This window comes from Mercenaria mercenaria, chromosome 7 (assembly GCF_021730395.1).
Source record: "Mercenaria mercenaria strain notata chromosome 7, MADL_Memer_1, whole genome shotgun sequence".
NCBI classification, from domain to species: domain Eukaryota; kingdom Metazoa; phylum Mollusca; class Bivalvia; order Venerida; family Veneridae; genus Mercenaria; species Mercenaria mercenaria.
The window spans coordinates 8561724-8633812 of NC_069367.1; the positions used below are offsets into that span (position 1 = coordinate 8561724).

The following is a 72089-nucleotide window of genomic DNA, read 5'->3' on the forward strand; positions in this document are numbered from 1 at the left end:
CTAACTTCAGGAACCTAATTTAGATATGAAAATAATAGAATGGCGGAGAAAAAAAACCCACTAAATTTTTTATCTCGAAAACAATTTCTATGGCTGGAGCTTACAATCTGACTTGATTCAATTACGCTGCCAATTTGTTTTTAATTAATTTCATATCTGAAATGTACTAGCAGGATATGGAATATATCCTCTCTCCATGTGACGTCTATTGACCAATAGAAATGCAAGATAAATTTCTTTACCATGTAAATAAATGAAAATTTCCATACAGAAGCAGTTACTGTACTTCTAGTATCCTTTGACCCAAATTTTTATGGCTCCGAAGGGAGGCATATTAGTTTTCAACTGTCCGTCCGTTCGTCACAACCTTAACTTTTGCATGAAGGCACTTTACTTGCAAACCACTGCACCCAGGACCTTCAAACTTCACATGCTGATAGAACTTATTGAGTACACTACCCCTACTGACTTTGGGGTCACCAGGTTAAAGGTCAAGGCGCTGCGGGGGACATTTGTCACCATTAGTGACAGCTCTTGTTATAATAGAGATGCTTTTACATATACCAATAGTGGAAACTGAGTGACCTTAAAGTCCCCAACTTTGAATCACTTCTCTGTGGTCGCTCTTCTCTGTGGTCGCTGTGGGTTCAAGCCTCACTTCGGTTGTAGAATTATTTCATGTGAGGATGCCATCCAGCTGGCTTATGGGAAGTTGGTGATTCTACCCAAATGTCCACCTGCGATGAAATGACGCAAGGAAAAGTTGGAAAGTTGCTATATGACCTATAATTGTATGATTTGTGATGTTAAATCCAGTAGAAGCACATTAAACCCAGCAGATACAAACAAACAAAAGCTGCCTCTCACCAGAGTGAGGTCGAACCTTCACTTGGAGTTTAGAATTCTTTCATGCGAAGAAACCATCCATCTGGCTTACAGAACAAATATTTCTACCTAAATGCCCTTTTGTGTCATAAATGCTGTTTTTTATCCCCTTCAAAAAACTAGAAAATCGCCATATAACATATAATTCTGTAAGTGTGATGTTAAACCAAACAGCAACAAAAAATAGTATATGTGATAGAATTAATTCGTTACATAAGCTTCTTTATTCAAAGGTCTTCGTTACTTTTCGATTATAATTTTGAACAAACCTTTTATTGATGTAAAAAAAGTAAATTTCTAAATAGATGTGATTACAGATACTGATCTTTTTGCTTGCTGTAAAACATGTGTTACAAGGGTTTTTTTACAGATCTTTCATGGGGACCTACCTGTTTCAGTGTTTGGTCTTCACTATGTTTTCTATCCATAATTCATGTACTTCTGGTTTTACCACAGAAATACATACCTCCAGTTCTGAAGACCCACAGACCCTCTACAGATACAGTTGAAGATTACCTTAATGAGTTTGGTTATCTTGGACCATTACTTCATGCTGCAGTTGCTAAGGAAAGATCAGCTTCAGCATCCAGTATAAACATACTGCAGAAACCAACCATACATTTACCTCAGGTAAACAATTAACTTCATTCTTTAGTTTCTAACATTAATTAGGCTTGCAACAAATTGTTGTGTTGAATGAAAAATCATGCAACTCAAATTCAGTTGTTGGTGAGGGACACAAGCACTGCTGAATAAGGTTAAGTAAATGATGATTCCTTTAAATGTAACCATTGTTAAATAGAAAGCTATTCTAGTTAATAAACAATAATTTTTTGTACCTCCCTATCTAACTGCACTTCATTTATTTATCTTTTTATTCTGCAGTTTTAGGCCGGTAGGTCTAACCCATCTGGTTCTAAAAATGTAAGGGTGTTTTAAAGGCATTTGATTTGTGAGAATTTATCTTGTGTCGTTAAATAAGTACAGAGATTCAGAGCAAAACATTTGAATGTTCTTTCCAAATTACAGCAAGGAAAACCCCATATTCTCATTGGAACTCCTGGTACAGTACCCGGCTCTGCCCCTCAGACACCAACTTCAGCCAGGATTCAGCAGACCAGCATTACAATTCCTCGGACCCCTACAACTCCTAATTTAACTGGAAACACTGCTCAAAAATTTGTTATCATGCAGCAGCAGAGACCGGGCACGCCAGTTCAGCCTGCTGGAACTTCTCTTGTTAAAATGCTGCCTACAACTGTACAAACTGGACAGCAAAGTGGGATAACTCCATCTTCAGCTGGAGGGCAGAAGGTGGTAGTGATGTCCCTTCCACAGACTGTGTCCACACCACAACTCAATCAGCAAATACCAGGAACCAGTAGTGATGTTGGAATGAAATCTGTCTTCACAACCGGGGACCAGACACAGACTCAAGTCTCGATATTGAAAACTGAACCAAACACTTGAAACTCCAGAAATACTATGATGTATATATATGTTCAGAGAGATCATATGGCAGCAGACTATCTAAGAAGTTTCTGCAGTTCTTTTGTTTGTTTTGTGTTTAAAACGCGATTTTCAACAGTATTTCAGTCATGTAACGGTGGGCAATTAACCTAACCAGTGTTTCTGGATTCTGTATTAGTACAAACCTGTTCTCCGCAAGTAACTGCCAACTTCTTTTGTTTGTTGCAATATATTACTAAATAGCAGTTTTGTATTGAACTAGCCCCAAGAGTTCTGTATTGAACTAGCCCCAAGAAAAGAACTTGTAAACGATTCTTTCCATGTTATTAACAGGGAGTTTGTTCTTAATGATTTGCACTCTGAAGTATGATACAATTGGACTGGGGTCCATTTGGCACAGGAGTTTGTTCTTCTTTCTGTTTATTGGAATACAAAACAATATCCTTTATCCGTATTCATTTATCCTTTATAGAAAGTTGCATTTATCCAGTGATTTGTTTAGGACCAACCATAAATATTATTGTTTCCCCTCCCGCAACCTATAATGTATGCCATCATAAAAGCTTGAGTAATGAATGTAACATAAGGAGATTGATTTAATTCAGGGTGTTTTGTTTTGAATACATTAACATACAAAGTATGTTATAATATGTTCTGTAAAACTAGCCTGTGCCTGTTTCTGTTTCATAATAACGCCATATTTTTCAGTTGTAAACAGTTTTGCAACACATGAATCTGCACTCTGTATCATCAGCTTTTCAGTCTTAAGACACTTTTTACAGTTCGAACTACAATATCTTTCCTATAAAAAGTTTTGAAATAAATACAATAACCAGGTAGTGGCAATTTTTGCAGATAGGAAGTGGGAGAGGAAACCGTGAATATTTCATTTGGAAAATGTTGTCGGGTTCTTCCCTGAAACTAGCTATATATGATAACTCTATATATATAATTGCCTTTTAATCACTGTTTTAGGCAACAGTTGGAATGACGTGTTGCTCTCCCTGTCAAATTCTCAGCAACTGTCTGTCAAAATTTCAATAAAATTTATGTTGAAACCAATCTAAGAACATATTTATTTTTTTTGCTTCACCAAGATCCAAAAACACATCGTTTAAAGGTATCCAGTGTATGAAATAGGAATTTCTGGTAACTGAGTTTTAAAATTGTTAGGTGCTTAATAATAGAGATATAGAACATCAATTTTTCAAAGTATCAAATTGGAAAATCTAGCATTTGAATTCTTATTTCTTCAAATAACCAAACATTCATTAACAAATGTGTACTTTACGAATATCATTTATTCTAACACGACCCGATTCATTTCGCTATTATACAATGAAAACTTGGGCTCTATGATTGTATAACACAAGACTTAGTACTGTTTATACATCTTGGTAATGTGTTAGAAACAAAAAAAGTATAATTTGCTTGAATAAAATCGTTGTTTGTCATTAAAATTCCTTCAAATCTGAACTGAAAAAAATATTTTATTGAATGAGAGGTCACTGAATGAGATATATTATTTCTTGATTGAACTTTCAAAATGTTTAGTTCACCTGAGATCAAAGAGCCCATATGAGCAGCTGTGATCGTCTCGTGTCTGTTGTCTGTTGTCAACAGTTTGACATTTGAGAGACCGCTGATATGGTCCAATCATAATTAACCTTTGTCAGAATGTTACTCTCGATTAAATATTGAACCAGGTCGTTACTAGGTCATCTACATTTAAAAACTATGTTGATTGGAGAACATATTAGCAGGCTACAGGTCACATTTCTGCCATAATGTCATAAAACTGTCAGATTGTCTTGTTCTATGAAATACTTTGGTTATTCGAGATCAAAAACGAGATCAAATCATAAACATTGTTATCACTTTAGAGACCGCATTGTTTACTTGATCCTCCTAAGTCTGTTGTAATGTTAGCCCAAATGAAATCTATGTTGGGTTTAAAACAGGGTTACATGAGATTAATTTTTCCATTTGATTTTCATGAAACATTGTCAGAATATACGTGTCTCTATAAAATCTGGATCGGGTTTGAACAGGATTATTTGGGTCAAAAAGTAGATAACTAAGCAAAACCATATAAAAACCTTGTTAACACTCAAAAGAGCACATTTTATATCTGATCTTCATGCGACTTTGTCAATCATCTGCATGATTTACATAATTTATAAAACATGATCAGAATATTTGTACCTTTGAAGTCTAGTTTTTACAGATGGTTCCACTGGACTGTACTTTGGGGCTTCTCTTTATGTTATAAAATCTTATTTGAAATTGTCCAGATTTCGGTATATCAACTCTTGTGTCTGATATATGTACTTAACAGGTACCTCACTCAGGGCATTGAATTCTTCATGTGAGGAAACCATCCAGCTGGCTTACCGAAGGTCGGCGGTTCTACCCAGGTGCCCGTCCGTGATGAAATAATGCATGGAAAGGTTGGAAAGACTGACCTAAATTGTGTTGGTGCGACAGGTTCCTGACTGGAAGTGCCTGCTCCCTTTGATACTTCTGTTCTAGTACAGTGAATTTTGAATACTTTGTACCAGATAGACAGCATAGTTTAAAGTTTGGATCAGTGGACTGTCAGATATTTCCACTGCCTATTTCTCAAAAGCGTTCTCAACCTCGCAAAGGATTGTACCTGCAGGTTGAAACAGACGGTACAGTTTGCACGTTGTTACTTCATATAATTGATGGAAAAACAAAGAAAGTTATTGATACCTACCCCAGTATTTTCAAAGTGACAATGTGAGCTATTGTGACCGCTTGATGTCCGTCGTCCGTCAACAGTTTCTAAAAAAAAATCTTCTTGAAAACCACTGGGCAGAATTACACCAAACTTCACAGGAATGCAGAACTCTGGTTGCCATGGCAACCGAAAGGAAAAACTTTAAAAATCTTCTTGTCCAAAACCACAGGGCCTAGGGCTTTGATATCTGGTGTGTAGCATCATCTAGTGGTCCTCTACCAAGATTGTTCAAATTATCCCGTAGGGTCAAATATGGTCCCGCCCCAGTGGTCACATGGTTTATGTAGACTTGTATAAGGAAAACTTTGAAAATCTTATTGTACAAAACCACATGGCCTAGGGCTTTGGTATTTGGTAAGTAGCATCATCTAGTGGTCCTCTACCAAGATTGTTCAAATTATCCCCCTATGGTCAAATATGGCCCCGCCTCGGGGGTCCCAAGTTTTACATAGACTTATATAGGAAAAAAAGTTTAAAATCTTCTTGTCTGAAACCACAACACTTAGACCTTTGATATATGGTTTGTAGTATTGGCTTATGGTCCTCAACCAAAATTGTTCAAACTGCACCTCTTGGGTGAAAAGAGGCCCTGTCCTGGGGGTCCCACGTTTTATATAGACTTATATAGGAAAAAGCTTTAAAAATCTTCTTGTCTGAAACCATACGACCTATGCTTTTGATATTTGGTATGATGCATTGTCTAGTAGTCCTCTATCAAATTGTTCAAATTATGCCCCTGGGGTTAAAAGAGGCCCCGGCCTGGGTCACTTAGTTATTATGTGAGTTATATAGGAAAAATACTTAAAAAATCATCTGATCCTATTTCCAAGACTGTTTAATTATAATTACCTGATGACCCCAAGTAATATGATGTCACTAGCCTGTGACCTTGACCTACTGACCTACTTTCTTGTTTTTAGCTTTTGTGACCGCTCATAGTCCGTTGTGTGTCGTGCATCGTCCGTTCGTCAATATTTTCTAAAAAAATCTTCTTCTTGAAAATCACTGGACAGAATTACATCAAACTTCACAGGAAGGATCCTTGGGTGGTCCCCTTTTAAAATTGTTCAAAGAATTGAATTCCATGCAGAACTCTGGTTGCCATGGCGAAAAACTTCAAAAATTTTCTTGTCCAAAACCGCAAGGCATAGAGCCTTGATATTTGGCATGTGACATCATCAAATGGTCCTCTATGAAGATTGTTCAAATTATGCCCCTTGGGTGAAAAGAGGCCTCGCCCCGGAGGTCCCAAGTTTTACATAGACTTATATAAAAAAAAAACACTTTAAAAATCGTCTTGTCTAAAACCACAGGACCTAGGCCTTTGACATTTAGTATGTAGCATTACCTTGAGGTCCTCTACCAAAATTGCTCAAATTATTATAATGGGGTGAAAAGAGGCCCTGCCCTGGGGGTCTCAAGTTTTACATAGACTTATTAAGGAAAAAGCTTTAAAAATCTTCTTGCCTGAAACTGCAAGGCCTATGCTTTGATATTTGGTATGTTGCATTGACATGTGGTTCTCTACCAAAATTGTTCAAATTATGCCCCTGGGGTGAAAAGAGGCCCAACCCTGGGGGTCTCAAATTTAACATAGACTTATATAGGAAAAAAACCTTCTGGTCTAAAAGTTCAAGGCCTTGGCATAGGCCTTTGATATTTGGTATGTAGCATTGCCTAGTGGATGTCTAACAAGAATGTTCAAATTATTCCCACGGGGTAAAAAGAGGCCCCGCCCTGGGGGTCACTTGTTATATGAGTTATATAGGAAAACATACCTCAAAAATTATCAGATCATATTTCCCAGACTGTTTAATTATAATTACCTGATGACCCCAAGTGATTAGGGGTCATCTGACTGTGACCTTGACCTACTGACCTACTTTCTTGTTTTTTAAGATACAGCCTTGAAATTGGGATAACACGTACAGTTTTGCACACTGATCGTAAAACTGACTTTCATTGACCATGAATTTTACCTTATGACATACTTTCTGATATTTTAACATTAGTTTGCCATTTAGCATGTGGCTCATATTACTCAGTTGAGCGATTCAGGGTCATCATGACCCTCTTGTTTAAGATACAGCTTTGACAGTTTGATGACATACACAGTTTTGCACACAAATTGTAAAACTGAATTTCATTGACCATGAATGTGATCAGCTGACTTTCTTAATATTTTATCATCAGTTTGACATTTGAAACATATAGCTCATATTACTCAGGTGAGCGATCCAGGGTCATCATGACCCTCTTGTTAATTATGGTTAAGCTTTTCAATGTCAATTAGGGTAGTGTTATGACAGAAGATGCTTTGACATGCTCCTGTTGAAAGCAATAATGTGGGGGTTTCCACAGTGACAGTACTGATGTCCAAAGCTACTGATTATTAATTGGAAGACCAAGATACTAAGCTTGTTTAACCTTTTTTTTTTCGCAAACAATTTTTTTTATACTTGGTCAAGAAATAATATATGGCAGTAACTCTGTTCTTTTGTTATTTTAATTCATGATGATGTAGCTTGAGTGAATTTACATGTGGCTAATGATTAACGTGTTTAAAGTAAACAATCTCTATTTCATGTTACATGTATGATGCCAAACATAGTAAGTCAACGTGGTGTCAACATGTAACCATGTTTTAACAGCCTTAAAATATGGGAATTGACACACCCCGCGAAATATTTTAGATGTGCTTTAACCTTTCCAGTTTCGTGAGTAATTGCGTGTGCCTAATATTTAAGACAGTTTATGTGAATTAAGTGTAACACCATTCTATGATAAAAGTTTGATTGTGATACATCTATATAACACAGTAGATCCAAATTATAGCACTTTTTCTCGGTGACTGTAAGGAGCAATTCATATGACATCAGTATTGCCATGTTTTAATGCAAATGTTCATGGATTTTACATACTAGAGTGTAAAGTTATATGTGAAGTGTGCATTTTATATAAGAAAAGAATTAACATATTGTTGAATTATAATTCATTAAAATATAGCATTGAAGAAAACTTCTATTCGCCTTTAAAAAAAATTAAAGTTGGATTTTCTTATATACTCTCATTGTGAAAATTTGCATGTGGTCCAAAATTTTCAAATTTATGTAGCAAGACCCTATCTTTTTATGTCTTATTTTGTAATTACAGTCTTGTTTTGAAAATCAGGGTTTAATCATATTCTATATTGTAAAACAAATACTTGAACGATCAGAACTTTCTTAAATCCCATTCATATTATTATATGTAAAAAATTGAAATTTCATATAATCAGTCTTGCCGAAATAGCCGTTTTAGCCAAAATAGCAAAACTTTCATGCCTACAAAAACTGAATGGATTTCGAACCTTACATAAATGTTTCAGAATTCAAATGAATAAAAAAAGTTATCTTTAAGTGCATTTGATCACTTGAGATTGTGTGATGTTCTCCACGACTTTAATTTCTCCGCTTTTCCTTGAACCAAACGTAAGTGGTTCAGGAGAAAGAAATGTCAACCTTTAGGGCATTTGAGCTCTTAACGAACGACGTATAACCGCCCGTGTGTATAAATAGTGATAAAAAGCATCGTTTTGCTATAAATTATTTCGATTCTAATATGAATTCTATTGTAAAATTTAGATCAATATGAAAGAACTGTTTCTTCGCGCATGCATGGCGCCAACTGTTAGGTCGTCACGCTCTTTGTTTATGCACTCCAGGACCGGAAACGGTAATACGACTTGCGGAAGAGTTCAGTTTGGACGCAAAAGATGGCGAATTATTCGGCAAACCGAATAACCAACTTTATATATGTGTAAATTAATCAAGACAGTCGTTCAATGTGACATTTCGTTTTAAACACGCTATTAAGTAAAACATTTGATCGAATTTCGTGATGTAAACATGGCGCTAAACATCACGTCGACGTGACGTCAATATTATATCGTTGTGATGTTTAAAACGGGTAATATTCTTAACAGTTTTATTTTCACTATTTATATTTGTGAATAATGTCCATCGTAAATTTAAAACACTGGTCACAACACTAGAATATGTCTAATGTCTTCCAAATAGTGATGTAAAAGTGATGCGAAAATCACGCAATGTCCAAAATTAGGTGATTTATGAAAATGATATATATTTTCATTTTGCTATATAAGTATGGTAAAACAGCATATTCAAACATTTAAAAAAAAAACTCAAAAGTTTTTGAAACTAGATTCAAATAGAAATAGAAACTTTAACGGTTGGAGGAGTGCAATAGGTATAGTGTGAAATGTGATATAATTTGAATAAAAGTTAGACAAGTCAAATTACAAATGAACTGTCTAATTTGTTTATAAAATATGCCATCTGATAGTACAGTAATATTGTCAAATAAAATAATAAATATGAAAGTTTGGAATAAAGTCCAAAAATTTTCAAACTCCTGAATGTTTAAACTGCGTAGTTGTTTTAAAGTTGATATAATCACACGACATTTATATTTTTAACTGCATTTATGAAAAATGGAAAGGGGTGGTAATATTACATTCGTTTTAAATCTACCCATCTATTATAATATTAACTGTCCTACTGTACCACAAAAGTATGATAAATATCGAAGACGGTATAATCTGTGCAGTCTGATCATGGTCTGCGCTGTTCGCTATTCAGTAGTAATGGTCGCCAATTTTAATTTGCCACGGACAATAATTGGCAAAAACGTCAAGTACTTCTACAAAGGCTTTGAACTTAAAAATGGTACTGAATGATAGCCCATATCTACCATATAGCAGCCGACAACTTTCATCATTCATATCTTATTATTTTAATAAATATTGCTATTATAATATTCTGTTTCCCATGGGAAATGGCCGATTTCCTATGGGAAACGGTCATTTCCCATGGGACGGTGTTTTCCCATGGGAAACATTTGGGAAATCTTTCCCATGGGAAAACCTTATTTTTTATTTTTATATAAACTATTAGAAAAACATCATAGCTGTTTTATAAAAAATACTTTTATGGCACTGGCTAGTTTATTTGTTTAAATAAAAGATAATTTAGTTTTCCCATGGGAAAGAATTGCTTTGGGAATCCCATAGGAAATTGATCCCTTGGGAAAAGTTCCCCATGGGAATACTTTCCTGTAGGAAACTGTTCCCAAGGAAAGCGTTTCCCATGGGAATGCATTCCAATAGGAAATATTTTCTGTATGAATTTTTTCCCTAGGGAAGAGTTATGCAAAAAATGTAGTCAGCCTGCTTAGTTCGAAAGGGACAGCGCAAATCTACAGATCGCGTGGTCGTGAAATCGGTCCTCGGGCGAGGCGCCATCCGCACTATCTTCTCCATGACGATTTGATTAAAGACATTGTGTCTAAAAGTGGAAGTGTTATAAATTTAATCCTTTTTTAGGCTCGCTAAATAAAACAAATCGTTGACGCTTAAAGATTTTCTATTGGGGTAAAATACACTTTCACCTTCAAAAAAGACCTTTTGGGCGAGTTCATATACTAAGATTGATCTGGTAGTCGGATTATCTCGGCTGATAATTCACTTTAGAAAATCTAACAAAAACTGCACAGTGCATAACTTGTAGGTTCGAACCCATGAAGATTTTTAGAGTATTAGCAATTATAATTCAATCAGTACGTATCATATTCTATTGTTTTGAATACAATATATTCGAACCCATACCTACAACAAAGACATGGTGTTCGTCTAAATCACTGCGACAAGTATTGGTTAATGTCATTTTAAGTATAAAACATGTATTCAGATAACTATAGCACCCTTAATTACACAATTTGAATAAAATAATAAAATGAAAGGCTCTATGGGAAGAATTTTTATCACATGCAAGATTTGTTATGCTGAAACATAAAATTTCTTCTTTCTTTGTAGGGATAACGCATGTTTTTCGTGTTACAACATATGCAGAATCCCGAGGAGTTCTAAATATGTTATTACACGAAATGGACACGAGTTAAAACTATTTAAGCATAAAGCGCATAAACGAATGCAGAATTAATATATAAACTCTACCTCAACGTCATTTAATTTCAGTGAAATGCGCAGGGATACTATGCCCCAACGATAACTTGATATTTACAAACATGACTATAAATAGATTAAAATGGAACATTCAGCATTTTTCTAGCATGTTACAATTTAAATATTTCCAGATTTTGTTCCAATCACAAATTAGCTCAGTGGTAAAGCAAACTGTCCATGGTCAACAGATCTTTTGCCGTGTGGGTTCGAAACTCAGCAATGAGAATTAATTTTTATTTCACTTTTGCATAAAAATTAAGTTTCCTTCATGAGCTCTGTGACAATACGACAGAGAGGTATCTAAAATCGATATGGCAGATCAGAATAGTTTATTACAATAAGTATATTTTCAGTAAACTCCCCTTCGAATAATAAATGGTATTGCCCAGATTGAATGATGGACAAGTCCATTATAGAAATTTAACAGGGTAAAGGTTAAAACGAAGCGAGTCTAAATTGTAATAAAAGAGGAGGGACGTCAGGTTGTATTTGTCATCCAGACTTGAGAATTTTATAGACTACGCAAAATACCTGCTATCATTAAAGGTTGGAACTGAAAGAACATCATAAAACCTGTATGCCGTGTATAAAATCATTACATATAGTAAGAAGTAAATAACTATAAATACGTAGCAAATTTGACAAAATACCCGTTTTAGCCTCAACAAGGTTAAACCTTTTCCAGTAGAGTAACTCGTAGTAAATGTATTTCCTTATTGAAAAGAAATTTTTATCAATATAACGTTGGTAGAGTCTCTATATTATTCAACCAATATTCTTCATACACCTCCCAAAAAGTAGGCAAGGTCGAGAGACACATTACAAACGAACCGCAAATCGGTATAAGTACCCGGAGTAAACGGGTAATGTTTTTTTCTTTTAATTATAACAACAGCGCAACAAAGTGTGTTTTTATCAAATATCCTACTTATCTTGGGGATCCCCCACAAACTCTCCTATGGGAGGGTGTGGGACACAGCCTCCCTAACTAATCCCTCTGACTGTCGTCGCTTTGCCTTACCACTCAAATTTACCCAACAACCATGAACAAACGCTCGTACTCAATTGCCTCGGTAAAATTTAGTCTCTCGCTACGACCATGGACATGTTCTAAAACTAACATCTGGGCTTTGAATTAAGGCCCCTTTTATCATATAAAGTACACTAATTACTTAATTGGAACACATCCAGTCTAGATCCAGGATAAAGATGTAAAGAAAAGAAATAAAAAATAAAACTAGAATGTGTCTGTAGGACAAAGGGTGTGCCCCCGCCCCCCAATTGATACATTTGTCACAAATAAGGGGCAATAATTCAAATGTTTGCAGTGTTAATGGAGTTTAGCCTAAACAAACACTTTATGAAAAGGATTCATTATTCTAGGCCATATATTTTTGAGCTATGAGATTCACAAACAAAAAATCCACTATTTTAGCAATTTCAAGGGCCATAACTCTGTAATAAGCATAAAGATTCTCAAGAAGAATGCCAAGTGTGAAAGGTCACATAATGATAAAGACTCTAGCAAGGTTTCATGAATTTACATTAAATATTTTTTGAGCTAGGCACATAATTAGGTGAAAATGTGCATTTTTTAAACTTTAAAATAGGGGGAGGAGCCGGCAAAAAAATAGAAGGTGTGCAAGATTATATCATGATAAAGACTTATGCAAGTTTTCAACTATTTATATCAAATACTTTTTGTGCTAGGTACGTCAAAAGGTGAAAATGTGCATTTTTGACTATTTCAGAGGCCATAACTCTGAAAATAGGGGGTAGAGCCAGACAAAAAATAGGAGGTGCACAGGCTAATATCATGACAAAGACTTATACAAGGTTTAATCAATTTATATAAAATACTTTTTGAGCTAGGCGGGTCACAAGGTGAAAATGATTTGTTATGAATTGCATGGTTTTATTATGATTTCATTGCTATTTTCCCTAATTATTATTGTAAATTTTTCTTTAGAAATATCTATTTAGACTGTGAAATGTGCATGCTGCCTCTGTGAACACTGCGCCGTAATGTAGTCATGTTCGGATATAATCCGCCAAGAAAGGACACATTATAGAAATGGACTTAGTGTCATGATATAGAAATTTAGAAGTAAAACTGTCATTGGAAACTGTTCAGAGGTATATGCCATTTCATTTATAAGCTATTTAATTAGGACTGGGATGAAATGTTTATGTAAATATTGTGAAAATCAAGAATAATCAACAGGCTACATGGTTACATTCGTTTCTTGGATATGTATTCTAATACAGCAGACTGATATTTAAGTTTTCATAGTGTCTGAACACAAGGCTCAAATGTTTTTGAAAGGTGGTATTAGCAAACCTTGCACCTGAAATAGAGAAACTGGTAGCCGACAGATGGATGGACTATCATTTGTTTATTTGATAATAAATAGGTGTAGGAAGCGGGCATGTATTAATCAACAACACTCCCCCTGCTTTATTTTCAAGAGAAACTAAAAAATATAGATAGTAATTTCAACTGTTATTACCCATACAACTGGAAACTAAAATTAAAAAAAACACTCACCCTGTTTTATTTTTAAGAGAAACTAAAAAATATAGATAGTAATTTCAACTGTTATTACCCATACAACTGGAAACTAAAATTAAAAAAAACACTCACCCTGTTTTATTTTTAAGAGAAACTAAAAAATATAGATAGTAATTTCAACTGTTATTACCCATACAACTGGAAACTAAAATTAAAAAAAAACACTCACCCTGCTTTATTTTCAAGAGAAACTAAAAAATATAGATAGTAATTTCAACTGTTATTACCCATACAACTGGAAACTAAAATTAAAAAAAACACTCACCCTGTTTTATTTTTAAGAGAAACTAAAAAATATAGATAGTAATTTCAACTGTTATTACCCATACAAATGTAAACTAAAATTAAAGAACTGCACAAGCTGCACTAAAATAAACTAAATTTTATAAAACAGCACTCACCCTGTTTTATTTTCAAGAGAAAACAAAAAATATATACATAGTAATTTCAACTGTTATTACCCATTCAAATAGAAACTAAAATTAAAGAACTGCACAGTCTGCACTAAAAGAAACTAAATTTTATAGACCAACACTCCCCCTGTTTTATTTTCAAGAGAAACTAAAAAAATATAGATAGTAATTTCAACTGTTATTACCCATACAACAGGGAACTTAAATTTAAGAATAGCACAGTCTTCACTAAAAGAAACTAAACAATATAGATAGAATCTTTATTTTATAAAAATATTCCATTATCCTTTGTTTGTGTCTTCTCCTTAGTCAGTGATGTCTGGTGAGCTGATTGCATTTCGAATGTGTGACATTATAGTGCCGAGTGTTTCAGCTGAGTAAAACATGTTTAAGTACATTTTCACAAGGAATGAATAATGTCATATATTCTCTTTTTTTTCCAGCACAGGCTGAACCGAAAGATAGTGTCTGTAGTGCTGACTAAGGATGCATGACACCTTATTTTTCTTTATTTTTGTTTCCTATGAAATTAATACCTTAAAATATATAAAACTCACTACCTTGGGACTGCTACTTTAAATATTAATATCAGTACCTTAAAATGTAGCAGATCGCGGTCTGTAAACTGCTACCTTAAAAATAATACAGCTACCTTAAGATGAATTAAGGTTAATTATTTTAGTAAAAAGGACATACAGTTTTGTTTCAACAGTGCTACACCTTTAAAAACGTAAGTTCACCTTTAAAACTCTTGAATAATATAGTGAATACAGAATGGATAGAACTGTTAATTCTGAATTAATTTTGTATTATAATATTATCGGATTGTGGTGGTGCTTGATGCATTATTTTGGTAGTGCTCAACTAAAGTATATTATACTTACTTCGTTTGAACATTCGGATGCGGTGACTTTGTGTTTACATTTAAATTTGGAATATTTGAATGGCACTTTTCTGCGTGCCAGTTCATTCATTTCATTATTACGGCTTGATGTTACAAGATTCATGAATACAGGGTGAGGGTCCCTTTCTATAAGGGCCACGCCAACCTAAACAAATACATACAATGAAAACTGGCGTGGAGTCCAAATTATTTAAGTCAATCTAGCAAAACATTAAGCACATGACCATATCTTTTTTCATTTGCCTAGTTTTCTAAGTACACTGAAATTTTGACAAATCAGAGATTAACCAAATTGTAAATTGTAGAAAAAAATATATCCGAACGTTCAGAACTACCTTAAATCCAAGCTGACAAGTAAATTTCCATTCATATTATGTAAAGAAATTGAAATACACATATCCGGTAATATATATTCAAACCCCAGCAAAACACCCGTTTTAGCCAAAATCACAAAACTTTCATGCCCCTAAATTTAATCCATGCCCAAGTATTTCCCTCGGAACCTATCATACGTGGTTCAGAATTCAAATGAGAAAAAAATGTCATTTTTAGGGAATTTGAACACTTGAGATTGGGTATTCGCAATTCTTTTATTATTCACTTATATTTGTGAGAAATGCTCTCGCGTGAATTTAAAACACTGGTGAATATCAAGTTGCATCACATGTAGAACCTTCTACGAAGATCATGACTATGTCTGATGTCTGCCAAATCATGATTTAAAAGTGATTCAAACATTATCCAAATTGAATACACAATGTAAATATGAAAACAAAATATATATTCATCATGTTATAAAATGTTTTCGTAGTTTAAAAAATGTTACGTCTGTTAGTATGGGGAAATGTAAAACAACCCATATTAAAATATATAAAATAAAAACTTAAAATTCTTTGAAAGTAGATACCTTTGTTATGGTATGAAATGATTATAAACTGCGCAGTTATTTGAAAGTTGGTAAAGTGCCATGGCGTATAATATGAAATATGATACAATTTAACCTAAAATTAGACAATTTATAATTTTAAATGAACTATCTGTTTAATTTGTTTATAAAATGTGCTACGTGATAGTACAGTAAAAATATCAAACAAAACAATACACATATGAATGTAGATACCTTTGTGTTTTGTATCAAGTCGACAAATTAATTATTATCCTCCTCAGATTCCTCTGGAAGTTTGAACTGCGTAGTTATTTGAAGACTGGTAAACTGCCAATGGCATAATGTGAAATTGATACAAATCAATAAAAGTCAGACAGGTTAATAGTTATTACTATGTATTTTGTTAATGAAACGTGCTTCGCTATAGAACAGTGATATTGTCAAACAGAACAATAAATACCTTTGTTTAGTTATGAAGTCAATAAATTGATCCTCCAAATTCTTCTCAACGTTAAAATTGCCTAGTTACAATCTATTTATAGATAAATGTTTTTTTTTCCACTTTAACCTTTACACTAATGGACTAGTCTATAATTCGATTTGGGCAGTACCATTTCTTAATTGGAGGGTATTCATTAAACATTTACTGAAGCAGAACTGGAGGATAACTCAGAATAGACTGATATTTAAAGGGTATTTGCCAGTCAGTAGTTGCTTACCTTCATAATATCTGCATTTAAGATAAAAAAAAATGCAGTTTTAGATTTTAAAATAAAAATTAATAAACACATGTATAAGAATTTAATTAAATGTTCAAAAATATACAGAAAAATATCATGAATATAGATAATTCTTGTTTGTGTAGAAGCCCTTAGCACTTATTTTGGGGATCTGGTGACTCTTGAGGCTCTAGTGATCTTAAAGATACTGGTGAGATTTGAGGTACTGGTGACCTTTGAGACACATGTAAACTTTCAGGCATTGGTGACCTTTGAGATGCTGTTGACCTTTGAGACACTGGTAACCTTTGAGATATTGCTGACCTTTGAGGCACTAGAATCTTTGAGATATTGGTGACCTTTGAGGCACTGCTTACTTTTGAAGTACTGCTAACCTTTGAGGTATTGGTGACCATTTAGGCATTGCTGATTTTTGAGGCACTGGGAATCTTGAGATATTGGTGACTATTAAGCATTGCTGACCTTTGAGACACTGGAAACCTTTAAGATATTGGTAACCTTTGAGGCACTGGTAACCTTTGAGACACATGTGACCATTAAGGGAGCGCTGGTTGCCTTTGAGATGTTGGTGACCTTTGAGGCACTGGTAACCTTTGAGATATCAGTGACCATTAAGGCCTCGCTGACTTTTGAGACACTTGGTGACCTTTGAGATCCTTGTGACATTTGAGGCACTGGTAACCTTTGAGATGCTGTTGACCTTTGAGGCACTGGTAACCTTTGAGATCCTTGTGACCTTTGAGGCACTGGTAACATTTGAGATACTGGTGACCATTAAGGCATTGCTGTCTTTTGAGACACTGGTAACCTTTAAGATCCTTTTGACCTTTGAGGCACTGGACACTTTAGAGATATTGATGACATTTAAGGCACTGTAAACCTTTGATATATTGGCAACCATTAAGGCATTGTTGACCTTTGAGTCACTGGTTACCTTTGAGATATTGGCAACCATTAAGGCATTGTTGACCTTTGAGTCACTGGTGACCTTTGAGATACTGGTAACCTTTGAGGCACTGGTAACCTTTATTGCACTGGTGACCATCAAGGCATTGCTGACCTTTGAGACACAGGTAACCATTGAGATATTGGTGACCTTTGAGGCACTGGTAACCTTTGATATATTGGTAACCTTTGTGGCACTGTTAACCTTTTAGATATTGGTGACTTTCAAGGCACTGGTAACCTTTGAGATACTGGTGACCATTAAGGCATTGCTTACCTTTGAGACACAGGTAACCATTGAGATATTGGTGACCTTTGAGGCACTGGTAACCTTTGATGCACTGGTGACCATTAAGGCATTGCTGACCTTTGAGACACAGGTAACCATTGAGATATTGGTGACCTTTGAGGCACTGGTAACCTTTGATATATTGGTAACCTTTGTGGCACTGTTAACCTTTTAGATATTGGTGACTTTCAAGGCACTGGTAACCTTTGAGATACTGGTGACCATTAAGGCATTGCTTACCTTTGAGACACTGGTAACCATTGAGATATTGGTGACCTTTGAGGCACTGGTAACCTTAAACATGGTTTAAAACCCTGTAAATTATGCATTAAAGTAGGAAAAACCGTTAATTAACCCCATTAATTCTTGCATGACTTTATTTAACAGGTTTCACAATATTAATGGGTTACATGTTAAAATACCATTAAAACACCCAGTTTTGACCATGAATCATGCCACTAAAAATTTAGTTTGGTAGCTAAAATAGTTAATGGCTTTGAAAAAATATTGAAATTCTGTATATTTTGAATTTTACAGTTCTATTCATGGCCCTTAAATTTGATTTAATGCCCATTAAATGTACAGGTTCTGTACGATTTCATTCAAGAGTAAACATGACGGCCCTTAACAGCAGTGTGATGCCCATTTAATCCTACGTTCTGTAAAATGTGATTCGTATATTTTCTTTTTTTTGTGCGGGGGGGGGGGGGGGGTTGGCTTGCACTCCCATTGAATGCTTATAATTCCAGTCCCATATTGTTCTAAAATGGACTTTAATCACAATAAATACATACTACGCACACATCGTCTGTAATATATCATGATGTTATATTTAGTTGCATTAAAGTTACTTCCCCTTGATGCAGTTAGGTCATTTTTTTCAAATGTTTGCCAAATTGTGTTCCTAATCGGATTTATGTCAATGAAAGCCGGATGAAAACATATTAATTTATTTGATAACATCAATTTACAATATTTTGGTAAGGATAAATACGTATCATGATTGATGTTTTTCTTGTCCAAATAATCAGCATTTGTATAAGAAATGGGTGGGGTAAGGAATTTAAATTATAAAATGTGTTCAGATCAGTTTAGATTTTCAAATTTCCCAATCCTTGAGTAGAAACTAAGGTTTATAGAGAAGTGAACAGTACACATGATTTACAGTCTGATTTAAACAGGCTGGTAACATTGCCCGACTGGGCTTTCGACATAAAAACTAATATTTCTTGAAAAATAATGAAGATATTTCTTTCAAATTTGGTTCATTTATTATTTATTAACATATGATGCATATTCAGGTAGAAATAACTTTGTTGCCTTCAGTTTTGTTAGAATTACTTCCCTTTTTCAGATTTGTATGATGCATAATTTTTGAAGTCCAAAAATATTATGTTTTAATGCAATGTTTAAAACAGAAAAGGGTTCAATGGCTTTCTATTGCTCCAGCCTTGTGCGCCAATAACATTATTTTACATAATTAGGTTTAGTACTTTGTTTCTAGTGCAGAGGTATGAACATTTTTTTACAACTACATGTAACATTTTTCTATAATGTTGTTAGTGAAAACACAGTAAGATGTATACATTCATGTACTAGCGCAATAATTAAGAGAATTAGGAAGCCACTGAACCCTTTTTTGTTTTAAACTTAGCATTAGAAGATGTTTTTTTTTTTGGACTTCAAAATTTATGCGTCATAAAAATCTGAAAAGGGGAAAATATTCTACCAAAACTGTAGGCAACCAAGTTATTTTTATTTTAATTTGTATCATATGAAAAGCTTAATAAATGGACCAAGTTTAAAAGAAAAATCTTCATTATTTCTCAAGAAATATAAGTTTTTATGTCGAAAGCCCGATCGGGCAATGTTACCAGCCTGTTAAATTCATTTGGGGTATGGGCAGATTAATCGCTTCTTCGTTTCAATGAATCAAAGCGTGTAGTATGCTTGATTGGGGAGGGGGGAAGCTACTTGTGATGCAATCCCTCAAACATTTGCTCTTAGCTGTTTAAGTGCATGCACCTGAGCACGAAGTACTGAAGTAGAGCTAAATTGTGTAAGGATACAATTGAAGATGTTTGTACGAGGCTGTTACATGTGTTTACATTACAAAATAATGAGAGAAAAAAGAAGAAACAAATATTCTTCTAGCATTTTACAAAACAGTACATATGTATAGATTCTATTACATGTGTAATAATATGTAGTTTAAATCAATATGGCAAGTATGAATATGAAGTTGATTATCTTAATATGTCTAATTCTGATGGCAAATTTTCATGGCCCTTAATTTGATATACCATTAAAATATTACGAACCCATTAAAATTGACATATTTAATGAGACCATTAATCAATTTTTAAATTATTAACGGCCATTAACAGAGTATTTAAAAATTAAATGCCCCATAAGTTCATACTAATTAATGTGGAATTAAGAGGTACTTTTTAATGGCACATTAATTTCATGCGAGTTAAAAATTTTCGTGGAGTTTTAAGGAGCATATTAACTTATTTTAATGGTTTATTTTAAGCAGCTTTTCATGGCCATCAAAGTCATTTTAACAAGGTATATTTTAGCAGGGTTTTATTATACTTATTTTATGGCCTTTTAATGTATGGCATTAAAACTATGGTCATGAAAATCCAATTAAATAGTAAGAAGTAATGGGTGAATTTTAATGGTGACCTGTTCAAACTCTGTTAAAAACGTTTAAAAAAATTAAGGTCTATTTCATGACTGTTTTAATGGCATGTGCATCCAGTAGTGACTGTTAACCTCTGATATTTTGGTGACCATTGAGGCACTGGTAAACTTTGATATATTGGTAACCTTTGTGGCACTGTTAACCTTTTAGATATTGGAACCTTTTAGATATTGGTGATTTTCAAGGCACTGGTAACCTTTGAGATATTGGTGACCATTAATGGATTGCTGACTTTTGAGACACTGCTGACCTGTTAGATGATCATTGGCATAACTGAGGATATTTGAAGAAAACTCTAACTCATTTCTAGAGACCATATTTTCTAACTATTGACAATGTCACGAAGTATCGTCTTGTTTACTCAGGTGTTTCGTAACCCTCTTATTTCCTGTATTATCATTGTATGGATACTTTCTAATTGTAGCCATTGTACGGATTTCACACCCCTGACTTGGTACCATTCCGTTATGCGAGTGGCGGAGGTCGTGAACATCACTTCACAGAGGACAAAGAGCTAAATTTGCAAGATGTTATTAATGCTACATTACCCAAAGTTCCTCTAGATGTTTCAATGGAAGGTATGTTTTTTCTTCAACTTACAGTTGATAGGGTCTTGAGTAAAACTGGTCAGAGTTGTAAAGATTTTGAAATCATATAGTAACAGTGACAGAAGCAGATGAAAAAGTATATAGTCATTTTGATAACCTACGAAACATTTATCAGAATCTTCTTTTGAAACTGAATTTACTCTAGAATCTGGTAAATAAGGGCATATTTTAATATTAGCGCGTATGAAAAGTCAGCGCATACAGCCTTACTGTTATTCTGTATGGCATAATAAGCCATTATAATTTTCATTTGTTTTTTACAGGTGAAGGTGAATGGTGTACAGAACAATTTAGCATTGTTGATTTACTTGATGAGAATGATGTTTTGCTTTTAATCTGTTTCTCAACTTCAGTGTTGTCTTAGAAGATCATGGAATACATTTGTTATCTTTGTAATAGAATTCTGTGTAAGCTAGTGCTGTGTTGCACATGTTGTTACCTGTCATGAACAGACTCACTCATACCAAGTCTGCTATAATAATTATAGTAATTGTTTTGTTTGGGAGTATTCATACATTTTATTTACAAAAGTTTTACTAAAATTTGATAAGTAAAGTGTTTACTTTTACTACTTTAGTTTAAAAGCTGCTCCTCTCCAGAACTTTATCAGAATATCTAAATAGTTAATTTGAAAGTATATATAAAGCCAACAAATTAATATGTTGAGAGTTAGAATAAGAATGAATAGCAACTAATGCTGATAAAATGTTTTGAAACAAATTATTTTTGTTCACGAGAAACAACAAATTATTTCTATTCACGAGAAACAGGGTTATTGCCAGAAATCATGGAAAGCAGGTTGAAAGGTGCTTCTAAAGCCTTGTATAAGATTCATTGCTTTTGTAATTATGGGATGGTGGTGATAATAAAAAAAATCGCCAATATACAAATCTCATGGATGCAATATATAATATGCGATAAAAGGCTGGCTAAAACACTGTACAGTCATGTGTAATCCTGTAAATTTCCAGTTACATGAGTTTGTACCTGGAGTTATGTCATGTATTGTAAGTAAACAGCTGTGTATGAGACCTGATGTAGACAACCACTGGGCACTGAGAGACTTTGCTGCTAGACTTAATTCTCAGATTTGTAGGTAAGTAGGTTTTCATATGGTAAGGTAGTATGATTGCTACATATCTGTCGTTGTCTTTATAGGTATGTTTTTACTATTAATACTCTTAAGAGTTTTACAATTAATACTCTTAAGAGTTTACAGTTTTAGTCCAAGCTTAATGAAACTTGGTCAGAATAGATGCTGTTATAAAAATCTTAGAGGACTTTGATATTGGGTCGTCTTGGGTGACTAGATCAATTCATAGAAAAGCCATGTTGTTCTATGGGGCTATATTTTCTATCATATGTTTATGAAACCTGTTCAGAATGGCTTTGAAAACATGGTTAATTGTTTACACTGTAGAGGTCATATTTAATACCTGATCAACAGAGGATTTTGATTTTGGGTCCTAAGAAAGGTCAGTAAGTCGAACCAGAGGAGCCATGTATGTATGTAGGCTGTAAGAAATATGTTACAGGTGTTGATATTTTAATTAACTATTTCAGAAATTTTCATAACAATGTGAACAACATCCAGGCAAGAATTACAAAGACATTCAGTAAAGCAGTACGGTCCGAGAAGGCAGCTCTTGCTACAATATACGGTGCATTGTCTGGTCTCGGAGAACTTGGAGCAGAGGTATTATAACAGACAATTTGTCTAGTTTCATAGTCAGAGGGCCTCCGTGGCCGAGTGGTTAAGGTTGCTGACTTCAAATCACTTGCTTCTCACCAATGTTGGTTCGAGCCTCACTCGGGGCGTTGAATTCTTCATGTGAGGAAGCCTTCCCGCAGGCTTACAAAAGGTTTGTTGTTCTACCCAGGTGCCCACTCGTGATGTAATAATGCATGGAGGGGCGCCTGTGGTCTTCCTCCACTTTAAAAGCTGAAAAGCTGCCACAACCTATGATTGTGTCAGTGAGACATTAAACGCAGCAAAACAAAAAGAAAACATAGGTATCTCCCAAGTTTTCCATCTTTCCAGTTTAGAAAGAGACAATTCCAAGTGGATCAGGAGAGGTTGCAGTATCGAATGACTTACCCCTATTAATGTCTGGGTTTGACACGCTTTTGAGATGTAGAAGAGGCCATCTGGCTGCCTGGTAAGGGGAGCAGCCCATAGGTCTTCCAAATCATTAAAACCCAACAAAACAAACAAATATTTCAGACAGCATTGTTTAGGATATTAAGTGATTTACTGTAGACTTTATTTTGATTTATGTTTCATAGATAACTGTTGTCAACAGAATCAATTAAAAGCAGGCAGTTTATATGTTTAAATGATTTGAAAACTTGTGGATACATTTGTATCATACTTTTTTGGCAGTCATTAGAGAGGTTGACATTTCATTCTTTAACTGTTCTCTATATGTAATGATTATAAAACCTAGTTTTGCCATACATAGCCATGCACAAGAGAAGTTGTACATTGTAGACACTAAATGATTTATCAGACAACTTCTGGTAGACGCATATTAATGTATTTACAATTTCAATGTATTTTCTCAATTTTATTATAATGGTGAATTATTTGCAATAACTTTTCTTAAATACATGTAAACTCTTATCTCCAATGCCCAAATAGGGTATATTGTTTGTTATTAATGGTCTGTCAGCTGGTAGAACAGTTTGCTTCTGAACAATAAATCGGGGTAATCACACTTCTTAAAATCCTCAAAGGATGACTGCCTGACGTCTGTAAATAACCTCTTGTGTTTCTAGGTTCAAAGGTCATGGTTACATTGGCCTTAAGGCTGTAAACTGAAAACTGGAGAATGGTTTGCTCTACAGTTCTCATACTTTATAAGATGTTTATCCCGACTGTGCTATATTTTTTAGGGGGGGGGGGTGTCAAGGCTCAGTGCAGTAAAAATTTAGTGCAGGTACCTCTCCTGGCCATCCTGTTACATCGTATTCATTTTTAGGTCGACTTTTCGAAGAAAATGAAGAGCTATTGAACTCGCCCCGCCGTCGGCGTCGGCGTCGCCGTTGGTTAAAGTTTTTTATAAGATCAAATATCTCTGTTACTATCAAAGCTATTGACTTGAAATTTAAAATATTTATTTACTATCAAAGTCTACACCAGGAGAAACAATGCCCATAACTCTGATTTGAATTTTGACAGAATTATGCCCCTTTTTAACTTAGAATGTTTGGTTAAAGTTTTTGATAAAGTCAAATATCTCTGTTACTATCAAAGCTATTGACTTGAAACTTAAAATACTTATTTACTATCAAAGTCTACACCAGGAGAAACAATCTCCATAACACTGAATTGAATTTTGACAGAATTATGCCCTTTTTTAACTTAGAAATTTTGTTAAAATATTTGATAAAGTCAAATATCTCTGTTACTATTAAAGCTTTTGACTTGAAACTCAAAATGGTTATTTACTATCAAAATCTACACCAGGAGACACAATTCCTAAGACTGGTTTGAATTTTGACAGAATTATGCCCCTTTTTAACTTAGAATTTTTAGTTAAAGTTTTTGATAGTCAAATATCTCTGTTACTATCAAAGCTTTTGCCTTGAAACTTAAAATACTTATTTACCATCAAAGTCTACACCAGGAGAAACAATCCCCATAACTCTGGTTTGAATTTTGACAGAATTATGCCCCTTTTAACATAGATTTTTTTGTCAAAATTTTTGATAAAGTCAAATATCTCTGTTACTATTTAAGCTTTGGACTTGAAACTCAAAATAGTTATTTACTATCAAAGACTACACCAGGAGACACAGTTCTCATAACTATAATTTTAATTTTAACAGAGTTATGCCCCTTTTTAACTTGGACTTTTTTTAATTGGCAAAGCTCAAATTCAGAGTCAAGCACTGAGAAAAGTCGAGTGCGCTGTCTTACGGACAGCTCTTGTTGTTGGAAGAATTAACTGAAATTTCGATATATATTTCAGGTGATAAATGCATTTGTATTGCTCAACTTAAGATGATTGGAGACCGTGTTAAAATGGCTCTGGAAGGTCCAGTAATGAACAGTGCTGATAGAATAGCGGCAGAAAATATCAAGAAAATTGCTGCAGTAAGTTGAAATTAGGATAATATGATATTTCACATAGGTGTATGTATACTTTCTTGTTCATTTCAAATACTGTCTCAGCAATGCATGGACGAAAGTTCTCATACAGGAGTTACAGTCCTTCCAGCATCTTTTGACCCTATTTGATGATACAGATGCTTAATAATTATGTAGTGGGCTTATGCGGTTGAATGGTTAAGGTCCAAAACTTCGAATTACTTGCCTGTCGCTGCTGTGGGTACAAAACCTCACTTGGGATGTAGAATTCTTTCATGTAAGGAAGCCATCCAGCTAGCTTACAGAAGGTAGGTAGTGCTACCAAGGTGACGGTCTGTGATAAAATGATGCAAGGAGTACCGTCATCCTACGAATATAAGACGCACATTTTTTACGAGATTCTGGTCTCGAAGGACCGATACATCCTACATATGGGAATAGAAAAGGAACAAACATTTCCCCCGACTCAAAAATTAAGAAAATCGATTTTTGTTTACCCCGCATACCTCTATATTGAAGAGAATTCAAGGGGAGTAAATACCAATGTCTCGGGCGTAGCTAATAGCCGGTATCTGGACCCGGCGTCTTAAATTACTTTTGTATAAAATGTAAATCTGCGGTCATCCTCCACCAACAAAAGTTGGGAAGTTGCTATATAACCTATAGCACAAAACAAACAAACAAAACTTCCCACTCACAACAGTGGGTTTATAACCTCGCTTGAGATGTAAAATTCTTTCATGTGAGTAAGCCGTCTGTTTGGCATACGGAAGTTTGACGGTTCTACCGAAATGCCAATTTGTGTCTGAAAATAATGCACTTCATCCACCATCAAAAGCTGAAAAATCGCTCTTTGAAATATAATTCTGTAAGTGTGATGTTAAACCCAACAACAAAAGATAGTACATGTAAACAAATGAAATATTACAACCCTATATGCAAATAGAAATGCTTCTTTATTGAAAGGTCTTTATTTATCTTTAGATTATATTTTGTGATCGGATTTCTTTTATAGATATAAAAAGGAAATAGTTATTTTAAAGATGTTATGACTGATTCCCATCTTTTTTTCTTGCTGTTAAACAGGTGTGTTTCCGATTTTAAAGTCATATTGCTATGTTTCATGATGACTTTCATGTTTGATGAATTTGGGCCTCCATGGCTGAGTGGTTAAAGTCACTGGCTTTGAATCACTTACTCATCCATGTAATTTCGAACCTCACTTGGGCCATATAAGTCTTCATTTGAGGGAGCAATCCATCATGCTTACAGAAGGTTGGTAGATCTATTTAGGTGCATGCCCGTGATGAAATGATAAAAGTAGGAGCACCTGAGGTCTTCCTTCGTCATCAAAGCTGGGAAACAAAGTTGGAAAGCGTCATATGACCAATAATTTTGTTGGTGGTTCAACAAAACAAATATTTAATTGTTTGGTTCAAGGGTTTTTTTTTATCTTCACTATGTGATCTATCCATAATTCACATATCTTGGTTTTACCACAGAAATACATACCTCCAGTGTTGAAGACCCACAGACCATCCACAGATACAGTTGAAGATTACCTTAATGAGTTTGGTTATCTTGGACCATTACTTCATGCTGCGGTTGCTAAGGAACGGTCAGCTTCAACATCCAGTATTAACATACAGCAGAAACCAACCATACATTTACCTCAGGTAAACAATATACTTCAGTCTTTAGTTCCTAACAGCATTTAGGCTTGCAACAAATTGTTGTGTTGAAAGAAAAATGATGTAACTCAAATTCAAATTTTGGTGAGGGACACAACACTGAGGAATAAAGTAAAGTAGATTATGATTCCTTTAATTGTAAATGTTGTTATATAGAAAGCTGTTCTAATTGGTATATTTTTGTACTTCTCTGTCTAACTGCACTTTATTTATCTGTTTACTTTGCAGTTTTATGTGGGTAGGTCCAACCTGTCTGGCTCTAAGAATAAAAGGGTGTTCTTTGTAAATTTTGATATGATAGAATTTATCTTATTTCTTTAAATAAGTACAGAGATTAAGAGCAAAATATTTGAATTTGTTTCCAGATTACAGCAAGGAAAACCCCACATTCTCATTGGAACTCCTGGTACGGTACCCGGCTCTGCACCTCAGACACCAACTTCAGCCAGGATTCAGCAGACCAGCATTACAATTCCTCGGACACCTACAACTCCAAATTTAACTGGAAACACTGCTCAAAAATTTGTTATCATGCAGCAACAGAGGCCAGGCACGCCAGTTCAGCCTGCTGGAACTTCTCTCGTTAAAATCTTACCGACAACTGTACAAACTGGACAGCAAAGTGGGATAACTCCATCTTCAGCTGGAGGACAGAAGGTGGTAGTTATGTCCCTTCCACAGACAGTGTCCACACCACAACTCAATCAACAAATACCAGGAACCAGCAGCGATGTTGGAATGAAATCTGTGTTCACAACCGGGGACCAGACACAAACTCAAGTCTCAATATTAAAAACTGAACCAAACACTTGAAAACTCTTGAAGTAGGAATTTCTGGTGACTGAATTTTAAAACTGTTAGGTGTTTTATAAAAGCATTATGTAGTAATTAGATGTAGAACATCAGTTGATCAAAGTAACACATAAGAAGATCTAGCATTTGAATTCTGAATTCATTAAATAACCAGATATTAATCTACAAATTGTGCATTTTACAAATATTTTGTTTATTATCACTAATTCTAATACGACCCAATTTATTTTGCTTTTAAAGATAGAAGGCTGAAACTGTATGTAATTATAAAACACATGACATTGTACTGTTTGTATACTTGATAATGTGTTAGAATTGAAAAAATATGTATTTGCTTGAATAAAATCATTGTTTGTCGTTATAATTCCTTTACATCTGAATTGAAAATATATTGATTTTATTAGCTCGACTATTCGAAGAATAGTCTAGCTATTCTACTCACCCTGGCGTCGGCGTCGGTGTCACACCTTGGTTAAGTTTTTGCATGCAAGTACATACAGCCATCAATTAAAGGCATATAGCTTTGAAACTTATTTTTTCTTTTTCTAGGTCAATTACCAACCTCTCTGGGTCAAGTCCCATAACTCTGACATGTATTTTGAGCAAATTATGCCCCCTTTTGGACTTAGAAAATTTTGGTTAAAGTTTTACATGCAAGTTACTATCTCCAAAACTAATGCAGATATTGATTTGAAACTTCACATGTGTCTTCGGGGTTATAAAACTAGTTGATAGCACCAAGTCCCATAACTCCGACCTTCATTTTGGCCAAATTATGCCCCCTTTTGGACTTAGAAAATTCTGGTTAAAGTTTTGCGTGCAAGTACATACAGCTATTACTAAAAGGCATATAGATTTGAAACTTATTTTTTCTTTTTCTAGATCAATTACTAACCTCACTGGATCAAGTCCCATAACTCTGGCATGTATTTTGGGCAAATTATGCCCGTTTTTGGACTTTGAAAATTCTGGTTAAAGTTTACATGCGAGTTTCTATCTCCAATACTAATGCAGATATTGAATTGAAACTTCACATGTGCCTTTGGGGTTATAAAACTAGTTGATAGCAGCAAGTCCCATAACTGATATGCATTTTGGTCAAATTATTCCCCCTTTTGAACTTAAAACTCTTTTGATATTTAACCTTTTTGGGTAATATTTTCCTGCTTCTTGGACAATATTTCGAATAGTCGAGCTTGGCTGTCTTACGGACAGCTCTTGTTCATTGAGAGATTGCTGAATGAGATTAATTATTTCTTGATTTTTAGCTCACCCATATGAACAGCTGTGATTGGCTCGTGTCTCTCGCCTGTTTACATTAATTTAATAGGTCGCAGGTTTGGTCCAGTCTTAGTTAACCTAGGTCATAATGTTACTCTCCAGTAAATATTAAACCTGGTTGTTACTTGGTCATCTAAATTTTTAAAAAAAACTCTGTTGACTGGAGAACATATTTTAAACGCTGCAGGTCACATTTCTGCCATGATTTCATAAAACTCTGTCAGATTGTCTCATTCTGTAAAATACTAGTGTTATTCGAGATCAAAAACTAGATCACAAGATCAAACCTTGTTATAGTTTAGAAGCCACATTTTTTACTTGATCCTTATAAGTCTCTTAAAATGTTTGTCCAAATGAAATCTATGCCAGGTTTAAAACAGGGTTACATGATTTGATTTTCATAAAACATTGTCAGAATATGTGTCTCTACAAAGATCAGGTGTGAACTGAATTATCTAAGTCAAAAAGTAGATAACTAAGTCAAACCATATAAAAACCTTGTTAACACGCAAAAAGCCACATTTTCAACCTGATCTTAATGACACTCTGTCAGAATTTTGTCTGTTTTAAATGTACAATACATTTGTACTTGGGTGACCTTGGTAAAATACTTGGGCACTAGGACAAACTATGTAATCATCTGCATGATTTAAATAAAACATGGTCAGAATGTATGTCTCTGTGAAGTCTAATGTTTATGGATGATTCCACTGGACTGTACTTAGGGGCTTTTCTTTATGTTTTAAAATAAACTCTTATTTTAAATTGCTCTCCAGATTTCAGTAAATCAACGTTTGTGTCTGATGTACTTATTCAACTGGTACCTCACTCGGGGTGTTGAATTCTTCATGTGAGGAAACCATCAAGCGGGTGAGAAACCATCCAGCTGGCTTACGGAAGGTCCGTGATTCTACCAATGTGCCCGTCCGTGATGAAATAATGCAAGGAAGGGTTGGAAAGACTGACCTAAATTGTGTTGGTGCAACAGGTTTCTAGTAAGAAGTGCCTGCTCCCTTTGATACATCTGTTCTAGAACAGTGAATTTTTAATACTTTGTACTAGATAGACAGCATAGTTTAAAGTTTTGATCAGTGGACGGTCAGATACTGCTGCTGCTGTCTATCTCTCAACATCGCAAAGGATTGTGCCTGCAGTGCAGGTTAAAACAGATTGTACAGTTTGAACGTTGTTACTTTATATAATTGATAGAAAAACAAAGAAATTTCTGATGCCTACCTCAGTATTTTCAATTGAAAACTCGCAACATTTTAGTATATACAACTTAAGTTCCCAGAAAGACTTTTTAGCTCACTTGAGCAAGGTGAGCTTTTGTGATCGCCCTGTGTCCGTTGTCGTCCGTCCGTCGTCAACAATTTGACTGTTAACACTCTAGAGGTCACAATTTTGGCCTAATCTCAATGAAACTTGGTCAGAATGTTACCCTCAATAAAATCTTGGATGAATATGATACTGGGTCATCTAGGGTCAAAACCTAGGTCACCAGGTCAAATCAAAGGAAAAGCTTGTTAACACTCTAGAGGTCACAATTTTGGCCCAATCTTAATGAAACTTGGTCAGAATGTTAAACTCAATAGAATCTTGGATGAGTTTGATATTGGGTCATCTGGAGTCAAAAACTAGGTCACTGGGTCAAATCAAAGGAAAAGCTTGTTAACACTCTAGAGGTCACAATTTTGACCCAATCTTAATGAAAACTTGGTTAGAATGTTACCCTTAATAAAATCTTGGACAAGTTCAGTATTGCCTCATCTGGGGATAAAAACTAGGTCACCAGGTCAAATCAAAGGAAAAGCTTGTAAACACTCTAGAGGTCACAATTTTGGCTCAATCTTAATGAAACTTAGTCAGAATGTTACCCACAATAAAATCTTGGACGAGTTTGATATTGGGTCATCTGGGGTCATAAACTAGGTCACCAGATCAAATCAAAGGAAAAGCTTTTTAACACTGTAGAGGCCATAATTATGACTGAATCTTCATGAAACTTGAATGTTAATCATGATTATCTCAAAGTCCAGTTTGAATCTGGGTCATGTAGGATCAAAAACTAGGACACCAGGTCAAATCAAAGAAAAGCTAGTTGACACTATAGAGGCCACATTTATGACCATATCTTAATGAATATCTTGATGATCTATAGGTCAGGTTCAAATCTGGGTCAGGAGGTCAAAACCTAGGTCACTAGGTCAAATCAAAGGAAAAGCTTGTTAACACTCTAGAGACCACATTTGTGACCGTATCTTCATAAAACTTGATCAGAATGTTAATCTGGATGATTTTTAGGCCAAACTCGAATCTGGGTCATGTGGGGTCAAAACCTAGGTCACCGGGTCAAATCAAAGGAAAAGTTAGTTAACACTTTAGAGGCCACATTTATGACCATATCTTAATGAAACTATCTTGATGATCTTTAAGTCAATAGGTCAGTTGAGCGATACAGGGCCTTCCTGGCCCTCTTGTTAGCTCACCTGAGCACGAAGTGCTCAAAGGTGAGCTTTTGTGATCGCCCTGGGTCCGTCTTCCGTTGACAACAATTTGAATGTTAACACTCTAGAGGTCACAATTTTGGCCCAATCTTAATGAAACTTCGTTAGAATGTTACCCTCAATAAAATCTTGGACGAGTTCGATATTGGGTCATCTGGGGTCAAAAATTAGGACACCAGGTCAGATCAAAGGGAAAGCTTGTTAACATTCTAGAGGTCACAATTTTGGCCCAATCTTAATGAAACTTCGTCAGAATGTTACCCTCAATAAAATCTTGGACGAGTTTGATATTGGATCATCTGGTGTCAAAAACTAGGTCACCAGGTCAGATCAAAGGAAAAGCTTGTTAACACTCTAGAGGTCAAAATTTTGGCTCAATCTTAATGAAGCTTGGTCAGAATTTTACCCTCAATAAAATCTTGGACGAGTTTGATATCATATTGGGTTATCTGGGGTCAAAAACTAGGTCACCAGGTCAAATCAAAGGAAAAGCATATTAAAACTCTAGATGTCACAATTTGGGCCCATTCTTAATGAAACTTGGTCAGAATGTTACTCTTTGTAAAGTCTTAGAGGAATTTGATATTGAGTCATCTGGGGTCAAAAACTAGGTCACCAGGTCAAATCAAAGAAAAAGCTTGTTAACACTGTAGAGGCCACATTTTTGACTGTATCTTCATGAAACTTGGTCAGAATGTTAATCTTTATGATCTCAAGGTCCAGTTTGAATCTGGGTCATGTAGGATTAAAAACTAGGTCACCAGGTCAAATCAAAGCAAAAGCTAGTTTACACTGTAGAGGCCACATTTATGACCATATCTTAATGAAACTTGGTCAGAATGTTAATCTAAATGATCTACAGCTCAAATTCTAATCTTGGTCAGATGGGGTCAAAAACTAGGTCACAAGGTCAAATCAAAGGGAAAGCTTGTTAACACTCTAGAGGTCACATTTTTGACTGTATCTTCATGAAACTTGGTCAAAATGTTAATCTTGATGATCTTTAGATCATGCTCGAATCTGGGTCATGTTGGGTTAGAAACTAGGTCGCCGGGTCAAATCAAAAGAAAAGCTATTCAACACTTTAGAGGCCACATTTATGACCATCTCTTAATGAAACTTGGTCAAAATGTTAATATTGATGATCTTTAGGTCAATAGGTCAGGTGAGCGTTATAGGGCCTTCTTGGCCCTCTTGTTTAATTATTAAGGTCTTTAAATTTCAATCAGAGTGGTGTACTGCTCATTACGAAAGTATAGACACAGTACTGGCCCCATGTTCGCAAAACATTTTCAATCTGAGCTGAGTCTAATAATGAAACTTTAATTCTCATTTATATCTAAATAGCATGTTTAAGACTAAATTTTAAGTTAATAACTATTATAAACTAAGCGACTATTCAGTATTAATGGTCAGTCTCATTTAGAATTTAAGCTTGAAGTTTTAGTAAAATATATATTAAAATTTCAAAGTCAAACTCGGCCGAGACCGAAAAATGTTTTGTGAATACAGGGCCAGGTTTCTACAATGACTGATTACTAATTGGAAGACCAAGAAACTGAGCATGTTTAACCTTTTCCCAAACTTTCTTTTTTTCTGTCAGTGGTCACAAATGGATATATGGCAGTTACTCTGTTCTTTTATAAAATTTTAATTTTGACCTGCCTAATAGTATGTGATATGATGTCTTTAAATGAAACTGAACATGCCTTTTAAGGTAGTTTTGCACGTTTGATTAACCGGAAGTGATGGCGTGACGTCATTTATCCGAAAAAAGTAGAATAAAGCCTGGATTCGGCGTACGGAAATGAAAATTACTTTATGAATTAATGGCAACCTGTGAGTTAATTTATTATAATGGCACATATACTACATTTCTAAACTTAAAATATATTTTTAGAATATGTGACACGTTAAATAATTCAAAGTAATGTCGTAAAATAAGCTTGAAATGAGCGTTTCACTTTAATCATGGACAAATATCTCAAATATATTGACTTGGACCTATATATTTTATTTCATCATATTATATTCCATATGTTTATTTACCACTGTAGTTTCATTAAAAATCTATCTCGGCGATATATGACCATTTTAAGTCGATTCGCCGTAAAACCCAACTCACTCACTCAAAATCTACAATTTAGAAAAAATTCTATTCGCGAAAATGTTATGAAGTTGCTATTTTCCCATAGACTCCAGTTACGAAAAAACTGCATCATTGAAGGTCCAAATTTTCAGTCTGGCAAGAAATCAAGCACATGACCCTATCTTTTCTGTTTGACCAATTTTCTTAGTATATTCCAAATGTTTGAAAAATTAAGAGTTGAATCAAATTTTACATTGTAGAAAAAAATTCGATCCAAAAGTGCAGAACTACCTTAACAATACCATTAAAGAAAAAAACATATAGAATGACCATTCTTGAATAGCCTAGGTTATATTCCTAGGGAACATGAGAATGTAGCCCGAGTGAATTTTACATGTGGCTTATGACTAATGTGTTTAATATAAACAAGCACTATTTCATGGTACATGTATGATACCAGATAAAATAAGTCAACGTGATTTCAACATGTAACCGTGTTTAAAATATGGTAACTGACACATCCCGCGGAATAATTTAGATGTGCCTTAACCTTTGGTGAGTTATTGCGTGTGATTAATATTTAAAGGCGCTCGCGATAGTTTTTCCGGAAGGGTCGATATTTACCTCAACACCGTGCCAATTTGTTTCTAATTGATGTAGCTCATTACAGAGTTGGAGCGGTCTTCTGCGCATGCCCACAAGTGATTAATGTCGCTTACGGCAAAAATGTGCAAATTATTGCATGTTCGCACGCATTTAGTGTATAATATGTATGATAAACTGACTAGAGGTTAGGGTAAGTATCACCATGGTTACAAAATATATACATTTAAAGTACTTTTAGTTCAAATAATGCACGGAGGGGCACCTGGGGTCTTACTCCACCATCAAAGCTGGAAAGTCGCCATATGACCTAGAATTGTGCCGGTGCGACGTTAACCCCCCCCCCCACCCCCCACCCTCACACACACAAAAGTTCAAATTGCTACAATCCGGCATATACCCGAGTCTGTGATTTATACCGATGCTCCAACTCTGCATTGAGTCACAGCCGTGTTTCTAATCATGTACCGTACCCATACCGTACATCTGTATTCGTGAACTATAGGTTTTGTTCGGAGAAAGGCGGAAACTTACATCGTTTTATGACATTAAAATACTTAAGAAACACGTTAAAATCCGCTTATTAAGAAATCTACCGTTTGATAATTTGATATATCTCTGAGTCATTGCTCAAACACTGAAAGAGTTTCCGTGGCATTTGTCGAGAAGCCTTTAACCTGTACTTTTCAAACTTAATGGGATGATTGGCTAAATGGAGTGGATAACACCTATTGCTTTTAAGATAAATATGTTAAAGGTAAAGGATGCGGCATGATGAAATGACTTCTTCCTATAGAAATCCAGAAAAAACGTTTCTACAATCACTCTTTTAGCGAGTTTATTCAAAATGTTCCTAAGGTGAGCGACCTCGGGCCATTTGATCCTCTTGTTAAATATCTCTGCCTTAAGCTGTGGACAAATACAAAATACTGTCGAGAGTTTGGCTGAATATATGCCCTTGTTTGAAATAAAAATTGATTATGTATTTCGTACCACCCTGCGTTGTATAAATGCCCGCCACATCCCACCTAGTTGTAATTTGATTAAAGCGAAATCTAATATGGTGACGTATCAGTTTTCTTTTTGTTTTAGATTAGGTAGACATAACCAAAGGTATGTGCAGAGTTTGATTTAATTCTATTATGTGAAACTTGATAAAATAGCAGAAGTACCAACTTAAAATTGACAAAAATATGCAAAAATAGCCCTTGGGTCTGCTGAACAAGTATTCCTTTCTTTTCAAAATCATTTTCTTTTGATTTCTCTGAACATGCTTCAAATAGATATATTGTTTTCCGTTATAAAAATGCTTAGATATCAAATTTATGCTGGTTATTGTGCTTTACTGAAATATATTTTAGGAGTATAGAAATTTTGAAAAATGTTAAAAATAGCACCATATCTAGGGGCAAATAAAATTGAAACAAAGCTGGTGACCTAGTATTTTTATTTCATTTTTCAATACATCATAACATGATCTTTTAATACAGAACATTTCATCAAAATCTATTATTGGGGGAAATGATACGAAACTGTAGCGAGCGTCTTTAAGACAGTTTATGTGAATTAAGTGTAACACCATTCTATAATAAAAAGTTGATTCTGATACATCTTTTATATAAAACAGTTATAAAAGATATTGAAACTTTGCTTTTCCCATGCACAAGTGGTTTACTTTCCACTGTGACAGAAGGAAGACATAATGCATGTTTTCTTGTTGACCAGGAAGCTTCGAAGGTCATACACTATGGCAGAAGCAAGACATACTGAACATTACGAGAATGTTTTTCTTGTTGACCAGAAAACTCGAACGCCATGCACAACATAACAGTAAAAGGTATAAATTGATACGTACAGAGTTTGACAATGTCCTTAGAGCAGAAAATGTTGAGGTAAGATATTGTTACAATATTTCTTATGCCCGCTTTCGATGAAGGAGTGGTATATTGTTTCGCAGATGTCTGTCCGTCGGTATATAGACCAATCTGTTTCCGGAAGAAAGCTCAAGATCGCTTTGGTCTAGGATCATGAAAGTTGATAGGGAGGTTGATCATCACCAGCAGATGACTCTTATTGATTTTGAGTTTAGTGTGTCAAAGGTCAAGGTCACATTGATTCGGAACAGTATAACGGTTACCGGATGATAACTCAAGGATGCTTGGGCCAAGGATCATGAAAGATGATTTGGAGGTAGATCATGACCAGCAGATGAACCCTATAGATTTTGAGGTCAGTAGGTCGAAGATTAAGGTCACAATGATCCGGAACAGTTAAACGGTTTCTGGATAATAACTCCAGAGTGCTTAGGCCTAGGATCGTGAACGTTGATAGGAAGGTTGGTCATTACCAGCAGATGACCCTTATTGATTTTGAGATCTGTAGGTCAAAAGTCAAGGTCATCGTGATCAGGAACAGTGAAACGGTTTCTGCACGATAACTCAAGAATGCTTGGCTTAGGATCAGGAAAATTGATAGGGAGTTGGTCATGACCAGCAGATGACCCCTATTGATTTTGGGGTTATTAGGTCAAAGTTCAAGGTCGCATTGGCCAGGAACAGTTAAACGGTTTCCGGAGGATAACTCGAGAACACTTGGGCCTAAGATCATGAAAGTTGATAGATCATCACTAGCAGATGGCCCCTATTGATCTTAAGGTCAATAGGGCAAAGGTCAAGGTTAAAGTGACATTTGAACAGTTAAACCATTTCCAGACGATTACTTTAGAACGCTTGGGCCTAGGATCATGAAACTTAATGAGAGATTGGTCATGAACAGTAGATAACCTATAGATTTTGGTATCAGTAGGTCAAACGTCAAGGTCACAGTCACCCAGATAAGTTAAACAGTGTCCAGACAATAACTTGGGAACACTTGGGTCTAGGATCACAAAACATGGTAGAGAGGTTGATCGTGACCAGCAGATGACATCTGTAGATTTTGAGGTCATTAGGTCAAAGGTCAAGGTCACATTGAACCAGAACAGTAGAACTTTTGTTTACAGTGAGCAAATTATTTTTGTTCCTTGTGCAATTACTGAATGCATCAAAGGTGGCATTTCATGTTCTACGAGCTCTTGTTTTAGCAAAAACATGGGTTACTTACTAAGCCACTTTATAGTCAGGATATTACATAAAAAATGATAATTATGACTACTTTTGTATCACTTTCGTCAGTAAAAGTTCTGCGTCAAAAAAGTTCTATATGTATGTAGTTCTTTTTTTTTTCTAGAACTACAAAGTCGGATGTTTTCAAACTTCACATGTGTATTTGGTTTCATGAGTTGACCTTTTTTGACAAGACACATAACGCTTACTACTATATCAATATATACTCCTTTTAATATAGAAATTTTGTTACAGTTTAGTCAACAATTTTCTGCTGAATTACTGTTCCAAATATTTTTATGCCTCCGAAGGGAGGCATATTAGTTTTCAACAGTTCGTCCGTTCGTTAGTTCGTTCGTCACAACGTTAACTTTTTGCATGAAAGCACTTTACTTGCGAACCACTGCACCCAGGACCTTCATACTTCACATGCTAATAGTACTTATTGAGTACACGACCCCTATTGACTTTGGGGTCACCAGGTCAAAGGTCAAGGTCACCAGGTCAGAGGTCAAGGCGCTACGGGGGCATTTGTCACCATTAGTGATAGCTCTTGTTAGATTCTGCACTCGTCTTTATCATCATGGGTTGGCCTAGTAGGACATGTTACATAACGATAGCTTTTAATTTGTCAAAATTATTTCCCTTGATTTCATAAAAATAAATTTTGCTTAAAGATTTTCATGTAAGCATGTTTCCCAGGAAATACTTGACCAGATCTTTTTCTGATTCTTCACACGTCTTTTGCGTCATGGGATGCACACTAAGCAGGTTTCATAACTCTGGGTTACATTTTAGTAAAACTAGACCCCTCAAGAAATGTCGCTAAAGCTTTTGTTTGTAAGGTAGTATTAGGTATTAGGGCTTCAAAAATGCAAGCATGCTGTCATTAGACAGCTCTAGTTTAAATTTATCCGCCGTAAAATCTGAGTAGAGAAAATTAAGATATGAAAAAATCAAAGGGCTACAGTTAAACGAAAATCACTGAACTTGAAAGAAACAAGATGATAATATAATGCCTATCTAAAATATTAAAATGATAAAACGTTTTGGACAGACTGAATGATAAAATATGTTGGACAGAATGGAGTGATTAAACATTTTGGGCAGACAAAATAATTTGAAAGAGGACTTTCAAATCAAATCAATATTTATTTTCAGTAATCATATAACATTTCAAACATAAACTATGTATAGTGCAGGCTTTATGTTAAAAAATTTTAGTTTTTCTCATATCTACAATGCTTTTAAAATTCACCATGTTTAGTTCATCTGTAGCAATTCAATTGTTGAATTATTGATAAGCAAGTTTAGTGAAAAAGTAATCCAAGATTTAGTTTATACACTCAGTTTTTGTCTGGACTTAATCTCTAAATTCACTCCTTGATTGACTTCATCTCCAAAATCAGTCCTTGATGCACTACATCTCCAAAATTACCTTACGTTGAAACTTTACTGGAATGATTGGTTTCGAGCCGGGTCATTTATCAGTTTAGATATGAGTCTACATATATGGATCTTGGCAGCATTGTTTCTTCCCCTTAGACTGAGAGATAATAAATAATAGTTCAAAGCATCATTTGGTCTGTCTTCACCTTCCATACATTGTCCTAGTAAATTAAAGGCTGTTTCCCTGTGTCCGAGGTTTGGTTCCTGTTTAATAGTTTTGATGAGATTGGAAAGTGCTCTTTGCTTTTCATCTTGTCTTCCAAGATAGCTGTAGATCTTATATTGTAGAAAGTACAAGTAAGGGAGCGAATCTGCTACTGCCCAATCCATCCATTTGTCATATTTTGATCTGAAAGCAAGGTCATCTTTTGTAGACCTGAACATTTCATACCGTAGTTCATGTGGAACACAGTTACTTTCACATGGCAGAAATCTGCAATATGCTGTATAGCTTCTTCATTATGATTGTCAGATTCTGCATTAAATCCTCTTCTCGGAGATAGTTTGTTGAACTCATGGCATTTACAAATAGGTTCAACTATGTTTAGATCATAGTTTCCCTCAATGTCTCTGAGAACAATTTCTGTTCTTTGGCTATCCCCGATACAGTAAAATATGGATGCTTGCTTCAGTTTACCAGATGAAACATCTGTGTTCAGACCCATTGAGATCCAGCCGAGAGCATATTCTGATATACGGTTGTCCTTTTGAATGCTGCATGATGCCAGGACAGATCCCAGTGTTGTACAGAACCATGGTGTAAGAAGGGTGCAAGCCTTTTGGTACAGTTCCTGACCTTGATTAGAAATACTGTTAAGTTTGAAAATATACTTCAGTAATGTTTGTATAGCCAATTTAAAACTGCAGTTGCTAATAGAAATTAGACATTCATATACATATATTACAAGTTTGTATGATGTTGAACATAATAATGCTCCTGGAATTATGTACCGGTAACTTAATTGGCTTAAATAAGTAAACTTCCCAAGAAGCCTTGCACCAAGATCATCACATTCTACCTCGAGTAATGCTGCTCCTTCACTTTTTATAATATTCTGCAAAATTTCAAGAATGTGAGGTTTAGATTCATGTGTAATATGTCCTGCCATCAAATTGTTAACAGATATAATGAAATGTGGACAGCTTTCATTCAAAACATAGTTGTAGAGGACTAATAAACACATTGTGAGACAGGAAATTAAGTTACTTTCTCTCCAGAAATTACAATGTGTATTTACAATGGACTGGAATAGCACTGTTTTACACATGAAACTTGAAATGGTCTCTTCATAGTATGGGTTGATGTAAGTTTTTAACAACATCTTCATCAACACGTAACACCGAATCTGTGTGATATTGAGACTGAACATTAAGTATCTTTCTGCTAAAGATGTTGATATTCTCCATTCAAACTCTTCATATTTACTGCCCTTACATCCAACTCCAACAACAAAACATCCAGTATTGCTGCAACATCTCCTTATATCATCTGAAGGCCACTTACCTACACCTTGCTGGTCTAACCATTGCCTAGCTTTTAGAGGCCACGATTTGCAGGAAAAAGCAGCAACAAAGTCAGTGTTGAAACCCTGAAATTGTATAGTAAGGGTATGGGCCGGACCATGTCTAACTGCTTTAGCAGGACCTCTTGCATCAAGCGATACTTTTGTCATTGCAGGGACTATTGTATTCCTTAGTAGCACTCTCCCTGACCTGTCTCTGAAGTGGTGTTCATCAGATACATGGGTATTCGGACGAAGACCATTTTCACTCAGACGTTGTAGTAAACAGTAACCCGGTGCTACAGTGTCATCCTGGATCATCAAGTAATTTGTTACATGAGGTTTACACTCACTCGAGTCTTGTATAACATGAAAGTCTTCAATACAGAGAAGTATGTCAATGTCTGACTTAAGTCCTACTGTTGTTGTTCCCTCTGTTTGACTGCCTAAAATGAATTCTGAACTATTCAGATCTTGTAGTAGATATGATGATATACCCATAGATTCTATCAGCATGTATGTTTTTCTCCTCTTCATCACAGTTCTCTCATCCACTCCTATATCCGCAAGGACCTCTGACAGTCTCAGTGATACAGGCTGTGTATTATGTGAAGCTTGAGACATTCTGAAAATTAAATTAGCCTGTATTAGTACTTTGTAGACTGTTTAAAAATATCCATTCAAATAGCATTTTGTTTAATTATATATCAGATAGTGTAGTTATAATTCCCTTGGAACTTAATTGCTGAGCCTTCTAGTGAAAAAAAGCCATCGTAGAGAGTATTTGACAGAGATTGTACATACCTTAAAAATCTTTGATGACTACTTTTCTTTCTGTTTCTTTTATAACTTCTTGCTTGATACTTAACCAGATAGATTCTGCAGTTTTTGAAGAACTGTAAAATCAAAAATATTCATTAGGAAACTAGTTTTCACAGATTGCATTGTTTAGACACTACACAAAATTAAGGTAGTTGTGCACATTTGATTAACAGGAAATAATGGTGTAACAACAATTATCAGGATAACGCAGAATAAAGCTTGGACTAAGCATACAGGAAAGAAAATCATTTGTTCATAAATGGCAGCCTATGAGTACAATTAAAAATAAATGACAACATTACTAAATTCCTAGAGTTAGAATATGATATATATGAAAAAGTTTTAATCATATTATGATAATGCCCGTCTTCTTCGAAGGAGAGCTAAATTGTTTTGCAAATGTCTGTCTGTCGGTCTGTCGGTATGCAAACAAATCCGTTTTGATAACTCAAGAACGCTTGGGCATAGGATCATAAAAGTTTATAGGACGTTGGTCATAACCAAGAGATAAGACCTATTGATTTTAAAAACAGTAGGTCAAAGGTCAAGGTTACAGTGACCAAGAATAGTTAAACGGTTTCTGGGTGATATTTTGAGAACAATTGGGCCTAGGATCATGAAAATTAGTAGGGAGATTGATCATGACTAGCAGATGATCCTTAATGATTCTGAGGTCAATAGGTCAATGGTCAAGGTCACAGTGTTCCAGAACAGTGAAATGGTTTCTGGATAATAAATCAAGAATGCTTGGGCCTAGGAAAGTTAATAGGGAGGTTGTTCATGATAAGGCAGCAAATGACCGCTATTGATTTTGAAGTCATTTGGTCAAAGGTCAAGGTGACAGTGACCCGAAACAGAGCCTATGCTCACAAAACATAAGAGGGAGGTTGAGCATGACCAGCAAATTACCATTATTGATTTTGAGGTCAAAGGTCAAGGTCACATTGGCTCAGATCAGTAGAGCTATTGTATTCTTCTAGCTCTTGTGTCAAATTATGTCTCAAAATGTCTCGAAATCAGGGTTTAACCGAATGGCACATTGTAGAAAAAAAATGATCCAAACGTTTAGAACTACCTTAAATCCCAGTAGACAAGTAAATTCCTATTCATATTATGTAAAGAAATTGAAATCCACATTATTATGTATTCAAATCCCTACCAAATAACTTTATGAGCTAAAATCACAGAACTTTGATGCCCATGAAAATCAATTGATTCCACAGTATTTGCCTTGGAACTTAACATAAGTGGTTCAGAATTCATTTACAAATGAAAAGAATAAGTGTGAACTTTAAGAGAATTTGAGCACTTGAGATTGGGTATTAGCCATGCTTTTATTTTCACAAATATTTGTGAAAAATGCTCTTGCATGATTAATAGGTATCATCACATGAAGGTTGGTTAAGTGTCATAAGGTGTAATATGAAAGTTTATGACTTTAAATGTTAATCTGTTTAATCTGTTTATAAAATGTCAAACAAAACAATACACATATGAAAGTAGATACCTTTGTTTTTCATATACAGTTGAGAAATTTATTATAATATAATCATCCTCTTTAGATTCCTCAGCAAGTTAAAACTGCGTAGTTGTTTGAAGGCTGGTAAAGTGCCATTGGTATAATGTGAATCATGAATCAATTCAGTTACAAAATCAGGCAGGTTTATAATTATAAATGTGCTATGGTATTTATGTATCTTCAATATTTATAAAATGATATTGTCAAATAGAACAATAAATACCTTTGTATAGATATGAAGTCAATAGATTGATTATTTTATCTGCCAAATTCTTCCAAATGTTTGAATGTAGTTACAGTCTGTTGGTAGATATTAAATGGATATTTTTAGCTCACTTGAGTACAAAGTGATCATGAAAAGCTATTGTGATCACGTTTTGTTCGGCGTCCATCCGTGCTGCCGTCTAGTCATCCGTCCAATATCAAAATCTCCTCCAAAACCAATGAATGGATTTAAATGAAACTTGGCCTTGAATTTCCTTTTATGGTACTCTATCAAATTTGTTAACATGGTTTAACTTGGCTGCTCATAGGGGTTGCAAGAGTTAAAAATAGAAAAACCTTCAAACGACATCTCCAACTAAACTAATGGTCTTATTTTGAAATAATTTCACACAGATGGTGCTTATAAATGTCACCCTCTACCAAGATTTTTCAGATTAAACAGATTTTTCAAAAAGCACTGCGGCTGAAGGGCGTGGTCACTTTTCCGTATGTATATAGTGGAAACTATGATAATCTTCTTGTATGAAATTGCTAGCCCGATTTTAGAATAAGTTTACACATTCCAATGGTCCTTGTTTGACCCTCTACCAAGATTGTAAAAAAGATATTTTGATTCGTCAAAAAACATAGTTGCCAGAGGGCGTAGTCACTTTTCCCTGTATATATATACCTCTATTGATTTTGAATTTCATACTCTGGGACAGGAAAAAGTGTTCCTTATAACCGAGTGTTCCTTATAATCGAGTTCCTTATAACCGATGATTTTTACATTGAATAAAGAAGAAATTAGATCAGGGAATTGAAAACTGTTCCTTATATCCTAGTGTTCCTTAGATCAGAGTTCCTTATAAGTGAGGTTTACTGTACAAACATAAAATATCATGAATATAGATGATCATTATAAATGTAAAAAGCCCTTATCACTGACCTTTGGGGATCTGGTGACCTTTGGGGCACTAATGACCTTTAAGATACTGGTAACCATTCAAAGTTTGAGGCACTACTAGCCTTTGATATAGGCCCTCTGGTGACTTTAGAGGCACTGGTAACCTTGGGGATACTGGTGACCTTTGAGGCACTGGTAAACTTTGAGGCATTTCTGACTTTTGAGGCACTGGTAACCTTTGAGGCACTGGTGACCTTTAAGGCACTGGTAACCTTTAAGATACTGCTGACCTTTGAGATATTGCTTTGAGGCACTGGTAACCTTTGAGGCTCTGGTGACCTTTGAGGTACTGGTGACCTTTAAGGCACTGGTAACCTTTAAGATACTGCTGACCTTTGAGATATTGCTTTGAGGCACTGGTAACCTTTGAGATATTGCTAATCTTTGAAATACTGGTGACCTTCGAGGCATTGGTAACCTAACCTTTGAGGCACAGGTACCTTTTGAGGCCATGGTGACCTTTGAGAAACTGGTGACCTTTGAGGCACTAGTAACCATTGAAATACTTGTAACCTTTCAGGCATTGGTTACCTTTGAAATACTGGTGACCTTTGAGGCACTGTAACCTTTGCGATACTAGTGACCTTTGGAGGGACATGTAACATTTGAGGCTCTGGTGACCTTTGAGGCACTGGTAACATTTGAGATATTGCTCACCTTTCAGGCACTGGTAACCTTTGAGGCTCTCGGGACCATTGAGGCACTGGTTACCCTTGAGATATTGCTGACCTTTGAGATACTGATGACCTTTTAGGCAGTGGTGCCCTTTGAAGCTCTGATGATCTTTGAAAAACTGATAGCACTGGTGACCTTTGCGATACTGGTGACCTTTAAGGGACTGGTAACCTTTGAGGCACTGGTAACCTTTGAGACACTGATAACCTTTGAGATACTGTTGACCTTTGAGGCACTGGTAACCTTTGAGGCACTGATAACCTTTGAGATGCTGTTGACCTTTGAGGCACTGATAACCTTTGAGGCACTGATAACCTTTGAGGCACTGATAACCTTTGAGATGCTGTTGACCTTTGAGGCACTGATAACCTTTGAGATACTGTTAACCTTTGAGATACTGTTGACCTTTGAGACATTGGTAACCTTTGAGATACTGGTAACCATTAAGGCATTGCTGACTTCTGAGATAGTGCTGTCTGTTAGATACACGGGTATGAAACGTTGCCTGCGGCACAAAATGTGCCGCACTGAAATGAAGGCATCGCGCCTCCGGCGGCGCAGGCATTGCGCAGGATGTATACAAAAATAACAGCAAGGTGAGTAAAATTGAATGTTTTTGGTTATTGTCTTTTTACAGTAAAAATTTTATAGAAATCGGGGAATGCAGCGGGATGTAGTTGTGTCTTGCCGACAAATCCATGCCAAATTTGAGAACAAATATGTAATATTGTTATTTTGCGCGTGTTTTTCATCGGATACAGTAACGTGAAAATTACAAAAGCAGTGAATATTCAGAGTCATTTCACCTCCTGCTGGAAAAGAAATGATGTATTTCTGCAGTATACCATATAAAGACATGATATCTGATCGACTGAGATAAAATACATGCCTAGGAAAAGGCATATCCCCTCGTTCTGCCGACTTTTCAGTCCAGTGCCGCAGGCATCTCGATGGTGCCGCAGACATCGTGAGAGGCGCAGTCATCTTGAATACTATTGTAGTCGGCAGTACGTGTAATTTCGACCTTCTAACATGTATTGAAGTACAAAAATATCAATAACAATATTATTCCTCCAGTTATTATAGTAGTAAGACAAACCTTCTCAATCTGAACTTTATAATATAAATAGCTATTTTAAGAAGTTTGCAGTATTTTTTCTCGCTGTTTGGGAATGGGGCCAGGGAACATCATGTCATTTTGCATCAAGTCGGGATTCATTTTCTCCAGGAAAATAGCAATATTCAATTACTAAATATCCCATTTGTAACAGTTATTTATGCTTATAGTTCAAAGCAAGGTATGGAAATCAGCATCCGAGCACAAAAACTGTCATAATTTTTGCCATTTTTCAATCAATTTTAATGTTTTTGTTTTAGCATCGAGTTTTTTTTACAGTTTAGGCGTACTTTTTTATTAGCGACGAGCTGAATTTCATCTGCCCCCCCCCCCCCCCCCCCCACCCCCCCCCCCCACCACCTCCTCTCCAAACCAAAAAATAAAAATAAATGAAAACAAAATAATAAAAATGAATAAATGGTGATCTTCGCAAAAAAAAACAAAAAAACACACACACACACACATAAAAACATGAAATTTCTCTCGCTTATCTCGCGCCATGTTTTTCTGTAACAGTATATCAGCACAAATTTCACTGTTAAGCCAAGATATTTACATACGAACGAAGAAAATTTAAAACTATACTGTTCCCAAGTTCTGTGTAGAAAAGACCCAATGAAAAAATGTCCAAAATGGGGCTTAACTTGTTCTAATCATTTCTGAAATTCTACAAAAATATATACTTATTTTACTCACTCTTTGTTGTTCAACTATGATTTAGGTCTGTACACTGACTGTACACATAATTAAAGTTTTCGTCTGATCATAAGGTGAAATGATTTTCTTTTTCCTTTTTATATACACTGAATGCATGTACATCCATCTGAAAATATAATATAAACAAGATATTTAACTATCGATAACTTCATTGCTACTTTTCCACGCAAAACTTGGGAACAGTATCGTTTTAAGGCAAGTTTCATGGTTTTACGTTTTCTGTGTCTTTTCTGCGTTCCTTTTCTTCGGAAAGCCCCAAAAACAGTGATATTTCGCCATTTTTTTCAGGGGTTTGGAGGCGGGGAGGGCAAAATTCAGCTCGTCGCTTATCAAAATAATACGCCCAAACTGTAAAAAAAAAAACTTGATGCTGAAACAAAAACATCAAAATTGGTTGAAAACAGACAAAATATAGACAGTTTTTGTGCTCAAATGCTGGTTTTCATACCTTGCTTTGAACTAAGCATCAATAATTTTACAAATGGAAATGTTTGGTAATTGAATATTGTTTTTAGGAGAAAATAATCCTAATTCGATACAAAATGACGTGATTTTCTCAACTGGGAGGCACCTGGTCCCATCCCCCAAAGGAGCAAGAAAAAATATTGCAAACTTCTTAAAATAGCTATTTATATTACAAAGTTCGGATTGAGATTTGTCTTACACAATAACTGGAGGAACAACATTGTTGTTGATTTTTTGTACTTAAATACATCTTAGAAGGTCGAAATTACACGTACTACCGACTGAAATAGTATTCAAGATGACTGCGCCTCTCACGATGTCTGCGGCACCATCGAGATGCCTGCGGCACTGGACTGAAAAGTCGGCAGAACGAGGGGATATGCCTTTTCCTTGACATGTATTTTATCTCAGTCGATCAGATGTCATGTCTTTATATAATATACTACAGAAATACATCATTCCTTCTACAGCAGGATATGAAATGACTCGGAATATTCACTGCTTTTGTAATTTTCACGTTACTGTATCCAATGAAAAACACGCGCAAAATAACAATATTACATATTTCTTCACAAACTGGGCATGGATTTGTCGGCAAGACACAACTACATCCCGCTGCATTCCCCGATTTCTAAAAAGTTTTTACTGTAAAAAGACAATAACCAAAAACATTCAATTTTACTCACCTTGCTCGTTATTTTTGTAAACATCCTGCGCAATGCCTGCGCCGTCGGAAGCGCAATGCCTTCATTTCAGTGCGGCACATTTTGTGCCGCAGGCAACGTTTCATACCCGTGTTGATAGGACAAGCAACATGTGTTCGAGATATCAGTAGTACAAGCCAACGTGAAGTATACATTATATAGACCTGACACCGAGTTCGAGCGAGCGAAAGTAGTAATTGAATAATCCGAATTCGAGCAAACGAAGTTTGACTGTGCTAGTCTTTAAAAACAAATACGCGCCATAGATTTTTTCTACCTGTACTGTTCTTACGCACAATCATACAGGTAACCAACCAGTCACTATGGAAACAGTTAGCCAGAAAACGGAAATTTTAGAAGCATGAGAACGATAACTTCCATAAATGAACAAAATATTAGAACGTACAAAAATTTAAGCTCATTCTATAGAAATAACTTTAGTCGTTTTGAAATTTGCCAGTCTCAAATGCAATAAATCTATTTGAAGTAATTTATTTTACTTCTGAGATTCATAATTATTACTGAAAAATTGCAGGTTTGTATTAGAATGTAACAAAAATTGCAAATATCTGAAGTTTATAACAAAAAAATGCACATACTGACCTTTGACCTTATGCTGTGACCTTACTATGACCCTTAGAAGGCCACAGCCCCCCTGAAAAGTTTCCAATTTTTATAAAGTTAACAATGAACATTGCTGTCGGGCATTAACAAAAAATGCCATCAAAGCCAATTTCTAGGCCTCTTTTTTGGATATATAGGCAGACTATCAACAATGATGACTTTTTTAAGTTGTAAAATACTGATATTGGCCAATACACAGTTCAGTAATTAAATTTATACATAATAAAACTGTCCCTAGAGTTAAATTATTCAATACGTCACATATGATACGTTACCTTTCCGAAATATGTGTTTAAGAAAAAATATTTAAAATTTTGGTATTACCTATATGGTTAGGATTTTAAAAAATTTATACATTGGACTATAAATAAACATCACCAGACATGAACAACATTATCAAATAAATGTATATAGATTTTAGAATTCATTAGAAATATTATTTAAATGTATATTAAGAATATATAGCTCTTTGAATGTACCAGTATGACTGCATATCATAATTATCATTAGTATAATTAAATAACATAGACTCCGCAATGCGAAGCAATATTAGTCCTCAGGTATGACCTCTGACGACTAAGTGTGACATTGAGCTTGAAGTGAAAATGGTATTCACTATACCAGGGTCGACACTCTTATTAGGGACAGAAGAGGTTTCTAACGCTAAAAGGCAGATGGCCTTAGATTTCGGTTGTTGATGATAAATACAACTGCATTCAATAGAGTCTGGTCGAGAGGAGATACTCCTCGTAAACGATTGATCCTCCTAGCCATGTGATGTCGATCCTCCTCGCTGATTTGCTGTTTCTCCTGTGACCTCTGACAGTGACCTTGGTAACCATTAACAGCATTCTCACTACACTCCCCCAGGCCTGTTCTATAAAGTGGGCCATAAGGGCCTGGGAGGCCACAAATGGATTCCTTGCAGAATCAGACATAACAGGGATACCCTGCAGGATAATTAACATGGAGGTTTTGCCAATAACGATTATACATCTAATGCAAAGCAGACCACAAGTACTTCCTTCTTAAAACAGACGAGATCCCCCAATGGATGGTTAATTACTATACTGAAGCAGTTATTCCACACATATCTTATAATAACAAAACTTAAGGTCATGGGATACCCTGACCCAAGTTCATAAACCTCCGGGATGCCTAGAAAAAATACCAAATTATTAAGGCCCTGGGATACCCAGAGCAAGTACCATAATACTGACAATAATGTATGCCAGGTGATACACATACTGCATTAGTTCATAAACTCTTAGGTTGCACGGAGAAATGTACCAAATTATTACCATGCTGGAATACCCATACTAATGTGTACTATGGGATACTCATTCTGACCTAAATTTCTAAAACACAGTCAAGATACCTAGCAAAACATACACATCTGAGAAACTTGGGTTTTCTTGAAAGTTTGGCGGACGGATGGACATAGCTTCTACATCTTTCACAAGGATAAACCTGGGATACCCAGGAAGCTCGGAAGACTTCAAACAGATGGACACAGTTTCTGCGTCTATTGCTGGACTGGGCTTTGCCTCTGCTGACACATATCTAAACGAGGATCTAAAGTAAATGATCCAAGACCCGAAGTCCCTTTCCTAGGCCTCCATCCCAAGAATCTCTGTTGCTTAAACCAGACAGGCCCCGCAACAGGTCCCGAAATACCAATACCCATCTGGAAGGGACTCGTGTTTCAACCCAAGTACAAAGGATGTTGTGGTTACATAAAGGCTGCACAGCCATATCTACCATCAGTTTTAGAGACTGCAGTCTCACACTGGAGATAAGTTGATCCTGCCGCGCCACTTAACCAAATCCACACGTCCACTTACTGAGTAAGGGTAAGCAAGCCAAAACCAGACCAATAAGTGAGACTCTGGCACAACGTGCCCCTACTGGTCTATCCATCAGAACAGGAAACCTGAACACATCCCATAGACCCAGCCCCTCCAAGTCGATGGATCCATAATTGTGTAAAGCCATAGTTTCAGGAGCAAGGTCCATACAGTAATTGTTGTCATAACCCAACCCTTTCCCCCGGAAAGTGCACAGTAAGGGTAGTGTAAACTACCAACCTCGGAATGAAGGAATAAGTAAAATAGACAGGAAGGACACTGATGGACTTGATGTACATGCACTTAGGTTAAATGCAGGAAGGTGGAACCCTGTTAGAGAAGGTGGTACCGAATACAATAAGGTTTCTAGTGGTGGCAACCACCAGACCTGTATGCCCTCATGACCTAGACAAATGTCCTCATGACCTAGACAAAACAATCATAGATTGACTGTAGGTACCCAACATTATTAAAAGGCAACTGCCCAGTGTGATTGAAGGGCAGTACTCTAGCGGGCTTTTGATGTTGATGTTGAATAGGGTTGCTAGTATGAGGTCCACAAACCTTTGGAAGGAAGTGGCCTCCGAACTTCACACAAGTGGCTTGACTTTTAGTAACAATATTCCCCAATAGTGTTATTTGTCTTTGACCTTAGGTTCTCTAGAAACCAGTTGAGGTTCAAATGACTGGAAATCAAATAGGTCCTCTGTCTGGCATAAACTTGTCAATTGGTAACGGAATTCACCCATAGAAGTTTAAAGTCCCATATTTGCCATCAAAAGAGTGAGTTAGTTTTGTGAGAACTTGGCTTCAGACTGGGCAATCAGATGCACTTTACTTTACCTACTAGAGTTACATTAATTTCACTTGCAGAATATCCTATTTTGAGGCAATTCCTATAATTGTCTTATTGAACTTCCATCAATATATACATACCGTATTAAAGAAGGTCACAGTATTCCAGTCATGACCATTACCGGCTCCATAGAAGATACATGTACATGGTATATTTAGTTAAGGATACAGCTGAGATTGACAACATGTTGGATGAAGTCTATGTTGATGAATGAATCTACTGTACATTCAAAACAATCACAGTTACAACAAACAGCAGTTAACAAAATGTAAAATTTGTGTGCATAAACATGCACAAGATTTCTAAATATCGTGATATGTCTGTTTCAAATTTATCGTCTTTATAGAGCACTGTGTTGGGCAATGTCTGTATATATTTTAAGTATGTCACTACAATGTGCTTAAATAGCTGAATATATATATATCAATTGTTTAAAAAATGTTTGGGTGCGTAGTGTTCTCGTGAAGGTGTAATCATGGACCATGTAAATTAGGTTCTAGAATGTGTTTAGAATTGAAAGCAAAATATTTAAAACCAAAAAAAAAATCATTGTAAGTTTGCTATTTTTCAAAGATAAAGTGTATGTTCATAATACAGAATACATGAAAATGTATAGCTTATATGTTAGGTAACGAGCGACGTAAATTGTAACGTAAACTGTTTTTTTTTCTAAGTGCTACAGTATATTTAAGGTAACAGAACACAAGATATATAGTTAGTTTGTTCGGTAACGTAAATTGTAACTTAATTTGATATATTTATACGTGTTTTAAGTTAAACCTTCAGTTTGAAATGCAAAACTATACTGTTGAGAACAGAATTATATTGTTTTGTTTTTTTCAACTGATAAAGTGTGTTTAAAAGAAAATGAAGACGTACAATACAATTTGTATGTTTGGTAACGTAAAATGTAATGTAGAATTCAATGTAAGACATCTTACAAGTTAGAGGTTTGTTGATAAATAAATATATAGTTGTATTACATGTAACTAAAGAATGTCAATATAAAATTGATAGAACATTTTAATAACATGTTTGAAGTAGGTATGATTGAAAATTAGCATATTTTGGAAGAATGACGTTACATTTTAAGAATCGCTAAAAGTATGCTTTCCCTTATCTTATACTAGCAATCTATATATCATTGTTTTTGCTGATCTTTGAACGTTTTAATAGTAACTTCAATTTCTAATTACCTGGTCATCTAAATTTGCAATAAAAACTTCATGTCAAAAATGTTTTTGTTTTTTTAGGGTAACGTATCTTTTTCCGATATTTTTCTTCTTTAACATCACATTTTAGATATAGAAATTTAATCAAATTGCAGCATCTAGTATACACCTTGTAATAAAATATGCAAACTTGAATTGATTTACTAACATAATGGTACCATTTATCTGTAAAAATCGATGAAAAAAAAAATTGGTTTTGAGGGTAACGTATTTTAAGGTGTTGTTACGGAGAAAAGCCCCACTCGCCAGTTGCAAACTTTATGCCAAAATGTTCACCACACATTGGAGTTTCAAAAAAAATATGGTCCACAAAATTCCCCCTGAGTGGGGAGCAAAACCCCTTCTGGCTCATAGTCTATTTATCGTGATATAGATGACTTCTATAGTGAAAAACTTTGAAAATCTTCTTGTCCAAAACAACAGGGCCTAGGGCTTTGATATTTGGTATGTATCATTATTAAATAGTCCTCTACCAAGGTTGTTCAGAGTATCCCCCTAGGGTCAAATATGATCCCGCCCCAGGGGTCACTTGGTTGATACAGACTAATTTAGGGAAAAACTTTGAAAATCTTCTTGTCCAAAACCGCAGGGACTAGAGCCTTTGATTTTTTGTATGTAGCATTGTCTTATGGTCCTCTAACAAGATTGTTCAAATTATTTCCCTGGGATAAAAAGAGGCCCATCTCTGGAGGTCCATATATAGGAAAAATTTTAAAAATATTCTTGTCTGAAACTGGACGGCCTAGGCTTTTGATATTTGGTATGTTTCATTACCTAGTGGTCCTCTATACCAAGATTATTCAAATTATGCCCATTAGTTGAAAAGAGGCCCCACCCATGCATGGTGTCCCAAGTTTTACATAGACTTATATAGGGGAAAAAATCTTCTTGTCTGAAAGTTCAAGGTCTAGGCCTTTGATATTTGGTATGTATCATTGCCTAGTTGATTTCTGAGAAGATTGTTTGAATTATGCCTCTGGGCTGAAAAGAGGCCCCGCCCCGACCTACTTTCTTGTTTTATTAAGATACAGCCTTGAAATTTGGGTGACGTGTACAGTTTTGCACACAGATCTTAAAATTGACTTTCATTGACCATGAATGTGACCTAAGGACCTACTTTCTTAATATTTTAGCATCAGTTTGACATTTGATACATGTAGCTCATATTAATACTCAGGTGAGCGATCCAGGGTCATTATGACCCTCTTATATATGATGTTTGATATGATACAAATAACATTATATCTAAATTTCAGCTTAAAACAGCGGATCTGAATTTATCTTATTAGACTTAAAACATTTTCTGACGTCACACAATAGAATCTTGTATTTGACAACGTTTTTGCATTCCCGCATTCATCAAGGTATAAGTGGGAATTAAATATTTGTCAATGACTTAATAGGTAGGACTATCTGCAAGAGCAGATACATGGGAATTAAATAAAAAGTTTAAGAAAATCATAAATGACATTCTTCGAAAGGATCAAATCAAGAGTTGAGTTTTATATTCGATCTTAAATGTTACATATCAGCAACCACTATTATCTTTTTTAATTGTTTTCCATAATCTAAAATTTTACGTACTATCTGTACTAACAGATGACTTTGAAAGTTGTTAAATAATTATATAGTGCCCATTGATGATAGCTTGTTTGTAATTAGGCCCCTACAATCACTTTATATGAAAATAGTAAGTCTCAGTTCCTTGAAGTGTTCCAGATAATCAGATGGTGATTGTGACTGAAATCTATTAGTTTGAGAATACATCTGTTTTTGCCATATGATAGCTAGGCTATATTTTAATTAGATTTACAAACAAATTGCTTCAGTATTATCCCATATTATTCATAAATTTATTTTGGCTTTGAGATTATTTTGATCAGTGTTATAGATAAATGGATTTGTTTACTTTCTCTGTCTATTTTACCTTTACCCTGCTAAATTTCTAAAATAAAGTAGTCTATCATTCAGTTCTGACAGTACCATTTATTAATCGGAGGGGTGTTCAGTGAATATTTACTGACAGAATGACAACCTGCACTGGTCGCAAAGGCAGAATCACTGCTGCTATGCAACAGAATGGATAACTCTGAAAAGACTGATATTTAAACAGTATTAGCCAATCAGTAATTACCTACCTTCATAAAAGTTATATCTTTTTTCTCATTTTGATTATACACTCAAAACTCGGTATCTCAAACTCGCTTACCTTGAAATTCCGCATAAGTCTAAGAAATGTTCAAGTCCCGTCAAATTTCTTTTTTATATATGTAATTCAACTCCGGTTACGCCAAAATTTGACTTACCGAGACTCCGGATGTGCCGAAAGGGATTTTCAGTCCCGTCAATAAAATTCAAGTGCATTGTAAACTCGGTAAGTCGAAGTGAGAAAAATATGCGATAAAATTCCACATATGTGAATGTGGTTAGTTTTTAACACATGTTCATGTTTATTGCCTAACCAATAAGCCATCATAAGCAGTTATCAAAGCAAGATGCTGTCATACGTGACTGAAGATCTCTTTCGACAAATCCGGCGTCCCGGTAAGTCAAATTTTTACATAACCGGGGTTGAATTACATATATAAAGAAGGAAAGACGGGACCTAAAAACATTTGACAAAAGCGGAATTTCGAGGTAAGTTAATTTGATATACCTAGCTTCGACTGTATATTACTTTTTAAAAAAAGTGCTAGCCCCAACCCCCCCCCCCCCCCCCCCCCACCCCCCCTCTAAATGTCTGAGCTCATGGTAAATGTGGTAATAAAATGCAATACAATATTCTGTTAATTACATAGATTATATAAGTTTCAAAAATCTGGTTTTATCAAAATCAAATACTGCTGAGAATACGGCAGTATTTTAAAAAGGCATGCCTACAAAAAGACGCCAATTTTAGTAAATGCTTTCATCACTTACAATCTTTGATTAAAACTAAAAATAATGTGATGCTTGAGTTATAGTTAAAGCACTTGCGTAATTGGTAATATGTGTAGAAATAAAGTGATCTAGTGAGAGAGAGAGTATAAGTTAAATCACTCTTGTAGTCAGTAATTTGTGTTGAAACAATATTGTCTTTTAGTTAAAACATTTGCGTAGCTAGTAATATGTGTAGAAGTAATGTGATCTTGTTAGTTTTAGTTAAAACACTCTAGCAGCCAATCACTCTCAACACCTCTTTCCCGATGGAATTCATCACCACAAGGTTCTGAGAGAACAGAAGCCAGTCTCCCTTTTAATGTTGAGCGCCAAGTCATAGAATGACGCAGCCGGGGATCAAAACACATCCTCTTGCTTTCGTAGCGGATGCTATACCACTAGGCTACTGTTGCGGTTTCTCATGAAGTAAATAAAATCAACAGTAAATTCAGATTGTAATTGACGATCAGTCATAATTGTGAATTGCCTGTGATTTGTCAGCATATGTCCTGTCAGAAGTTTTTTCAAACTTGACCAAGGTAACATAGTGGTTACACGTACTATAAAGATGAATGAAGATCCGTTTAATGTGTTTAAAACCAACAAAGTGAATGACATTGTTGCTTATCACAAAATTATGACTTTATGAGGGGTCATATTTTTCAGGGCACTGGCGTGACATCTTGACACAGATGTTATACTGACAGATATTCTGTATAAATTGGTTTTATCTGTAATATACACAGGTTTTTGAGCCAACACTGATTTTCATCCATTGGAATGACTGTAAAATATCAAAATTAAGCACCTTCATCCTATTCTTTTCCATTGAAAATTGTGAAGTTCATTTCATATGAACTTTATTAGTATGAACACTAAAAGGAAAGGCGCGAAAGTCACATTAAGACTGCAAAGAGATAACGGGCCACTGTTTTAACGACGTCCGCGTACAGTCAGGGAGGACGTCGCTGTTGTTCCGTCTGGTGAAGAGAATGACCAGGAAGCTGCATTAAATGTTTAATGCAACAAAACATGTGAAATTAATAATACAACTGTGTTTACAAATGGAAAGGGAGTATAAGGTAAATATAAGAAAAGAAATATTTTCGGTGTTCATGCGAAATGAACGACATAATAGGATCGGCAGATCAAACATGAATCGCTAGCGTGATTCATGGATTTGTCGATCCTATTCTGTTGTTCATTTCGCATAGCCATTTTTGTTTAATTTGCTGTTCATTTCGCACAGACACCGAAGAAAAGATTTCATTTCTTAAAAGAATATGACGGTTTCATTGCAATCTTAAGGACAGCACAATTTGTTGTTAGGATTTACGGCACACCAACACAGTATAGGTTATATGGTTCCATCCAGGACTTTGAAATCAAAACCTTTTATACCTTCTGGAATCACAGAGATACAGTGAAACTAACTGTTCATAACCTGTTAGTTGCTTGTTACGATCATGCAAAGGTAAGATCGCGGTTCTGTTTGAACATGCAGAGTACATGACCCCTATTGATTCTGGCATTACTCTTTTAAAGGTCAAGGTCACAGGGGCCAGAATATGGAAATCCATTTCCGGTCATTAACGTTAGAACCATTTGACCTAGAACCTTCAAATCTTATAGGGTGATAGGACTTACAGAGTAGATGACCCCTATTGTTTTGGGGCTACTCCATTTAAGGTCAGGGTTACAGGGGCGATCCGTCCGTCACATTTCATTTTCGATCAATAAATGGAGAAACATTTTACCTAAAACCTTCAAACTTAATGGGATGATAGAGCTTATAGAGTAGATGACCCCTATTATTTATGTGATTTCTAGATCAAAGGTCAAGGTCACAAGGACCAAAACATGGAAAACGGTTTCTGATCAATTACTTGAGAACTATTTGACCCACAACCTTCAAACTTCATAGGATGATAGGACTTACAGAGTAGATTACCTTTGATGTTTCTGGGGTCACTTAAGCTAAGGTCATGGTCACAGAGGCCTGAACATGGAAAAACAACCACTTGAACCAGAATGTTGAAACTTCATAGGATGATTGGACATTCAGAGTGGATGCCCCCTATTGATCTGTGGCCATTCGATCAAAGATAAAGGTCACAGGGACCTGAACATGGAAAACCGTTTCCAATTCATAACTTGAGAACCACTAGGCCAAGACTGATGAAACTTATTCGGGTGATTGGAAATGCAAAGTATATGACATCTATTGCAGCCAATCATCAGTGTTTCTTTGACTTTCGCTCCTGTACCCTATTGACTTCTTGCTTATTACGACTATGCACTGGGCGAGACGGAACTTTCCTGGAAAGCATAATCTAGTTTCACCAGGTTTAGTTCATCATTAGCAAAACAATTGTTAAATTTTGAAAAAAAGTAAATGAGATCTTTTTATTGATTGCACTTCAGCAAATTTATTCAAAAGTGATCAAAGCTTTAGTTTATACATTCACCTTTTGTCTGGACTTCTCCACAATTACTCCTTGCTAGACATCATCTCCAATATTATTTCTTGATGAACATCATCTCCAAAGTCACTCCTTGATTGTTTACATCTTCAAAATCACTTCATCGTCAAAACACTCCGTGATGAACTTTATCGTCAAAATCACTCCTTGATGGACTATATTTCCAACACCATCCGAAATGAATTCTTTATGGATATCATCCCTAAATTCACTCCTTGATAGACATCATCCCCAAAATCACTCTGTGTTAGACTTCATCTCCAAGGATTGACCTTGATGGACTTTATCTTCAAAATCCGTTCTTTCTGCACTTCAAATGTCTCCAAAATCAATTCATGATGGACTTCGATTCAAAACCAGTTGTTTATGGATTTCCTGTCCACTTCTACATCTCCAAATTAATCTTTGATGGACTTCATCGTCAAAATCAATCCTTGATGGACTTCATCTCCAAAATCAATCCTAGATGGACATGTTCTCCAAAATCAGTCCTTGATGGACTTCGTCTCCCAAATCAATCCTAGATGGACATTTTTCCAAAATCAGTCCTTGATGGACTTCGTCTCCAAAATCAATCCATGATGGACTTCGTCCGAAACATTAATTCTTGATGGACTAAATCTCCAAAATCAGTCCTTGATTATCTACATCTCCATACTTACCCTGCGAAGAAGCTTTACTGGAAAGATTGGTTTTGAGCTGGGTCATTTACCAGTTTAGATAGAAGCCTACATATGTGGATCTTGGCAGCATTGTTTCTTTTTCTCAGCTTCAGAGATAATGAATAATAGCGTAAAGCATCATATGCACGGTCTTCTTCTTCCATACATTGTCCAAGTAGATTTAAGGCTGTTTCCCTGTGCCCAAGGTTTGGTTCCTGGTAAATAAAATTGATAAGATTGGAAAGTGCTCTTTTCTTATCGTCTTGGCTTCCAAGATAGCTGTAGGTCTTGTATTGTAGGAAGTACAAGTACGGGAGTGAATCTACCACTGCCAGATCCATCCATTCGTCAAGTGGGCCTCTGAAAGAAATTTCATCTTTTGTAGATTTGAACATTTCATATCTTAGTTCATGTGGAACACAGTTAATTTCACATGGTAGAAATCGGACACAGAATGCTGCAATAAACTGTAGAGCTTCTTCATTATGATTGTCTGATACTGCAATAAACCCTTTTCTTGGAGCTTGTTTGTTGAACTCATAGCAATGACAAATAGGCTCAACAATGTTCAGATCATAGTTTCCCTCAATATCTCTGAGAACACTTTCTGTTCTTTGGCTGTCCCCGATACAGTGGAACACCGACGCTTGCTTCAGTTTACCAGATGAAACATTTGTGTTCAAACCCATTGAGATCCAGTCGAGAGCTTTTGCTGATATACGGCTGAACTGTTGAATGCTGAGTGATGCCATGACAGATCCCAGAGTTGTATAGAACAATGGTGCAAGAAGGGTGCAAGCCTTTTGGACCAGTGTTTGACCTTGATTGGAAATACTGTTAAGTTTGAAAATATACTTCAGTAATGTTTGTATAGCCACTTCATAACTGCAGTTTCTGATAGAACTAAGACATTCATTAATTTGCCATTCAAGGCTGTGTGATATTGCTAATAGTAATTGTCCTGAAATTCTGTCACTTCCTTTGAATCGGTACCAAAATATATACTTCCTTAGAAGTCTTATACCAAGGTCATCACACTTTATCGCCTCTAATGCTTCTTCTTTATTGATCATTATGTACTTCAGTATTTCAAGAATGTGAGATTTAGATTGATGAGCAATATGTCCTGCCATCAAATTGTTACCAGGTATAATGAAGTGTGGACAGTTTTCATTCAAAATATAGTTGTAGAGAACTAACAAACCCCATAAGAGACACGAAATTAAGTTACATTCTTTCCAGAAATTAGAATGGGTATTTGCAACTGAATGGAATAGCACTGTTTTACACATGTAACTTGTAATGGCATCTTTGTAGTATGGCTTGATGTAAGTTTTTACCAACATCTTCATCAACACGTAACACCGAATCTGTGTGATGTTGAGACTGAACATTAAGCATCTTTCTGCTAAAGATGTTGATATTCTCCATTCCAGCTCTTCATTATCACTTCCCTTAATTCCAACTCCAACAAGCAAACATCCAGTACTACTACAATGTCTCCTGATATCATATGAAGGCCAATGACCTTCACCTTGCTGATCTAACCAGTATCTAGCTTGTAGAGGCCATGATTTGCAGCATAAAGCAGAAACTATGTCACTGCTCCTACCCTCAGGCTGTTCAGTTATTGTATGTGCCGGACCATTTTTAACTCCTATATCAGGAGCTCCTAATGCAACTGCTTCTGCTGTTATTGCATGGACAATTGTATTTCTTAGTAGTATTCTCCCTGACCTGTCTCTGAAGTGGTGTACATCGGGTGCATAAATGTGCGGACAAGGAATATCATTTCTCAGACGTTGTAGTAAACAGTAACCAGATGATACAGTTTCATCCTGGATCATCAAATAATTCCTTACACCAGGTTTCCACTCACTCCAGTCTTGAATAACATTAAAGGCATTATCACAATTAAGCATGTCTATGTCTGACTTAAGGCCTGGTGTTGTTGCGCCCTCTGACTGACTGCCTAAATAGTATATTAAAGTACCAGGAATCAAATTATCTTGTAGCAGAGTTGATGATGTACGTATAGATTCAATCAGTAAAAATGCTCTTCTCCTCTTCATTACAATTCTCTCATCCACTCCTATTTCAGCAAGAACCCCCGACAGTCTCATTGACATCGTTTGTGTATCATCTGGTGCCTGAAACATTCTGAAAAAAAATTAAAGTAGCCTACATTAGTACTTTTTATGCACCCCCCCCCCCCACACCCCCCTCTTCGAAGACAGAGGGGTATATTGTTTTGCAAATGTCGGTCGTTCTGTACGTCGGTCAGTCGGTCGGTCGGTCTGTATGTAGACTAATCCGTTTCCGGAAGATAACTCAAAAACGCTTGGCCCTGGAATCATGAAAGTTGATAGGGAGGTTGGTCATCACTAGCAAATGACCCCTTTTGATTTTGAGATCTGTATGTCAAAGGTCAAGGTCACAGTGACCCTGATTAGTAAAACGGTTTCCGGATGATAACTCAAGAACGCTTGGGTCTAGGATCATGAAATTAGATAGGGAGGTTGATCATCATCAGCAGATGACTCCTATTGATTTTGAGGTCAGTATGTCAAAGGTGAAGGTCACAGTGACCCTGAAAAGTAAAACTGTTTCTGGATGATAACTCAAGAACGCTTGGGCCTAGGATCATGAATGTTGCTAAGAAGGTTGGACATGACCAGCAGATCATCCCTGTTGATTTTGAGGTCAGTGTATCAAAGGTCAAGGTCACAGTGACCAGGAACATTAAAAAGGTTTCCAGGCAATAACTCAAGAACGCTTAGGCCTATTGTCAAGAAAATTGATAGTGAGGTTGGCCATCACCAGTATATGACCTCTATTGATTTTGAGGTTATTAGGTCAAAGGTCAAGGTCACATTTGCCAGGAACAGTTAAAAGGTCTCTGATCTTCTTGTCCAAAACAACAGGGCCTAGGGCTTTGATATTTGGTATGTAGCAAAATCTAGTGGTCCTCTACCAAGATTGTTCAGATTATTTCCCCGGGGTCAAATATGGCTCCACCCCAGAAGTCACATTGTGTATATAGACTTATATAGGAAAAAAAAACACTTTAAAAACCCTCTTGTCCAAAACCACAGGTCCTAGGGCTTTGATATTTTGTATATGACATAATCTAGTGGTTCTCTTCTAAGTTTGTCCAAATTATTCCCCTAGGGTTAAATATGGCTTCGCCCTGGGGGTCACATGGTTTACATAGACTTATATAGGGAAAAACTTTGAAAATCTTCTTGTCCAAACCACAAAGACTAGGGCTTTGATATTTGTAATGTAGCATCATCTATTGGTTCTCTACCAAGTTTGTTCAAATTAACCCTCTAGGGTCAGATATGACCCCACCTCACATGGTTCATATAGACTTATATAGGGAAAAACTTAGAATCTTCATGTCTACCACCTACATCATTCAAATTTGGATCACATGTACTGCTTTAAGTGGCAAGATGAACCTTGGCGTGAGTTGACCTTGATCTTGACCCAGTGACCTACTTTCACATTTCTGTAGCTACAGCCTTCAAATAGACCACAAGCATAGTTTTGTGTTTCGAAATAAAATTTGACCTTGATTTTGACCTAGTGACCTACTTTTACATTTCTCAAGCTACAGCCTTCAAATTTGGACCAAGTGCATAGCTTTGTGTACAGAAACATATTTTGACCTTGTTATTGACCTACTTTCACATTTTTGAAGGTACAGGCTTCAAATTTGGACTACATGCATAGTTTTGTGTTTCGAAATAAAATTTGACCTTGATTTTGACCTAGTGACCTACTTTCACATTTCTCAAGCTACTGCCTTCAAATTTGGACCACATGCATAGCTTTGTGTACCAAAATGAACTTTGATCTTGAGACTGACCTATTGACCTACTTTGACATTTCTGAAGCTACAGGTTTCAAATTTGGACTGCATGCATATTTTTGTGTTCTGAACTGAAATTTGACATTGATTTTTACCTAGTATCTACTTTCACAATTCTCAAGCTACAGCCTCCAAATTTGACCTTGAAAAAAATTATCTCGTGACCTACTTTCACATTTCTCAAGCCACAGTTTTCAAATTTGGACCACATGCACAGTGTTTTGTACCGAAATGAAATTTAACCTTGATTTTGATCTTGAGTTAGTCTTAAAATTGGGAACATTAAAAAATGGCTCAGTGGTCAGAAACCAAGATCACTCTGTGATTTCTTGTTAGGTTAATAGGTTAAAGGTCAAGGATAGATTGGACCAGAACAGTAGAACTTTTGTTTACAGTGAGTTTATAATTTCTGTTCCTTGTGCAATTACTGAATGCATCAAGGGGTGGGGGGGGGGGAAGCATTTCGTGTTCGACGAGCTCTTGTTTGCCTGAATTTTGTCTTTTAGATAGCAATTTGTTTAATAATAATTCAGATAATTTAGTGATTTATTCCCTTATACATGTTGGAACATAAGTTGCTTATGTCAGAATAATTTGTATATCTAATATATTGATAACGAAACACATAAGCACAGATAGTGCTTGACTCCCTTTTCAGGTTGTCATTGCTATAATCATTGTTGAATTGCTGTTAATAATAAAATTTGGGTCATTTACGGCTGATTTGGGTTCATTATATGGATGGCTGGGTCCCAGCTTCGCACATTATGTCATATACAAAAGTTAAAGGGAACCAGATATTTGATAGAGCAAGTACTCGTTGTAAAACGTTATGTTAAAATTTGGACCAATCAGAAACAAGTTCTAAAAATAGCACGTCTGCTGGGGTATAAATAAGTAGATCGATGACAGAGAGCTCATTCTGTATCCAGCGGTCGAAGAAGACACATCAAGGATTCAACTAATAATTTATCCCAGTACCTTGATAAGGAGACTATTGCAGTTACCCTGTCAGGGCGGATAAATTATTAAAAAGAAGACGTTTGAAGTTCATAGACTAAAGAAGAGTTACAGAATTTCAATAAGGTTTCGAGCTACAGGGCCAGCGCATAGGAGTTATACCTTAAAGGTAATTGAATGCTATAGACGATAGCAAATATAGGCTTAGCATCGGAAAGCTGAGACAGAGACCCAGAGTTTGGTAATCTACTGAGATAGTAGGAGAGTTCCAGCTTATAGACAATTCAGCATTATTGGCGAAGTACAGTCAAGGCATCGGGGATATACCTATATGGTAGTTGAATGCTACATAAGATAGCATATAGGCGCTGAGCATCCAGGAGTCAGGGCAATCATATAGAGTTTGAGAGGACAGAGGCCGAGCATCTATACGATAGGACTCGTATGTTGTTGATTCAAAGACATTGTCAGACGGGAACTTCAACAAAAAGACCAGTCAAGTATAGTCTCCAGCCTATAGGAGTTTGAGCTAATAATTTTTAATTGAAGATTGATAGTTTGAAACATTTAGTGATTTGCCTGATCCCTGAAATTGATTGTCTAGCTCATAATAGAAATCATTTAGGCAAGGTAGCCAGAGGAAAATTTTATATACGAGATACTTGGCCTCACCGGCTATACGTTTTAACAAAGGACATTCTATTTCGCTTGTTAGCTAGTCTAAGACATAGTCACCTTAAGGATAGGACCCATTATATTGTTCAAGATACAAAAGGCGTAGGCACTTCCCTAGGTCATATAACCAGTATCCTGACAGCTAAGCCATTAAGTGAGAAAAAAAAAAACATCATAGAAAGTATTTGACTTAGCTTGCACAGACCTTGATGACTACCTGTTTCTGTTTCTTTTATAACCTCTTGCTTGATAATCAGTCAGATCTGAGGATAAACTGCGAAATCATTAATATTCATTAGGGAACTAATTTTCACGGCTTCGTGGTTTAGACTATGGTCGCATAAAAAAAGCCACCGCTTAGCTATAAGTTTTCATGGAAACTTCCGCAAAAATGAAGGAAGTTTTCACGTTAATAATGGAGAATTTCATGAAAACAGAAACGTATCATGAAGATTAGTTAACTATCTTAACACGAAATTACGCTAGTTAGTGAACTGACACCACCTCAAGAAAGTTTTCATGAAAATTTTCGCGAAAATAATAGTGGTTTTCATGAAACCAGATAAATTTTAATGAAAGCAAAATTATATTTGCTCGATTAACTCAGTTGGAACGTCATTTATCCGGATAAGACTAAAGCTTGGACTTAGCATACAAGAACAAAAATGTGAGTAAAATTCTTAAAACTGCAATACTATTATATTGCTAGAGATAAAATGTAATGTCAAAAAGTTTGAAACGTTAAAATAATTTCAAATAATGTCTCGAAATCAGCTTGAAATGTTCAAATTTCTTTAATCATGGTCAACTATCAAGAACAAGAACAAGAACATAGACCTATACATTATATCTTACTGTCATGGGTACGGACTTGGTCACGTTTGGGGGGAAGATGTGTCAGGCAGCCGGTTAGCTCAGTCTGTAGAGCACTCGCCCTGTAAGCGATGGGAGTCCCGGACTGACTGCACATTTTTCTCACCTTGTGACATTTTGCGCCCAACATGGGACCGTTGCATGCTTGCTTGGTCAGTCTTACGACGCTTGCAATATTATGAACCTACGGAATTCGAGGACGAATTTCCAATTTGTGGGGATGTATATGTTACGGTACGGACTTGGTCACGTTAGGGGGGAAGATGTGTCAGGCAGTCGATCAGCTCAGGCGGTAGAGCACTCGCCCCGTAAGCGAGGGGTACCGGGTTCGAGCCCCGGACTGAGTGCACAGTTTTCTCACCCTATGACATCTCCATGACCATACATTAGTTTATAATCGTGGTAAGTTTCTTTGATATCTACAATTGTAGAAAGAACCGCGAAAATGTAATCAAAATTGCGATTTTCCCATAGACTCGCATTATGAAAACTTGCACAGGATCCAAATTTTTCAGATCAGTCTATCCAAAAAAAACAAGCACCCTATCTTTCTATCTTTTTAATTTGCCTAATTAGGCCTACAAACATTGTCAGCAAGTTTTATGAAGATCGGATGAAAACTGTTCGATAAAGAGAGGGACATGCTTTGGACGCCGACCGTCGCCACGGGTGTTCACATAATACTCACCGCTCTTTCAGAGAAGGGCGTATAAAAAAATTAACCGAATGTTCAGAACTACCTTAAATCCCAGCAAAAAAATGAATTTCCATTCTAATGTATAAAGAAATTGAAATTCATCAATTCAAATCGCTACGAGACAGACGTTTTAGCCAAAATTTCAAAACTTTCATGCCCGCGAACAATTAATGGATTTCACAGTATTTCCATTTGAACCTTAAGTGATTCAGAATTCAAATGAAACAAAAATGTAATCTTTTAATCTTTTAGGGCTTTTGTATGGTGGCATAAAACTGACATCACTTAATTATCAGGTTTCATGAAAACTTTCACAAAAATAATTTAGGTTTTCACGAAAAGTAAAAAATATCACGAAAACAGATAAAGATTTCATGAATGCAAGATTATTCGTGTCCAGGATTTTCTGCTGGGGGGGGGGGGGGGGGGGGGGGGGGGGGCGGGGGGGGGGCTAACCTGTATGATACCCAGGTCTCAGTGTATTGGCTCTGACATCTACCAATCCAATGTATAACCAGCTACCAGTAATAAAGAAGCTAGTGGTTTGTAAACCAACTTTATTTATCATAATAAAACAAACTATATGATTGTCAGCAATAATTACACTACATTTTAATCAAATGAATAAAATTTCATTCATTCTACCCTTTTCTTTCAATCAGAATATAAAAAACTTTTTTCTAATTAAAAAAAAAATAATATGTGTAATTTCGCAAAAACTACTCAAAATTGATATATAAAATGACATGATTTGTAGAAAATGATTTACTAAGTTCACAAATAAATATTAATAATTAAATAAATAAAAACACAAAAATATTTTTCGAACTTTTTCTGCATTTCTTGTGTTCTAAGCAAATATAAAAAAAAATGTTGAAGTTTTAAGATGATTGATTTATTTGGCAAATGGCCAAATGTTTTTAGATTTCCAGGAGTTTTAGATGCGTTTTGTAATATTTACTGAGAAACTACTTTTAAAACCATGAGAGTTTTTAAGTAAAGTTATTGGACCCAAAAGAGTAAACTTGAGACAGTAGTTTTAAATTCATAATTGTTGTAAAATTGCAATGCCGTACAATCTCATGTATCGGGCAACCTCATTGGTCAGTTGTTCTCCACTACCTAATCAAGTACCGCGTTTAAAAAGCAAGCGATCAATGAAGATTACAGATAAACTTTTACCTGTAACATGCCTGTGGTTAATTTCTACTACCGGACACGGTTTTCTATCTTCTTCCCAGTTCAAACTGCCACAGCATAACAGTTAAAGTTTTTATGATACCAATTAACTTTTTATGAAGTTAGTTAACTAAGAATAGAAACGGAACATATTCGGAACGATTCTTCTGTCTTGGGGTAACGTGGTTCAGGAGGCATACAGACACAAAAAAGAAAAATGGCGCGAAAAAAAATGGTAGTCGCATAATGGCGGATACAAATAGTCCTCAGATTTTTTGCTCTGTAGAGCTATTTTCCTTATTTTCTTTGCATTTTTTTTTTTTGCTAAAATCACACGACAGATCTATGCTTGACATGTAGGTAGCATTTTCATAATGAAATAACAACATTACAAAATTTTTCATGAAAACGTAGATCATACACCACCAGTATAATTTGGGGTCTCATTTTTTAGCTGATTTTGCAGTTTGTGTGTTTGACTGAAATTATTTTTCTTGCATCAAACATGACCCCCACTTTTCTTTTGATTTTTAGTTAGTACTGACAATATTCTTCAAGAAAATGTAGGTTACAGAAATTTAAAATGGGTCCTGATGTGTGCTGCGGTCATTGGAATTAGATCAGTTTTATATAGAATAAAGAACAACAACTATTTAGTGTGTTATAACCAGGAACACTGAACAAGATAAACAGTAAGGCTCGCCGAATGACAGATTATCTATTTTTAGATATCTGGTTTCGTGAAAATTATCTGGTTTCGTGAAAAATTATCTGCTTTCGTGAAAAATTATCTGGTTTCATGAAAAACTATCTGGTTTCGTGAAAAATTAACTGGTTTCGCGAAACTATTCATGAAAACTGTTCTTGAAATGTTTTGTGGTTTCGTGAAAAATTATCTGCTTTCGTGAAAAATTATCTGCTTTCACGAAACTTTTCATGAAAATTTTCTTTAAGTGGTGTCAGTTCAAAGCACTAACTAGCATAATTTCGTGTTAAGATATTTAAGTGGCCTTTGTGATAATTTACTGTTTTCATGAAATCCTCCATTATTAACGTGAAAACCTAAATTTTTTTCGTGAAAGTTTTCATGAAACATAATAATTAAGTGGTGGCAGTTTTATGCCAACATACATTTGAGCACTTGAAATTGGGAAATATTCGCGACGGCTTTATTTTCACTAAATTTGTGGATAATGCCCACTCTTGAATTTTAACCACCTGTGAATCATCAGCTGCACTATATCTAGAACTACAAATCACGAACTCTTGTAATCCTGATTTTGTCTAATGCCTTCCAGATAGTGATATAAAAGTGATGCGAACGTTACGCGATGTACAAAATAATGTGAAATATGAAAATAATATATATTTTCATTTTGTGATAAAATGTGTTCAAAGATAAATGAATTATTTTGTCTGTTTGTATGGTCAAGCAGACCATATTGAAACATTTAAGATAAAAGCTTAAATAGGCCTACTTCAAACTAGATTCCTTTGTTTTGATGAAGTCAACAAATAGAAACTTTGAAGGTTGGGAAAGTGCAGTATGTTTAATTTATCGTAAAATATGATACAATTTAAGGTAGTTCTGCACGTTAGGATCGATTTTTTCTACAATGTAGAAGTTGATTAAACTCTGACTTTTCAAAACTTCAGAATATACTAAGAAAATTCAGCAAATAAAAAGGATAGGGTCGTGTGCTTGATTTTTTGCTAGACTGATTTGAAAAAAATTCGACCTCACGCATTTTTTCATAATGGGGGTCTATGGGAAAAAACGCAACTTTTATAACGTTTTCGCGAATAGAAAGTTTTCTACAATGTAAATTCTAATGAAACTTCTCACAGTCGTAAATAAACATATGTCCTATAATATGGTGACATAAAATGTATAGGTTCGTGTGCTTATTTTTTAGATGTTTGGTTATTATTAAAACAAACCGCCTATTTCAATCTAATTTTAATACATTATTTTGAATCATTTAACGTTTAAAATGTTTTAATATCATATTTTAGTTTTAGAAAGATAGTAACAGTACCATTTTAACACATTTACTCACAGATTGCCCTTAATTCATGAACTGATTTTCGTTTCCGTACGCTGAATCCAGGCATTATTCTACGTTTTCCGGATAAAATGACGTTACGCCATCACTTCCGGTTTATCAAACCTGCAGAACCACCTTAATAAAAATCAGTTTATAATTATAAATGAACTATGTATTTAATTTGTTTATAAAATATGCTACCTGATGGTGGGCCTGTGTGTACAGTAATATTGTCAAGCAGAACAATAACTTTGTGAAAGTTTGGTATAAAGTCCACAAATTGAGTATCCTCCTGCTCAATTTCCTCTGAATATTAAAACTGAGTAGTTATTTGAAGACTTAATCTAACCTTTGTTTAGTTAACAGTCAATAAATTGATTATATTATCCAATGTTTAAACTGCATAATTACAGCAATGTTTAAACTGTATAATTACAGTCTGTTTATGCAGTGTGAGGAATCACATGACAAAAATAATCTCAAAACCAAACTGACATTTTGAAGAACATGAATAAACTTCCTACTATGATAAGATATGAAACTAAAACATATCGTCAAGTAGACAGTACTAGAGATCAATCAATGACACAAATATTATCCTATCCTGCATTTACCTGTTCACCTGCATGACAAAGTTAATAGCAGTATGGTTAAAACTTAGTGATAAGTCATTTCATTGTATTGTCAATTTTCATGATGAATACTGAAGAAAATTTTCTTGTTTTTATATAGAGCTATGTTGTGTGATATGGTACAAATAACATTATATCTAAATTTCAGCTTAAAACAGTGGATCTGAATTTATTTTATTAGAACTGAAACATTTTCTGACGTCACACAATAGAATCTTGTATTTGACAACGTTTTTGCATTGAGGAGATAAGTTCTTCCCGCATTCATCCAGGTATAATTAAGAAATAATATATCTCATCCAGTGATTTGTCGTTGAATAAATCATTGTTTGGAGTTCAGATGCGAATGCATTATATCACGAGGGCGTAGCCCGAGTGATATAATATAATACGCATCTGAACGACAAACAATGATTTATTCAAGAGCACGTACAAAGGATTTTTAAGTACATCCTTGATGACATGCATTAAATATTTGCTCGTTTTCAATGGATTTCTTTTCCAGCGCGCCGCTATGCCGTTAGACGCCATGACGTAATAACTGTGACGTCAGAACAGTGAATTGTTGTATAATAATTCACTGCTTTCTGCCTTCTTTGTTTAATAGGAAAATGAATCGGATCATGTTAGAATCGGGGATTAAATATTGATCAATGACTTGATCATAGGTAGGACTATCTGCAAGATCAGATACATGGAAATTTAAATAAGAAGTTTCAGAAAATCTTAAATAGACTAATATGCTTCAAAAGGATCAAATCAAGAATTGAGTTTTATATTCGATCTTAAATGTTAGATCTACATATCAGCAACCACCATAATCTTTTTAATTGTTTTCCATAATCTAAAATTTTAGGTACTATCTCTACTATCAGATGACTTTGAAAGTTGTTAAATAATTATATAGTGTCCAATGATGATATATTTTCTTTGTAATTAGATCTACAATCACTTATGAAAATAGTAGGTCTCAGTTCCTTGAAGTGTTCCAGATAATCAGATGGTGATTGTGACTGAAATCTTTTAGTTTGAGGATTCATCTGTTTTTGCCATATGATAGCTAGGCTATATTTTAATTAGATTTACAGAAAAATTGCTTCAATATTATCCCATATTATTCATAAATTCATTTTGGCTTTGAGATTATTTTGATCAGTGTTATAGATAAATGGATTTGTTTACTTTCTCTGTCTATTTTACCTTTACCCTGCTAAATTTCTAAAATAGAGTAGTCTATCATTCAGTTCTGACAGTACCATTAATTTTTATTAATCAGAGGGGTGTTCAGTGAATATTTACTGACAGAATGACAACCTGCACTGGTCAGAATCACTACTGCCAGCAGGCTGGATAACTTTGAATAGACTGATATTTAAACAGTATTTTCCAGTCAGTAGTTACTCACCTTCATAATAGTTATATCTTTCTTCATTTTGAATATACACTCGAAACTCGGTATCTGAAACTTGCTTACCTCGAAATTCCGCGTAAGAGTAAGAAATGTTCAAGTCCCGTCAACTTTCCTTTTTTTATATATGTAATTCAACTCCGCGTACGTCAAAAATTTGACTTACTGAGACGCCGGGTGTGCCGAAAGGGATTTTCAGTCCCGTCAATAAAATTCAAGTGCATTGTAAATTCGGTAACTCGAAGTGAGAAAAATATGCAAAAAAATTTCACACATGTGAATGTGGTTTGTTTTAAACACATGTCCATATTTATTGCCTCACCAGTAAGCCATCAAAGGTGCGGCGATTATCAAAGCAATATGCTGTCATACTTGTGACTTAAAATCCCTTTTGACACATCCGGAGTCCGGGTTAGTCAAATTTTGACATAACCGGAGTTGAATTACATATAAGGAAGGAAATATGTCGGGACTTGAAAATTTCTTCGACGTTAGAGGAATTTCGAGGTAAGCGAGTTTGAGATACTGAGCTTCGAGTGTATATTACTTTTTAAAAAAAGTTCTAGCCCCAAAAAATGAGCTTAGGCCTACTAGATGTATCTCACCTTTATGATACATGAAGAAGCGCATCATATCTAAATGTCTGAGCTCATGGTTAAATGTGGTAATAAAATGCATTACAATATTCTGTTGTTTACTTAGATTATACAAGTTTCAAAAATCTGGTTTTATCCAAATCAAATCCTGCTGAGAATCCGGAAGTGTTTTAAAAAGGAAATTGCCTCCAAATAGACGCCAATTTTAGGAAACGCTTTCATTACTTACAATCTTTGATTAAAAGTAGAAATAATGTAATGCTTGAGTTACAGTCAAAACACTTGCGAAATCGGTTATATGTGTAGAAATAAAGTGATCTATTGAGACAGAGTATTAGTTAAATCACTCTTGTATTCAGTAATTTTTGTTGAAATAATATTATCTTTTAGTTAAAACACTTGCGTAGCTGGTAATATGTGTAGAAGTAAAGTGATCTAGTGAGTTTTAGTTAAAAACACTCTAGTAGCCAATCACTCTCAACACCTCTTTCCCGATGGAATCCATTGCCACAAGGGTATGAGAGAAGAGAAGCCAGTCTCCCTTTTAAAGTTGAGTGCCAAGCCCTAGAATGACGCAATCGGGGATCGAACACACATCCTCTTGCTTTCGAAGTGGATGCTATGACCAATAGGCTATTGTTGCGATTTATAATGAAGTAAAACGTTACTATTACAATTTTAAGCAAAATCAACAATGAATTCAGATTGTAACTGATGATCAGTCATAATTGTGAATTGTCTGTGATTTGTCAGCATATATCCTGTCAGAATTTTTTTCAAACTTGACCAAGGTACCATAGTGACAACACATACTATAAAGATAAATGTAGGTCCATTCAATATGTTTAAAACCACCAAAGTGAATGACATTTTGCTTTTCACTAAATTATGACTTTATGAGGGGGTGAGGGTGGCATATTTTCAGGGCACTGGTGTGACATGCCCGGTATCAAACTTGACATAGAGGTTATACTGATAGACATTCTGTATA

At 35.4% G+C, this 72089-nt stretch overlaps 3 protein-coding genes and 1 pseudogene across 3 annotated transcripts in view; 2 read left to right on the forward strand and 2 right to left on the reverse strand.

Annotated features, from left to right (window-relative positions):
- LOC123555008 (transcription initiation factor TFIID subunit 6-like) overlaps positions 1-3796 on the forward strand; it is a 9949-nt gene extending 6153 nt beyond the window's left edge. Inside the window, exons 4-5 of the mRNA XM_053548947.1 lie at positions 1342-1515; positions 1915-3796. Coding sequence (XP_053404922.1) covers positions 1342-1515; positions 1915-2355 — 615 coding nt within the window. The 3' untranslated portion in view covers positions 2356-3796. The remainder of the gene's footprint in view (positions 1-1341; positions 1516-1914) is intronic.
- Positions 3797-15849: 12053 nt separating this feature from the next.
- On the forward strand, positions 15850-28150 carry LOC123555006 (transcription initiation factor TFIID subunit 6-like; annotated as a pseudogene).
- A 10371-nt stretch (positions 28151-38521) lies between these two features.
- LOC123555005 (uncharacterized) lies at positions 38522-42791 on the reverse strand. Its single transcript, XM_053548977.1, has 3 exons — positions 42670-42791; positions 41145-41236; positions 38522-40965 (listed from the first exon to the last, which is right to left on the reverse strand). The coding sequence occupies exon 3, from the start codon at positions 40962-40964 to the stop codon at positions 39153-39155; it is 1812 nt and encodes a 603-aa protein (XP_053404952.1). The 5' UTR covers position 40965; positions 41145-41236; positions 42670-42791; the 3' UTR covers positions 38522-39152.
- Positions 42792-57425: 14634 nt separating this feature from the next.
- On the reverse strand, positions 57426-60313 carry LOC128558765 (uncharacterized). The gene has a single exon (XM_053548978.1). The coding sequence runs from the start codon at positions 60310-60312 to the stop codon at positions 58168-58170; it is 2145 nt and encodes a 714-aa protein (XP_053404953.1). The 5' UTR covers position 60313; the 3' UTR covers positions 57426-58167.
- Positions 60314-72089: the final 11776 nt, after the last annotated feature.

Coding starts and splice junctions, on each gene's coding strand:
- LOC123555005 (XM_053548977.1), bottom strand. CDS start 40,964: ATGTCTCAAGCTTCACATAATACACAGCCTGTATCACTGAGACTGTCA.
- LOC128558765 (XM_053548978.1), bottom strand. CDS start 60,312: ATGTTTCAGGCACCAGATGATACACAAACGATGTCAATGAGACTGTCG.